This window comes from Vigna umbellata, chromosome 9 (assembly GCF_029865625.1).
Source record: "Vigna umbellata cultivar VRB3 chromosome 9, Vumbellata_1.0, whole genome shotgun sequence".
Taxonomy (NCBI): domain Eukaryota; kingdom Viridiplantae; phylum Streptophyta; class Magnoliopsida; order Fabales; family Fabaceae; genus Vigna; species Vigna umbellata.
The window spans coordinates 866,231-938,319 of NC_142173.1; the positions used below are offsets into that span (position 1 = coordinate 866,231).

Consider the following 72,089-nt stretch of genomic DNA (forward strand, 5'->3'; position numbering starts at 1 on the left):
CGGAGACAGTTAATTGATGGTCATTTTCTCTTTTTTGTAGAACTTATCGTTTTACACATTGCATAACCAATATTTTCTTTGACTAAATGTGATTATTGGATTATTTTCTAACGTTTTCCTGTTGAAGTCATAGATATGAGGGACAGACAGGTGTCCACATTCACTCATAACTCGTGTAATTGTTCTCTCCCAACAAAGTCGTGTTTGGCTTTTTCGAAACATTAAAAAATAGATATACACAACGTTTTGCATATGGCCGCTGTTTTGCAGAACCGCGTGATCTTGGTACAGTTTGGGTGGCTGCAGCACTGAAAACATATTTGAAAACACATTTGAAAACACACCAAATCGACAGTCATGAATCGCGCTCTGCCTTTTCTGAGAACAACAGTAGACAAAACACAGCACAACCTTCAAAAGATCTAAAGCATGAGCAGTTCTTATATTTCTCAAAAATATCTTTACCGGAGTTCAAAAACCGTTCAGTAATTTACTTAATTGATATTCGAAAATCGATTAACAAATTCACTTAAGAAAATTTTCTTAATCAGTTTTCGAATGCGGATAGAAGTATTTTTAGCATTTAGAGGTAAAATTTGGAGATGTAGGTGAAACACTCTTAAAGCAAATTTGAAGATGCAGATGAAACACTCTTAAAAAGCATTACACCACTTCACTTTTTGACTAATATAAAATAAAAATAATAATAAACAACCATTACACTATAATCATATCATATAAATCAAGGTCATCCTGAAATATATAAACACAGCACAACCTTCAATGTTCTAACTTTTATTTTTTAGAATCAGTAAATATAAAAAGTTAATTACATTCGTATTATGATTTTTTTATAAAATAGTATTTAAATATAACTCGAAAATAATAACTAATGAAAACAAAAGAATAAGATACTACAAAAATGCCTACTTTTACCATGTTTTAATTTGACATTCCTGTCTGAATACATTTTTCGTGAATAAGAAAATGGTCAGAAAAAATCAGCGTTGGTAATTTAAATATTCAAATATAATACGAAAACAATTTGAGCCAATGCAAGTGAAGAGGGTGGTTGAAGAAAAATAGAAAATAGTTTAAACTATTTTTTATGAGTACTTTATGTGAGAATTATAAGAAATATGCATTTTTCAATATGAACTTTTTATATTTTCTGATAAAGTCTGTGAATTTAGATTTATTGACGATTGATTGATGTCTGTTAAAAACTATAAAATAAAAAATATATCCATCGATAAACTGTGTGATCTATACAAAACATTAATATATCAATAGATGACATAACAGATTTAAGTATAGTAGATTATATTTTTTATCACACATTAAATTCTAGATATACACTAATAAGCTAATTAGACAAGAAAAAGGACAATCAAATTCAAAATGACACAACATAAACATGTTTATAATATAATTCAAACAAACATAAAATTTTTAAAAATATATATTTATAACTAACATAGTTCTAATAATTTATACAGTTGTCAGAATTGTTTTTTTTTTTTGGGTTATCGTCCTGTTACTATTATAAAAATGAACGAACTAAGATGAATTGGACTGGAATTAATGAGTCATTGCTAAGATGGTGCTAGATTCGACTAGGACTGTTGAAGAGAAGTTTGAACAAGTGGTGTAAAAACCATCCCATTATCATATCTAAAACTATAGTTCAATGTCTAAATCTTAAGTCATAATCTCTAATTATAAATCATATATATATATATATATATATATATATATTATTTTAAATTGAAATCAATTTTGAAGTCAAGATACAAATTCCTAGAGAATTTGTATTACCTTTGAAACAGCATAAAAGTAAAATTGATAGAGTTAATATAAATTTATAGTGGTATCTGTGAGTAAGATTTATGTTTCTTCAATTGAGATATAGAGTGCCATATGTATGGGGATATTGTGATTTGTGCTTTCATCATTTTTAAATGTTAAAGTATATGTGAATCTTGGAAAGACTGTTTATGCAATATTACATTTAGACATATCAACTTAGTCATTTCCCTCTCAATCCTATGTCTACAAACCTACACTAAGCATAATATATTTCAAATAAACTAGTTACAAAAAACTTAAATAAACTAGTTATATGCACTAAACTTAAAGTTTTATCAGATATAAAAACTATAAAAAATAAATTAAACTTTTACTTAAGAAAAAAAATTAAATGTTAATATATGTTTTAAAAACATAACATAATATTAAATAGTTTAAGAATTCAATATTATTTTAAAAATATATAATATATTATATCGTAATTAATTTCTAATGTGTGACATGTTTTATTTCTTATATTTAAATAAATTAGCTTCTATTAGATTACCTTATTTGATTTTTACATTGAAGTAAAGTTTTTATATTTAATTTATTTTTATCATAAGAAACTAAGATAAATATATCTAATTACATGAGATCAATATTTTATATTTAATTTATTATAAATTTTTCTCTTTGTTTTTTAAAATTATGAAATATAATTGATACATATATATATATATAATTGTCTCATGTGTATTATATTTTTGAATTCAGATGATTTCGCGTGTTCGGATATGTGTCACATGGATCCGTGTGTGTCGTATATATTTACAAATGTCTTGTTGTTCAAACTTCACCACGTGTTTGACGAAAAGAATGTAAGAATGGTTAGAATTGAGGTTCACATAGAATTTACGAACCGATATGAGATTTGAAATTAAACGAAGATTTGAGAATGAATCGTGATCGGAAATGATCAGTTTAGGATTTAGGTTTAACACATAAATGAAATAGGGTTTAGTGCAATACGTTTTGGGTACAAGAAAGAAAGAAAATTTGTAAACACATTGATATTCGAGTTACAGTTATTATAAAGATAAAATAAAAAAATAAAAAAAGAAGATAAAAGTAATGAAAACCAGTATCATTAAAAAATTAAATAGAGTTTAGTGAATATGTGCGTTAAGGAAAAATTACTAACAAGGTCAATTGTGGCAATCATAGAACTCTTTTGTTATATATATGTGGTTATGGAAAGTGCTTTAACTCAACAACAGCAATCTAGTTTTGATACTCACAGAATTCTATCCATCAGTTTTTGTGTGTGATGATAACACCCTCAACAACCTCAATGAAGAATCCAGTTCGTTTCAGATTCATAATGTTTGTGCTCTGTGTGGTGCCGCAGGTTGTTCATGGTGAAGAGAAGATTAGATGCATTCCAGAGGAGAGGGAAGCACTCCTCCAATTCAAGGCAGCCATTATCGTTCACAACGGCATGCTATCATCTTGGACCACTCCTCACTGCTGCCAATGGGAGGGGATTTGCTGCAGCAACCTCACCTCCCATATTGTAAGCCTCGACCTTCATGGAGATATATATGAAGAACGTTATATTGTAAACTTCGACTTTCATGGAAATATATATGAAGAACGTTATATGAGCGGAGAGATCCACAAGTCGTTGATGGAGTTGCCACAATTACAGTATTTGAACCTCAGTCATAATGATTTTCCAGACAGTCACATTCCAGAGTTTCTTGGTTCTCTCAAAAACTTGAAATACCTTGATCTCTCTTCGTGTTATTTTGGCGGAAGAATTCCAAGTCAATTAGGCTCTCTTTCTCATTTGGAATACTTAAATCTTGCTTATAATTCTCTGAACGGATCAATCCCTTATCAGCTTGGAAATCTCTCCCAATTGCAGCATCTTGATCTCAGAAGCAATTATTTCGAAGGAAATATACCTCCTCAACTTGGAAATCTCTCCCAATTGCATGAGCTCTATCTTGGAGAAAATTTGCACAATCTCAAAATTAGTGACGGAGGTCAGTGGCTCTCAAATCTCATTTCTTTAACCCATCTTTACTTGTACTCTGTATCAAATCTTAATACTTCTCATACTTGGTTGAAACCGATTGCGGAGCTACCTGAACTAAGAGAACTAAGTTTAGTTGATTGTAGCCTTTCCGACCATTTCATTCTTTCATCCAAACATTTTAAGTTCAATTTCTCTACTTCCTTCTCTGTCCTTGATCTTTCTCATAACATCTTCACATCACCAATGGTATTCCAGTGGGTCTCAAACATCACTTCCAACCTTGTTGAGCTTTACCTTACTGGCAACCACTTGGAGGGTTCCACATCAAGTGATTTTGGCATCGTCATGAATTCGCTTAGGCATCTTGACCTCTCACTTAATAATTTAAAGGTCAGGGATTTGAAATCCTTCATTAATATATGCACTTTACATTCTTTAAACCTATTCTCAAACCATTTGGCTGAAGACCTTCCCTCCATTCTCGGTAATTTGTCCAGTGGATGCGTTAGACACTCATTGCAAGAATTGGATCTGTCATGGAATCACATCACTGGCACTTTGTCTGACATTTCAGTATTCTCCTCTTTGAAAACATTGTTTCTTCAAATAAATCGGTTAACTGGAAGGATACCGGAAGGTGTGAAGTTACCGTCCACTTTGGAGTATTTGTCAGTTGGGTCAAATTTCTTACAAGGTGGAATTCCAAAATCATTTGGCAATGCATGTTCTTTGTTTTTATTGGACATCTCTATGAATGGCCTGACTGATGAGCTTCCGATGATAATTTCTCACTTGTCTGGATGTGCTAGATATTCATTGCAAGAATTATATCTAGAAGGGAATCAAATCAATGGCACACTACCTGACTTCTCAACATTCACATCCTTAAAAATCTTATCTCTTCAGAACAATAAGCTAAATGGAGAGATTCATAAGAACATTCAATTTCCACCTAAATTGGAGGAGCTCTACATCTATTCAAACTCTTTAAAGGGTATGCTTACTGACTACCACTTTGCTAATATGTCTAAGTTAGAGCGCTTGGATTTATCTGACAACTCATTGGACTTGGCATTTACTCAAAACTGGGTTCCACCTTTTCAATTGTTATCTATATACTTGAGATCTTGCCAGTTAGGTCCAACATTTCCCATGTGGTTGCGGACACAAAATAAATTTGTCTACATTGACATTTCAAATGCTACAATATCAGGTATTATTCCTGAATGGTTTTGGGCTAAATTACCTCTACAAAAAGTGATGACAATGAATATTTCATACAACAGTCTACAAGGTACAATTCCAAATGTTTCATCAACGTATGTTTCTACTTCCATGCATCTTGGATCAAATCAATTTGAAGGTTCTATTCCTCTATTTTTACGAAACTCTCAAATTCTTGATTTATCAAAAAATAAATTCTCAAATCCTCTTTCATTTTTGTGTGAAGATTATGCAACTTCAGTTCATATTCATTTAGACATTTCGTATAATCACTTATCCGGAGATATCCCAGATTGTTGGAAACAAATTAACTCATTAGTTTATTTAGATTTGAGTTACAATAACTTTTCAGGAAAAATTCCAACTTCAATAGGTTGGCTTCTTGATCTTCAAGTATTATTGTTGAGAAACAACAATTTAGTAGAAGGAATCCCTTTCTCCATAAGAAATTGCACAAAGCTAGTAATGTTTGATTTGTCAGAAAACAAATTATCAAGATCTATCCCTGATTGGATTGGGACAAAAAAAGAGTTGCAAATATTAAATCTGAGAAAGAATCAATTCTTTGGGAGTTTACCATTAACGGTTTGTTGTCTAAGAAACCTTCATCTCTTGGATCTCTCACTAAACAACTTATCTGGAAAAATTCCGAAATGCATAAACAACCTTACTTCAATGGCTCAAACGACATCTTCAATATTTGATGAAAGGCATGAGTATGTGTTGAAAAATGGTTATTTTAGGGACTTCAAACAATACTATTTGAATACATGGTTGACATGGAAAGGTTCGAAACAAATGTTTATGAATAATGGTTTGTCACTTCTAAAAAACATTGATATCTCAAGTAATCAGTTCTCAGGAGAAATTCCTATAGAAATAGAGAAATTATCTAGACTGATTTCATTGAACTTATCAAGAAACAATTTGATTGGAAAAATTCCTTCAAACATTGGAAACATAACATTACTTGATTCTCTTGATTTGTCAAGAAATCGACTTGTTGGTTCAATTCCTCGAAGTCTCGCTCAAATTTATGGACTTGGTGTATTAGATTTGTCTCATAATCATCTAAGTGGAGAAATTCCTTCAAGCACACAATTGCAAAGTTTCAATAAATCTAGTTATGAAGATAATCTTGATCTTTGTGGACCACCACTTGAAAAATTGTGTATTATTGATGGGGAGCTAACACAAAAACCAAATGTCAATGTTTGTAAAGATGATTATTCATTTTTCAATAATGAATTTTTCATAAGTATGGCAATTGGATTTGTTCTAAGTTTTTGGACAGTGTTTGGCTCAATCTTATTCAAACGTTCTTGGCAACTGTCTTATTTCAACTTCTTGAACAACTTAGAAGACAATGTTCATGTCAAAATAGCAATTTTTGTCAGAGCACTTAAGCAGGACAAAGATTACAAGGTAATAATATCATATGTTTTATACAACTTTGTTTTCTCTATGTATTAAATGCACATTACCATATATCCCTTTTTCCATATTTCTGTAGCATTTTATTAATTAAAATAAAATTATCAAATTATTATTATGCTAAATATTGAACCAATTTTTACAATTCAATTAGTTGCTTTTGAAACTAATTATGTCAAATATATAAGATTGAATGCACAAGAGCCATTAAATGTGTAAATATAGCATGTTAAGTAATCAAGAAAATGACTTCTTGCTCGTTTGAATGTTGAGTGCCTTTAGTGTTTATTTACTTCAGTTTTTTTAATAAAATTATGCCCTTGACAACCTTTTGCAAATTTAGATGAAAAGTTTGCATGACCACAAAATAAAATAGCAACAAAATAATTTATGTTCAATACTGGATAGTCTTATAAAAAAAGAAAAAACAATTGTTTCCTTGTTACCATGAAATCATGTTTTTTTCCATACTAAACTTCAGAGATCTTTATCTATCTTTAGTTTTTTCCCTTGCTACCATGAAATCATGTTTTGAATTTAACCAAATAACATCGAAACAAGATAGTAATCCGAAAATAACTTAGGGTGAAAACACAAAAACTTAGAACCTAAATTCTCAACATAGAAAACCTACATAAAACTTAGAATCTAATCCCCAACATAGAAAACCTTAAGAAAACACTTAGGTTCTTAGGAAATAGAAAAAACATCTAGGTCAAAAACACTGATAATGACATATTTTACAATGATTTCAATATTGAATTAAGAGAAAATGTCAACTCTTTCTTAACTTTTTGCCTTGTAAATCCTGGTTTTCATTTAGTTTCTTAAGTGAGCTTTAATGAGATAATTTAATGACTAATCCATGCTCTCATGTTCTTAAAGTAGTTGGAAGAAATCTATGCATCAAATGAAGGCACCAGAACCCAAGAAAAGCAAGAAAAACAACAAAAAATGAAGAATTAGAATTTTGTTGAAACTGCGTCCGAACGCCCTTTTTCCATGGGCGCTTGAGTGCCAGTGCACCAACTTCTGAGCTTGACTGGGTCACACCCGCGCGCCCACTGCATAGGGGTGCTTAAGTGCGTCTTTGCTGACCGATGCGCGTTGGAGCGCAAACTTTAGCGCAACTTTCGCTAATTTGGCAGATTAGGCCTATTTAACCCTAAAACACGAAGGGGTCTGCATCTTTGGGCACCTAAATGCGATTTCTCTCTACTGCAGCACTTGAAGGCGAACTAGGAGCTGTGGGAACAATCCTTCTTCTTCCTTGGGTTCTCTCCCTTCTTCCATTTCCACCATTGTTGTAAGCTTAAGCTCTCCATTCATGGAGAACTAGTTTCATTTATTGTTGGGGATTGATGTAACCACAAATTTCTTATGTAAACTATAATGTTTTGAATGATTATATGCCTCTTTCATTGATTATTATTGTTTACTTCCTTTACTTAAAGCTTGTTATGATTTAATCAACCATGACATGATTTTAGGGTTTGCTTAATATTATAAAATATTGTGAGTATGGAACTGGATTAAACACCTAAAGAAACTTGTATCTAGGAATAGAACTATGATCTTTGGTTGTCGTTAATCTCAACTCTTAATACGAAAATAATTGTTAGGTTTTCCAAAGGATTGAAGTCTAATAAGGAAGTCTAGGCTCTCTCTACCAAGGGATTATGTTTGAGTAAATTCGTAGATTGACATTGGCTTATTAATGAAGAGGAAGTGAATTGTCATGCATAAGAGTGAAGTAGGTGATCATACTCCAATAATATAATTTCATATAATTTCTAATCTTTCCTTTCCTAAGTGTTTGAGTTACCAAAGTTCACTTTTACTATTCTTGTCTTATATTTATCTTAATTGCATTAAAATCTAAATTATGGAATCATTCTTTAGTCTAAGTTAGAAATTATACAATTGTTTGATGACACGAGTCTCTTTTGAAACGATATCCGGTTTTACCGGTTTATTACTTGATACAAATTGGTACACTTGCCAAAGTCTCAACAAGTTTTCGACGCCACTGTTGGGGACCCGTGTTTAAAACTAGACTTTTGTGTGATTTTTAACCAATTTAGACTCTATTCTTTTGTGTTTAATTTTCTGTTTCATTATAATTACTATCTCTATATTTTTGGGCTAACTTGTGGCTCGAGTTTGGTTATTCTTTAGTGTATGCAGGGAAATATCTGTACAAAGAGGATTGTGTCATCAGAACCACTGCTTGTCGATCTTGCGATCGAGAAAATAGCTCGTAGAACCAATAGTGACACAAGGAGACGATGAGCTATAAGTCAACAAACTACCCTTGAATCTTCATCTTCTTCCAACAATCAAAACAGTGAGCTTCTTGATACTTCTTTAGTGAACGAAATGGATAGCAATGGATCACCTCTAAGGAGAACCATAGGGGACTCTATTACTTACACAAGCCCGAGAAATTTCTCAAGCATTGTGAAGCCCATTATGAGTGACAAGTTGGTAAAAAGGAAACCTACTCTACTCCAACTCATCAATTCAAATCAATTTTCTGGCCTGGACAATGAAGAACTTCATGCTCATCTACTCACTTTCTACGAATTATGTGGTTCTGTCGGTGTAATGGGAGAGGAGGAAGAAGCGTTGTACATGAGACTATTTCCATTTTCTTTGAGTGGCAAAGCAAAGGCCTAGCTTCAGTCACAACCTAATCAAAGTCTAACTAGCTGGGAGGATATGGAACACAAATTTTTGGCTCGCTTCTTTCCACCATCAAAAAGCATAGAAATAAAGGTTGCAATTTCTACTTTCGTCTAAGGAGTGGATGAACCATTATGTGAAGCCTAGGAAATATTTAAAGCTTTATTTAGAAAGTGTCTCAATCATGGATTTGGCCTAGAAATGCAAGTGCAAACCTTCTGCAATGGTTTTCAACCTCATACAAAGATGATACTCGATGCATCCTTTGGTGGTTCAGTTCTATTCAAAACTTTTGATAAAGCCATTGCTGTTATTGAAAATATGGCTTCCATTGACATGTAGAGTCAACATGAGAGAACACAAGCACAAAAGAGAGGAGTTTATGAACTTAGTGCTCAAGATGCACTACTAGCACAGAACAAACTTCTCACTCAACAAATGGAGCTCCTGACTCAACATATGGCCAAGCTACCTCAACAGTTGCAAGCAATGCAAGCTCATTCTCAACCGAATCATCAGGTAATGAGGTGCGATTTATGTAAAGATAACCATCCTAATGGCCATTATCAAATTCCTAGTAGTTTTCAATCTAAAGAAATCAATATATGGGAAACCAAGGAAGACAAAATTTCTTCAACAACCTTTTTCCTAATCCTTCCAATAAAGGGTGCAGGCAAGCTCAATAAGCTGCTAGTAGTAGAAATCTGTATCAACCTGCTCAACATTATCCATATCAGATTGATCGGACTTCAAAACTAGAAGAAACATTGCAAATGTTCAAGCAACAGTCCATCCAAAACCAGAAAATACTGATGAATCCATAAAGAATTTGGAAGTGCAAGTTGGTCAATTAGCTAAGCAATTGGCAAACCAACAAGGTGGACAATTTTCTACTAATACTCAAGCCAACCCTAAGGAAAAGTGTAATGTCATATTCACTAGAATTGCAAAAGAGGTTGGGAGAAAAGAAGAAGAAAAAGAAAAGAAAAAAGAGGGAAAAAGAAGAGAATCAAGAAGAAAAAGAAGTAGAAGAAGTGATTGTTGAAGGAGAAGAAGAAAATAAAGGCAAAGAAAAAGAGATAAAGCAAAAAGAAAAAGAAATTGTAAAACACTTGCCTTATCCAAAAGCACCTCTAATAAAGAGAAGGAGAGGCAATTGACCCAGTTTAAGCAAATATTCAACCAACTTGAGATCACCAGGCCCTTGACCGAAACAATGCAACAAATTCCCGCCTATGCGAAGTACATGAAGCAAATCCTCAACAAGAAGAAGTATTTAGATGAGGAAACAATTGAAGTGCACGAAAATTGCAGTGCCATCATGCAGAAGACTCTCCCTCCAAAATTGAAAGATCTGGGGAGCTTCACCATCCCTTGCACCATTGGAAACTGATGAGTGCATATTTATGCCCACATTTTAGATTTAATTTCAAAATTTTAATGGGATAATTGTGCTTAAATGATTGATTTGAATAAGATTTTGAATGATTGGCTTTATTGGGTTTGGGAATTAAAGAGGCTTAAAATATGATTTTAGTTGCATAAATTATTTTGGGGAGTCTAATATTTGTTGATGTAGTTGGAATTAAAGTTTGAATTGCAATTTTGAAAAGAAAGAAAAGGCTAAAGTGCAATTAGAGGAAATTTCTAGACTTCTGTGCAATTTTTAATAAATTAAAAAAGGTTGAATTGTAATTTTGGGCAAGTTTAAATCTGTTAGATATTTTAAAAGATAATTTGGAGAAAATATATCTTAAGATATTTTATTTGATATTGTTAAATAATTACCTTATTTAACTATATCAATAAATATCAAAAGATAATATTTGCCAAATCTTTTTGAATCTAGAAAAAATATTATCAAATATTTTCAAAAATCGATTAAATATGTTGAATATTTGGAAGATATTAGATATAAGATAAAATATCTTATCAATAGAAGATTCAGAGTCCAAACCCAATCAAGCCTATATAAAGAAACCCAGGGGAGGCAAAAACACACAACTCATTCATTCTTAGACTCCTCCACTAGAAGCAAGCATCCACCACTCCTCTCACTTTTATTTTATCATGTGTTTCATTGTATTCATGGAGGGTTAATCTTCTAGGGCTATTCCATTGTAATTTCATTATGGATTCTGAGGTTAAGTTGAATTAATGCAATTGTTTCTTTTGATTATTGATTTGAGTTGCTCTCTTTCTATGTCTTTCATCTTTCAATCATATTAAAAGCAATGATTTTTGCATCATAAGGTGTTTGAATCTACATGCATATTAATCATATGAGTTTAAGGGTTTCTAGGTTTGATTGAGAATCTACTTTGATTAAATTTAGGAACTTTCATATGATTAAACGAGTTTTTGCTATCAATTGAGAACGTACTTTGATTGGTGGTAATAATTTCAACTATAATTAATTAAGAATTTACTTTCATTAATTAGCTTTTAATTTGGTTAGGAGATTTAAGAATAGACACGATTATACACAATAGAATTTGATTGAGAATGTACTTTGATTGAATTCATTGTGAATAATCTAGAAAGGTCTTGCATTTGATTGAGAAGCTACTTTGGTTAACTGCACGATCGCCCACAAATTAATTAAGAATGTACTTTAATTAATTTGAAACTTGAACAATAATCAATTGAACAATGATTTGTGGTAATCGATGATGAATCTATCTTGGAAAAGCAGTGAAATTAGCCTATTCATCATAATTTTTTTATGTTTCCACTTTGTTCTTCAAACATTCTTCAAACATTAATTCTATTACCATAGTTTCTCACTTTTATTTTTTAGCATTGCATTCATAAGATTCAAATATTGAAAAGCAATTCCGTATTCGTTGGGAGATGACTCAGGGTTACTTTAACCCTACCTACTTTCTTGATTATTGACTTGGCAATACTGAAGTTGCCTTGAAAAGTAGTATTAATGTGATAGCTTCAACGATAGCGTATCAAATTTGGCGCCATTGTCAGGGAATACGATTAGTATTTTGATTCTTATTTTTAATTTTAATTGTTTTTTTTAATGCACATACATTTAATTTAGTTTGAGTTATTTTGTAGCCTTTAGTTATTCTTATTATTAGCAACATCTTTGTTCTTGTTTCACTCTCTTTAGAATTTCTGCCCTCAGTTTCAAATAGAAGATTTCATTTTAACTTTTATGAAGGCTTAAGTTCAACCGATAGGTCATGGGCAAATGCTGCAAGCGGAGGATCCTTCTTAGACAGATCACCGGAAGACGCTATATATCTAATAGAGTGAAAGGAAGCATATATCCAGCAGTTTGAAACAAGAGCACATTCAGTGACCCTGTTAAAAGGAGTTCATGAGATGAAAATTAGTTTAGTAAAGATGATAAATAAAAGAATAGACGAACTAGAGAAAAAGCTCGATGAAATTGTGAGGTTGATTAAAACTTCAAATCCACAAGTTGCTAAAGTGTGTGGAATTTTCTCTTCAACAAGACATTATATTGAGGAATGTCTTAGTATAACAGAAACTACTATGGAGGAACCATGTCAAGCTTTTGTTGCAAACATGTTTGGAGGCAATAAACCATATCACTAACACAAACAACCTTATGTTCCACCTCAGCAAAGGCAACAATTCCAACCTGAAATGTCAGTACAAGATTTTATGAAGATGATAGTTGAGCAAAATTCAGAAATGAAGAAATCAATTACAGAATTGACTCAGAGGATTGATAAGTTAGAGGCTAAAGAGTCAGATAAACTGCCTGCTTTAATGTTTGGTCAACATATCCAAACCGGTTGAAGCCGAGAAAAAAAAAACATGGAGGAATTAGACCAAGAGATCTTAAATACTTTCAAAAAAGTGGATATCAACATTTCCTTGATAGATAATGTTAAGAAAATCCCTAAATACGCCAAGTTTTTGAAAGAAATGTGCACAAATAGAAACATATCGAGATACCACATAAATGCAAGGATCCAGGTATGCTTTTTGTTCCTTATGTTATTGGAAGTTCAAGGTTTGACAATGCCATGTTAGATTTAGGAGCTTCTATAAATGTAATTCCTTTATCAGTGTTTATTTCTCTATCTCTATGACCTCTTAAGACTATTGGTTTGGTCATTCAACTGGCCAACCGTAGCATAGTTAACCTTGCAGGTGTGCTTGAGGACATCCTTGACCGAGTAGACAAGTTAATTTTTCCTGCAGATTTCTACATCTTGGATATGAAGGATAAGGAAGGAATCAAGTCATCAACTATCATCTTGGGAAGACCTTTCATGATGACAACACAAACAAAGATAGATGTTCATGCAGGAACAATGACCATGGAGATATGAGACGAGAAGATGCATTTTAACATATTGGAAGCCATGAAACACCCAATGGAAGAGAATTCTCTGTTTTGTATTGATTTATTAAGTGATGTTTACACAATTTTTCTTTTAGTTTCTTAGACATTTTTTCAACTTTTTCTCCATCTTTGGATTTTTCTTTTTCAAATATGTCATGCCTAACTATAGACGATGAAGAAAGTTGTAAAGTAGGTGATATTGAGGACGTGATGTTAATAGATGATACCTCTGTGGCATCCGAGTGTGATGTTGAGGTGGTTGAGATTACCTTAGGCAGTAAAATGTTGCCATCTGTGGTACAATCACCTGTTTTGGAGTTGAAACCTTTACCATCCCATTTGAAATATGCTTATCTTGAGAAGGATGGGAAACTCCATGTTATTATATCTACACTACTTACTGATGAGCAGGAAAAATAACTATTATAGGTTCTTAGAGATCATAAGAAAGCAATAGGTTGGACTTTGGCAGATATTCCTGGTATTAGCCCTTCTTTTTGTATGCAGAGAATACTTTTGGAGGAGGATGTTAAACCAATGAGACAACCTCAAAGAAGACTAAATCCTCAACTGATGGAGGTTGTAAAGGAAGAGGTCACCAAGTTGCTACAAACAGGTATTATATATCCCATTTCTGATAGCACTTGGGTGAGCCCTATAAATGTAGTTCCCAAGAAATTTGGAATCACAGTGGTTAAGAACGAGAAGGATGAATTGATTCCTACTCATATTCATAAGAGTTGGAGGGTTTGTATTGACTATAGGAGATCGAACCAAGTCACTCGAAAGGACCACTTTCCTTTGCCATTCATTGATCAAATGCTAGACTGCTTGGTAGGTAAGTCACATTATTTCTTTCTAGATGGATTCTTCGGGTATTTTCAAATTTGTATAGCCCCGGAGGACCAACATAAGACTACCTTTACTTGTCCTTTTCACACATATTCTTATCGGAAAATTCCATTTGGCCTTTATAATGCTCTTGGTACATTTCAACGATGTATGCTGAGTATTTTTACAGACTTATTCGAGCATTGTATTGAGGTTTTTATGGATGATTTCAGTGTGTATGGTTCATCATTTGATAATTGTTTAACTAACCTTGCAAGACTTTTGCAAAGATGTAAGGAAACTAACCTTGTCTTGAATTTTGGAAATTATCATTTTATGGTGGAACAAGGTATAGTTTTGGGTCATGTTGTTTCCAGGAATGGTATATCTGTTGACCTTGCTAAAATTGATGTTATTTCACAATTGCCTTACCCCTCTTCTGTACGAGAGGTTCGATCTTTTCTTGGACATGCAGGGTTTTATAGGAGATTTATATAGGACTTTAGAAAGATAGTTAATCCTCTCTACAACTTACTTCAGAAGAACATACCATTTGACTTTGGAGAGAGGTGAAAAGTTTCTTTTGATTCCTTGAAAAGGGCACTCACTACCACTCCTATCATTCAACCACCTGATTGGACATTGCCATTTGAGTTTATGTGTGATGCATCAAACTTTACAGTACGAGCGATACTTGCACAAAGAGATGGGAAGTTACCACATGTGATATACTATGCTTCCTGGACATTGGCTACTGCACAGGCAAATTATACCAAAACTGAGAAGAAATTACTAGCTGTTTTATTTGCCTTAGATAAATTTGGATCGTACATACTTAGATCCAAGGTAATTGTTTATACAAATCATGCTCCATTAAAATTCCTTCTAAATAAAGCAGATTCCAAACCAAGGTTGATCAGATGGATGTTATTGCTCCAAGAGTTTGACATTGAGATGCAGGACAAAAGTGGAGCTCATAATCTACTAGTAGACCATCTTAGTAGGATTGAAAAAGAAGATGATGAAATTCCTATCCAGAATGATTTTCCTGATGAAATCTTACTAGCATTGACTATTGTAAAAGATATGTATCCTGAACCTTGGTTTGCTAACATTGTTAACTACTTGGTTGTTTCAATTATTCCTCCATCTTTCTCCAAATCTAAGAAGGCCAAACTGAAAAGGTGATGCGAAGTACTATGTATGGGACAAGCCATTCTTATGGCGCATTGGTAGTGACCAAGTGTTAACATATTAGCAAGTGTAACAAATCGTATCAAGTAATATAAATTGGTAAGACCAAGTAACGTTCCCAAGAGACTCGTGTTTACTTAACAATTGTGTAATTACTTAGCTAATTAAGACTGAAAAGATATTTTGTTGGTTTTTAAATGCAAATGCAACAAAAGTAAATATGAATGCAAATTGATCAATTGAGGCTTGACACAAGAATGAATGGATGAGGTTGATAATATGAGATGATAATGTTGTTGGGATTAGATTTCACCTACTTCATTTTCATGCATATTAGAATTCATCTTTTTCATTGGAATGCTAATGTCACTTTCTAAATTACTTAGAACGTGATGTCTCGGCGTAAAAAGCCTAGTCTTGATTATTAGACAACAATCCCTTGAAAATCCTAATAATTAATTTCCCATTAAGAAAAGAAGCTTAAGACAACCAAACGTCATATCCCTATCCCTAGGAAATATTCCCTTTGGGTGAAATCCTCCAGATCATGATTCATAAGATATTTCCCAATACTTAAATAAATCCAACATCAAGTCATAAATGGACAAAACATAACAAGCATTAAGAATAGATGAAAATCACTAACATTCAATGAAAGAAGCATTAAATGTTTAAATCATATTCAAATACATGAATGTTTAGAGGTTACATCTTCCCCAACAACAAATGAGTTTAGTTCTCCATCGTCATGAAGAAACTATGTGTACAATGGAATGGAAAAGATAGAAAAACCCTAGAAACTGAAGAGGAGAGTTCCTACATCCCCAAATCTACCTCCAAAGGGGCGAAACATGTATTTTTGTTCTCAAGCCATCAAGAGATACCAATCCTAGGGCATGCAAGTCCTTAAATAGATCAAAATTGGATCATGGGCCAACGTTGTTGGCGCTCAGCGCCCCAGCTAAGGGCGCCCGGGCAAGCTTACGAGAGTACTGGCACTCAGGGCCCCTTAGAGGGCAGCCAAGCGGTGTGCGGCACTTGATGTCTGGCGCTCAGCTCTACTTTTCTGAACTTCCACCGCTCAACGATACAAATTGGCGCTCAGCGACTGCAAAATTCTCTCTTTTTGCTATTTTGTTTGCTTTTGTTGTCTCTCTTGAGTTCCGTCTCTTTGATACTTTTGCTCCTCTTCCAAAACATACCGATAACCTACAAAATTAAGGGAATTTAGTGATAAAATCATTAGGTATAACCTCTAATTACTTATTCACAAAACTAAACTAAAAACATGAGTTCAAGCAAACTTCTAAGTAAAAAATGGTTGATTTAATATCAAAATTGCATTACAGATAACAGTATTTTCAATCGTTATCACCAAGTTATAAGGAGGTGTGTTCCTATCATAGAGATACCTTATATGCTTGAATTTTTTATTTCATAACCTTTTGGAGGACACTATGGCATGCAAAGGACAGGTAGGAAGGTGTTGGATTGTGAATTATATTAGCCTAGCATTTTTAAAGATGCACGGAGGTTATATGAAAATTGTGAGCAATGTCAAAGGGCATCCAGATCCATCACCAAAAGATATGCCTCAACAACACATATTATATTGTGAGGTATTTGATATTTGGGGTATTGACTTCATGGATCCATTTCCTTCCTCTTCTGGGTTTACTTATATTTTACTTGCTATAGATTATGTTTCCAAGTGGGTGGAAGCAATAGCTACAAGGACTAATGATGCTCGAGTTGTTATGAGTTTTGTTAAGTCTAACAATTTCTGTAGGTTTGGGATACCACGAGCCATCGTTAGTGATCAGAGGACCCACTTTTGCAATAAGTTGTTAGAGAATATGTTGAAAAAGTATGGGGTGACGTGTCGCATTGCTACACCATATCACCCCAAACTAATAGACAATCTGAGGTCTCTAATAGAGAGATCAAGAAGATATTGCGAAAGTTGGTGAAGCCAAATGGGAAGGATTGGGCCGCAAGATTGGATGATGCACTTTGGGCACATCGAGCGACCTACAAAGCATTAATAGGCATGTTACCTTTCAGGGTTGTTTTTGGAAAGGCTTGCCATCTACCCATGGAGATTCAACACTGGACCTATTAGGCTGTGAAAGCTTGTAACTAGGACATGGATGGAGCAGGGAAAGAGAGAAAGCTCCAATTGCAAGAACTATAGGAGATTAGACTCAGCCTATGAAAACACCAAGTTCTACAAAGAGAAAATCAAGAAATTCCATGACTAAAAGCTTGTGACCAAAAAGGATTTCAACATAGGTCAAAAGGTGTTGTCGCAACCGGAATCGCGACAGGACAACGATCAAAAAAAGAAACGAGTTTCGGAAAGAGATTTGGAGTCGCCACCATAGTTTATTCTGGAAAACTACTGAAAAACCATAAAATGATAAGGTCAGGTCTACGAAAATGAGATTCTTGGTTCGGGAGTCAGTTACGCGTAGGGAACGTATTAACACCCTACAACGCCTGCTCGAAGGCAGTACCTTTAACTAAATACGCGAATGTGATGTAGTTTTTCAAAATGTTTAACTATCCCCTACAATAAAACTCTAAAGAAACAAAATATATTTTTTAGTTTTTTGGGTCCGACAAGGATTGACCTTGCTCCTACGTATTCTCATTCAGAATGAGAAATCAGGGTTACGTAGTTCTTTCTGAAAGGTTGATTGTTGTTTTGAGGATGTGAATGCTTTATATTTTGGTATTTTTATGTGAGAAGGAGAAAAGATATTTTAGCGCAAGGACGATGCGAACGATCACACATGTGCCTAAACCTTTCAAAAAAAATTTATTATTATTATTTAAGAAAGAAGAAAAGGTTCTAACACAGGGACGATGCGTGCGATCACACATGTGCCTAAACCTTTAAAATATTTTTATTATTATTTTTTTGAAAGAGAAGAAGAAAAGGTTCTAACACAAGGACGATGTGTACGATCACACATGTGCCTAAACCTTTAAAATATCTTTATTATTTTTTAGAAGAGAAGAAGAAAAGGTTTTTACACAAGGACGATGCGTGCGATCACACATGTGCTTAAACCTTAAAAACATTTTTATTATTATTTTTTTTAGAAGAGAAGAAGAAAAAGTTCTAACACAAGGACGATGCGTACGATCACACATGTGCCTAAACCTTTAAAATATTTTTATTATTTTTTAGAAGAGAAGAAGAAAAGGTTTTTACACAAGGACGATGCGTGCGATCACACATGTGCTTAAACCTTAAAAACATTTTTATTATTTTTTAGAAGAGAAGAAGAAAAAGTTTTAGCACAAGGACGATGCGTGCAATCACACATGTGCCTAAACCTTTAAAATATTTTTTTTATCATTTCTTATAAAAGTGCATTTAAAAAGTAGATAAATATTTAAAATGGAAACAAAAGAAAAAAAAAGAAAAAAAAAATAAAAAATAAAAATAAAATAAAAGGATAAATAAATAAATAATGAAAATAAAGTTAAAAGTAAAAGGATAAAATAAAATAAAAGTAAAATAATAAGTTAATAAAAAGGGGTGCGGAGGTGCTAAATAAGAAACAAGGGTGCCTAAACAAAAAAACGAACTAGGCCAAAGCCCAGGCGAAGAAAGGTGCGAAAATGAGAATAAGGGGGCATAGAAAAGAAATTCGTTTTTTTTGTTTTTTAGGAACAGAACGGGCCTGAGCCCAAGGCAGGGAATGGATGTAGGGGTGTAAGGGTGAGAAATGGAGGTGCACATAGGAGAGAAAATGTTTTATGTTTTTGTAAGCTGGATCAGGCCCAAGCCCTTTTTCGCTTCTCAGATCTGGAAAACCCCTAGGGGTTCTCATATCCCAACTCATTTCAAACACGGATGCACCCAGAGACTCAAGTTTCTCCCCATGGACGAGAAACCCTAGAGGCACTCACCACTCACTCTGCCTCAGCCGCCGTCCAAACGGCCACCGCGAAGAGGCCCTCCGCCTGGTCCATGATGTCACCGGCGACCCCAAACGCCACCAGGGCCCCGTTGGCCGCGACGTCAGATCTTCTCTCTTGCACCCTTTTTGTGCGATAGAGGAGAATTTCCTTCGGTCTGAGAACGACACTAGCCACCGCTAGCCGCAAACTAGGACGCCACCAGTGTGCCGATCGCCGCCATAAACCCCACTGGTTGTCGCGCCAAGCTTCTCCGCCCACCGTCGAGACCATCGCCGGCTGTCGCTCCAGCTCTTCCCCTCTTCCTTTTTCGCGTGCGAGGGAGGAATTCGCCTTTCACCCTGCAACGTCGCCGCCACTGTCTCCACCGAAGTCGGCCGTCGCGAGCCATGGCGTCATCGGCGACTCCAAGCGTCACCAGAGCTACATTCGGCCACCTCTTCTCTTCCTTTCTCTTACTGCGTTAGAGGGAAACCCTCTAGCTCCTCCACCGCAAGTTTTTCCCTGGCATGGAGTTTACAAGGAGCAGACCCACTCCGGTGAACGGTGGCAGCAAACACTAACAGCTGTGATTTGGGGAATAAGATGATAGAGGTACGAAGCAGAAAAGCCGAGATACCGAGTCCACTTCAGGATCAGAGGAAAAGAAGAAATGAATTCTTGAGTGCCCTTGGGGGAAGTACTTGGTGTTACAGGCAGAAGCTAAGAGGAATTTTGGTACTTGATGTTGAAGTCATGGATCCTAAGAATGTTGAGCTAATGCTAAGGTCCGAAATGGCTAATCTGGCACCTTTGTTTGAATGCAATGGATATGGCAAACGATAAGGCGATCCAAAAGACAAGCTCCGAACCTAATGGCATGGGATTCATGATTTGGTCTGTTCACTGTGTTTACTACAGGTGAAAGATGATCTTGAGATGGAAGGCAGCTATGGCAGACATGCGCATGGTCTATTAGAGAGAAAAACTACTTCTCTTTTCTATTTTCTCATGAGAGCTGGTATGAAAACATCTTTGCAGTTTTCGTTTGCTTTTTATTTACGTGTTTTTTGGGTGCAAGTAAATGGATACTGAAGTTTTTGTGTTGAGGGAAAACACACCTATATTCTATTGTTACTGATGAATCTTGAATCTTGTTGAAACTACATTTTGGGTGCAGTTTTGATTAACAGAGGAAAGCGAATACAACCGTATACATTGATTGAACACCATTTCATTCATCTCTCAGCATGCATAAGGAAATCATATCTATGAACATATAGATGAGCATGACCAAAGAGTTTAGGTATACGAAAACTTACCTTCACAGCTTCAAGAAGCTTCTCCTTTTGGTTAGGTTCTAGTTCCTTTTGATCTCTTCTATGGAACTTCACTTTTGGTTACCAAAATGATCTTCCAGGCACCGAAAAGTTAAGTTGACTGGGCACCAAAGTTCACAGTGAAGGTGAAGGCAATTTACGCTCTCTTTTTTTTTCTGGTCTGAGGTCTCTCGTTCTCTAAGTGGTGATGATCAGTGATCCTCCTTCTCCAATGTGATAGTCCCTCCCTTTTCAAAACCACCGCACACTCCTTCCAGTTGTACTGCTTCATGGCAACTCTGGGATATCCTCTGGCGCGGGATTTTCTTTTGTCTCTTTTCTTTCTTCATGTTTCCACTTTGCAGTTGGCAGATACTCGTTCAAAACTCTTTCCCCTTCCATGTATGGCGGTTGTTGCTGCTTTAAGAATTTTCAGCAAGAAAAATAAATACCTTTTTCACGCTGCCACCGTGTAAACATATTCTAAGCATTCTCTATATGCTCGAACACCGCAACCGATGGCTTCAGGAGGAGGGAACAAAGTTGACTTCCTTTTTTATGTCAGCATTGCAGTGCAAATTTTTATATAAAAAGTAACATTTTCTTGAATTTAAAAAATAAAAATAAAAAATAAAAAACAAATTAAAAGGAAAACAACAAAATAAAATAAAAAATATAAAAGTAAAATACATAAAATAAACATAAAGCAAAATGGAATAACATAAAATAAAGATAAAACAAAGAAATGAGATAAAACAAAACAAAATAACATAAAACCAAATAAAATGAAGTAAAAAAATAAAATAAAATAAAATAAAAAAAAATATAAACAGGAGAGAAAATAAATGAAAACGAAACAAAGCAAAAATCGAAGATAAAAATAATAGAAAAAGGAAAACGGAATAAAATCATTTTTTTAGACTTCGTATCAAAATTATCTTTGCCCGTTTATTTTATTTTATTACCTCTTCTTAACTCTAGATATTTTTTAACTATCCGGACGAAATTGAGTATTTACAGGTGTTATTGTACAAGTCTAGGATGAGGCCTATGAGTGGTAAATTACGCTACAAATGGGAAGGCCCATTCATTGTAACACAAGTATTTCCCTATGGAACAGTGGAAATCAAGGAAGATTCTTCTGACAGAATCTTCAAAGTTAATGGCCATCGTCTGTGAACATTCAATAAAAATCAAGACATTTTGAACAAGACGATGGATGGGGTGAATTTGACCACTTCCACACTCATTTCACCATGAAGGAGGTAAGTACCCTCATACTTCCTCTTTGCATTCTACGTAAGGCATATATTGAGGACAATGCATGGTTTAAGTGTCAGGGTGTGGGAAAACAATTTAATTTGTTCCCTATTCTGTTTTTTTTAAATAATATTTGCAATGGATTTGAAAGTTTGAATCAGTAATTGGGATGATCATGAATTCAAGAGAAAAAAAATGAGTCATGTTGATATGAGTGGATTGCTTCTTTGATTTGCTAATTGAGTTGGCTTGAGAATTTCTTGATTAAATCTTTTGTGAAAGAAATTTGAACCTTGTGAGTTTTGGGCCAAAAGAAAAGGATGGACCACCATGTGTCATGACTATTTTTCTTGAGTGATTTGTCCATGTTTTGTTGATACTCTAATATTTAACTTGATGCTATGTTGTGCAACTTAGATATGCATGATTTGATATGATTGAGGCATTTCTTGTTTTAGCTACTTGGCCAAATAAGCTTGTCCTAATATTAATCCATTGGAAAACCCTTTAAGACTTAAGACTATTTTCCTTGTTTTTAGTCATTATCAAATGAGAAAAGAAGAAAAATCATACGTTCCTTACCTTAGGAAAGAAGAAGTAGTAATGGATCGTGTTAGAAGTAAGTGGTGAATAAGTGTATGGATGAGGCACTCTTGAGGAATTTGAAGAATCTTGAGGAATTCTTGAGAGGCAATTGACTAGACTGTATTGGCTTATCACATTAGCATGACTGAAGGTGCATCTTTTTTTATCAGGAGAAGATTTTGCAATCTTTATGTTGTTGTTTCCCTAGACGTATGCATCAGGAAGAAGAGTGAGGAGCTCTTGACTCTAAGAGGGGATTCTCAAAGGGTTTCTACAACAGGAACAAGGGGTTTTGTGTTTGCAGGTGTATTTTGTTCTATATTTGATTGAGAGTTTGTAAGGTGTTTACATTTGAGTATGCTCTATAAAGCCTTGGTTGTAATGCTATGATCATTATAGTGAAATACTCTCCAATCTAAGGTTAATTGGGAGGGTGATTGGATGTAGGCATTGTGGCGAACCAGGATAAAAATTGTGTTTGATTTTCTCTCCTTATCTCTTTACATTTCAAATTTCATTGCATATATATTTGCTTACTGCACAAGAAGGATTTCAAGATCATTCATATTTGCGAAAAAGATTTAAAAAGTGCATGTTTTGATAAAACACCAATTCACCCCCTCTTGGTGTTGAGAAACAAGGTCCATTAATTATAACCATAATAATTTCAACTATAATTAATTGAGAATTTACTTTGATTAATTAGCTTTTAATTTGGTTAGGAGAATTAAGAATAGACATGATTAAACACAATGGAATTTGATTGAGAATGTACTTTGGTTGAATTTAATGTGAATAATCTAGAAATGTCTTACATTTGATTAAGAATCTACTTTGATTAACTGCATGATCACTCTCGAGGAGATTCGGTCACAGTTGGATGCCTTGACATACAGTGGAGTTGTATGACATCCGTATGAGGGACATCGAGGCATTTGACCATTCTTCGGCATTTGTATGTATTCTTGATGGATTCGGATTGGTGACACCCTTAGTCGTCATTTTCCTAAGCGTATGCTGAGGTAATTTGGGTTTTAGCATAACATTTCACGATCACCCATTGTCGTTCTAGATGCATATATAGTTGCCATTGATCATGCCTGGTTGCACTTTAGAGCTCACGTTGTGAGTAATGTCAGACATGCAACATCCCCTTCTGACTATATTGATGGTACATTAAGTGTTTAAGGAGGGTTTTGCATCCTTGTATTATTGCTGCTGCAGATGATGCGCGATCGACTCTTATGCTTACACAATGCCCCGATGTTCCACAAGTGGCGCGACTCCATCGTAGACCGTCTCCACCTTCACCATTTGGTGCCCTAGTATGTTATTTTTCATTACTTATATCATTAAATTTTATTCACCTTGTTTATTTAATTGTTAGACATAATTATAATGCATGCCAAATTTAGGCGAATGGCAAGAATGTTACAGTCCATGCTATCGTGTCGTCATGTGACCGAGGAAACTCTTGCACATCAGACGATGGTAGACTGGCTTCAGATTGCTAATGAGGACATTGAGGAATATTCCCCGAGTAGGAGAGGTTAGAGGCATGTACGTGGTAGACAGTCAAAGTCTAATTGATAGGACTTTGTGTTTCATTGTTTCACTTTGTATTAGGACTATCAATTTCTATTTCGTTTCTTCATTTCATTTCATCCGTTTAAGAATCCAACGAATAGTGATATCGCTTTCACTTTTTATTAACGATTTCATTTTCATTTACATGTTATTTTATTGTTTATAGAGATTATACGAGATTTATACGATTTAAAAGTAAATGAATAAGTACTTAATTAACAAGTAATAGTGAATTTTTACATATCTTAAGACATAATATAAATATCACGAGGCACAATATAAGATTTCGTTATGCCCATCAACTGTGCAAATGTTTGCATCCTATTAGTATAAATAGATGACCACGCTCGTGCCTTAGGATAATAATGGGTTGAAGAGATGATATTCACCATGGGCAAAGGACAACCCTTTTGTACCTTAACTTGCATTATACAAATTACAATAGCTAATTGAGTCATAAGTAAATTTAAAATGAAAGCACAAAATTATACAATTACCTGCACGAAATGACATCCATGAACGTGTCCTATACAAATTAAGTGATGTTGAGTTATATCAGAAGGTGGTGTAGAACATAGTGGGAAGATAGTATAATTTTGTGATAGTGACATACACACTAAGATGACATTATATCTTTTAGCAATTGCATAACCAATGTCTGGTAATGTCATCCACTTTTTCCTGTTAGTCTGTAATGAATAAAACAAGTTGTTAGAAAAAATACATATAATAAATAAATTACATAAAACGGGAAACACTTACCGCCGACTATGACTACACCGATAAAGACTCTCTCGGTTCTTTTGGTCTATCATAGCCTCCTACTAGGCTTGCGTATTCATCACGACATTGACTAAGTTCTTTGTACAGATCATTTCTGATAACGGGCCATGAATCTTCTCCGAGTCCCAACGACGTAGCAATGCATCTATATCCATAGTAACCATCAGCCACAACATCAACAACGTCTACAATGAAGGGGTGAGTAATAGATTGAAACTGGTCTATAATTGGAACTCTCGTTTTCTTCACTGCATTTGGATTTGATTGTAATTTACTTTTCACAGATGAAGATTCATAGGTTGAATGAAAGGCGTCCACATGCTCAAAATATGATGGATCCCGCGTAGTAGACCTTTCTCTTCGTTGGACTTTACTTTTTTGTGCACCCTCTGTCTTGACTTTATGTAATGGAGGGACCATTGATGTCATTGTAGGACAAGTAATGTCAAGTAACTTCTGCTTGATGGTGACTTTACCTCTAATGTCAACCTTATTGAATCGTTCTTCTACTTGTTTCAACTCATCTTTAATGGATAACTAGGGCTCGGTTTCATTTAATTCAACATTTGAGAAATGCAATCTTCGCCACATGATATGAAATTCACCGAGAGGGATCATCTCAGGATCATAGCGTGCTAATTCATATGCACAGGGGACACCAAATATACGTCTCAATATGCATCCACATTTTGATGAGTTCAATCCTATATGTTACACTATTTCCAATTCCTCAACAATGAGATCTAATGCATATCGAGATACACGCCCAATAAGTTTTCTATATTTGTATCCTTTAAAAGAGTCGCTCGTGAGCAACAGACTTCTTTCAAATGACGCCTTAATCTTGTTGTGTATTATCCCAACAAGAACACAAATCACACATACTATTCCCCAGAACTTTCTTCAGGTTCCAATGAGCAGACTCAACCCTGAAATAAAAAAAAACATCAACAAGTGCAAAAAAATACTTATCTAGAAAAAAAAAGTAAAATAACATTACAACATACCTATTTGTGGTTGTGTTCCCTAAATGCATTACTATGTTCGTCCAGAACTTTACAAAGTATGTATTGTACGGAATAATCCATGTCTGATTCACATATTTAAAGAACAGAGGCAATGAATCGCTGCATATTGAAGACCATTCACATACTCAGCAAACAAGCTTTGATCAGCACAATCCATCACATTTTCCTATGCATCTATCAACACATCCCAAGCCTCAGTAGAAGCAACTAACATTTTGCATTTAGCTTTAACATTTTTAAGGATGTGGAACCAACATAACATCTTATATGACTCAGGAAATACATTTGCAGTGACAATGACTTTAGGACCACCCTCAGATGTTAAAAATAAACCTTTCAGCTTTTCCAAAGCCCATGTGAAATTTCTTTTCCTTTCAGTAGACAAGAAACCAAATGCGGCTGAGAAGGTTAATTATGTAGACGTCATGTCCACAATCTCAAACAACAGAAGTCTATATTTTTTTGTTTTATAAGTGGAATCCATCAAAAATACAACATTAAATGAGTTTAACAATTTCAATGCCTCAAGATGTGTCCAAAACAGGTCAGTAAGCCCCTTTGAATTGTCGGCACACCTGCCCCAATGAATGTACTTATCCCGGTCCAACAACATCATAAGTTGTTGTAGTTCAATTCTGGATCCTCTCAATGATCATTTATATGTTTGCCTTGCGTTGTAGATTTGTTTAATCATTGTGACATTTCAATCATTATTTTCTTTGAGGGTTAATAAAATATTTGTAGGTGTAACTTTACTCTTTGTCATATCAACCAATAATGACTGTTCACTCATATTTAACTTGTCAGCATAATGGTGACCAACTAAAGTTTCAGCCAACTCATGGTTGTGATGTCCACACATCACCTTTAACACCTATTCGTCCCCATCTAAACATGATTTACCCTTTAATCTAAACAGACACTCACATTTACGAGTGTCGTATACACTAGTCACCGCATCAGCTTTGTATTTCCGATATTTACCCCCTCTTTCACATCCAAGTATGATGAACGTTTTTCTTCCCTGTACACCAGTAGCTATGTCAGATCTTACTATTACCACAACAAATCTTAAATCATAAGTCATCCTTCTTACTCATTCAATTAAGTGTTCCGTGACCGAAAAATTTCATTTGTGATAAATTTATTTGTCAAATCTCCCTCTACAACTTCATTGAAGAATGAAGAGAAATCGGATATGAAACTAGAATCAATTTGAGAATCTATACGAAGATATTCATCCATTTTAAACAATAATCACCTATAACATTATAATGACTCTCATTAACATAATTAATAATTAATCAAATAAATATAAAAATATTAATATAATTAAATTATATATTTCATATACTTAAACTAATAAGTAATTTTTTATATAATTATAAAATTGTTAAACAATTAAAAAATACAAAAATCACATATAAAAGTATATATCTACATTGTTAAACTATCATAATGAATAACAAAAAAACTAATATATTATACAAAAAACATGAAGTTTAAAACTAATTACACATGCTAAATACAAAAATATAAATATAAACTAATAACAATAATGATCTTTAAAAATACATTATTAAAATACATAAAAAATATATTAAAAAATAATACATCAAAACATATAAATTACATTATTAAAATATCTTCAAAAATAACAATAACAATATACTAATAAAAAAAAGAAAAAAATTTATTAACCTATCCGTCAACGGATGTGAGTATCCGTCAGCGGATTTCAACATCCGTTTAAGGTAAAACAGATGTCAACATCTGTTTTACCTTTAACGGATGTTGACATACGCTGACAAATACTCACATTTGTTTAAGGTTAATATTTCAAGATGTAATTTATTTGAAGATCGGAATTGACTACAAACTTTGCCTTTAAAGCAATTTTTAATAAAAATTAACAACAATTTCCCAAAAACTGAATTGTAAATTGAAAAATTACATTACTTACTTGAATGATATTCTATATTATGTCTTCTTTGTATTCTTTAGGAATCTTCTTCCAAGTAAAGTAGCAAATAGGGAATGTCTTGAAGTTTCTAACCATACTCCCCAAGAACTAATTCAACAATGCTCCATCATCTCCAATTGATTGACACTCATCATTATAACGTACAACAATCCTTTCATTCTGAGGCAAATTCCAAACATCATTTGTTTTTAAGTGTTTTTTTGTCATCTTCATTGGTCATCTGTAAAGAAATCAAAATTGTGTCAAATATCCTTGTTTCAAACCCATTCAGCAATAAATATTGATATACGATATAATGCAAGCATTTATACGTGTAGAGTGTCTTACCAATAAAGTCAACCAGCCATGATTTCTTGTATGTTGCTAGCCTTTCTTGTTGCACTTCCAACAAAATATCCTTATTTTCATCTTCATGTTGAGACTTAACATGTGAAGTTCCTCAAACTTGAGGTGGTAAATGAAGAATAGCTTCATTTGGTATTTTTGTATATGTATGGAAAGTTAGAAGAATATTAAACAAATATCAACAAAATATTATATAGAGTTTCTAATGGAAGATGCATTTACAATTTAGACAAGTCTGAGTTTGCAATGCATATATAGAGCCTTGAAAGCAAGCATTATTTTTATGTTTATTTTACACGTATAATTAGTACATACTTGTGATATTGTGAATGATGCTTATAAATGCCAGATGAATAATTCCATAACATTGAATTACAGGTTCTATAACACCTCTCATTTAAAGCAGTGATAGAAAGTGACATCGTTACATTTTCTATATAAAACAATAAAAGTAATATTACAAGCAGACACCTCATTTTCCATATTTGAAATGATGATCCCCAAACTCAGGGCAATTCTTCTGAACAAAAAAAAATAAAAAAGGAATTAAATTAAACTGGCTTTTATGGAAGCCTAGACCATGATAGCACACAGATTTCTACCTCCAACTAATGCAGACACTGCTAAAATCTCTTTAACACATTCTTACATACATCTTTTCTTTTCTCTATATCTCCATTACCAAATCTATATCCTTTTAACCATCACATTTTACTCAAATAAAATTCAAATTTACTAGTACTAATCACTGAATTTTAAGTAACACATTATTCACACTGTTCCATTTCAATCTCAAGAATATTCCACCATGCTTCAATTTCCTAATCAAATCTGTCATTAGTGTCAAAACTTGAAATGCTTGTACTATATTCAAATACTCTGATATCATATCTCTCTACACTCAAGATAAACACTTTCTTTTTGTATTAGAAGAACAAATGTTAATGAGTGGAGAAAAATAAAAGGAATAACGGCTTGAGATGTTCTGGTGCAGGTACAGGCCATTGAATGAAGTTAGGAAACGAGAGAGTAATCCAATTAATACCCGTAAATAGAGAAAAAGAAATACAAGCCCAAACCCAACAAATTCATAGCAGTAGCCAACACATCAATGAACAAACAGAGATTGACTTCTATAGGGAATTAGAGGTCACCCTTGTGATTGATCACCATCTAAATTTTGGTTTGTTAGGGGACAAGGGAAGAACAATACAACAACAAAGAACCACTCCACAGGAAATGGTTTTAGTAATATTTATGTGAATCAGTAGCTCAAAGAAAGGAGATTTAAATGAACTTTCAGGGGAGTCAAGCAGCCTGAAGTCAAATCAAGTCACATATTTACGAAGACAACATAATTAGAGACAAATTCCTTGTTCAAACTTCTGTTTTAGTTCTTCATTCATTTTTTGTGCTAAAAAAGAACCAACAAAATGGGTGCTCTCTATTTCCTTTCTGACTAGTTCTCAGTTTCCACCCCAAAAAAGAAATGCAAACCAATGCAGGTTTTCATGAGCTCCTAAATCGTATGTGTGTATCTTTCTTCTTTATAATCACTCTCAGTTTCAAATTTTTCAAGGAATTATGAAAAATATACCTTACTGTTCTTACTATTTTCACCTTTTATCGTGGTAAATCAGCATATACACTATATCATAAGTACTTTTTTAAGTTTATTACAGTTTTATCTGAATAAACAATACTAATATTTACTTTTTTAAGTTTATTACAGTAGTACATATCTAAATTTTGTCTTGTGTCATAAAAAGAGCTTAGTTTTGGCCTTATATTTAGTACAACTTGGTGGCATATCCCAACATGGCACAAGCAGATGACAAGAAGGCACCATCTGGGTATGTGAAAAACATTGAACAGGCACTCCCCAACCCAAATGATGACAAACTCACCTCTTTCTTCAGTGATGACAAACCCAATGCATGTTTAATCATGTAAACCATTTTCAGTACAACATCAGAGCTACCTTGCAAGTTCATATGCTTCATTGCTTCATCTGTGCATATATATAGTTTCTTGAAGATTATTTTTTTAGCTTCTTCTTAGCTGTGTTGTCTTTCTTTAATGGCTAGAATTTTGGTGCTGCTTATAATGTAGTATAGAACTTGGAGAAATACATGGAAATTTTGCATTCATGGCTCTGTACTTGTGTTTAAATTTTAGTGACTAATCTTATATTTCTTACTTGTATCTTAAACAATGTTACATCCACCACAAAAACTTCCAACTCACACTTACCTAATTGTATCTAATTTATATAAAATAACAAATATCTCAAAGTTCTCTTTTAATCTGTACTATACAGAGGATCATAACACTTACTCCAACTTGAACAGGTGAATGAACGACAGCTTCATTTGGGGGCTGAAGAAACCAATCATTTGCAGTTGGATTTGGGAGCTGGAGAAATGCAAGAGTGGATAGGGTTTGGCTCGTCGAAGGTAGCTTGAGTTTTAATGTTCCTACAAATAAATTAATGACATAAAATTACAACAACATGAAAAAACTATAATCAAACATGCAATAAAGGAAACTTACTTCTTTGAGAGACAGATAGAGAGGAAGAGGATTGGACTTGAAAAACTTCACTTTAAGGTGGTGGTAGATGATTAACTACATGACCCATGTACAAGAGACACTTTGGAATGTATTCAATTGTGTGTCCTTGTTGTTAATTGTCATTCTCTCCATCTTTCGGTGCTCTACAAACAATTACATAAACAAAACATAAACCACCTGTATAACGTAATGAATAAGTAAATAAATATAATAAGAAAATATATAATAACTAACAATTAAAATTAAAACCTTGTTTTTTAAAATTAAAACCTTGTTAATGGTATATTTCTTTCATCTGCAAATAATATTTCTAAGTTTTGTTGTTGAAATGGTTCGCATTCAAAAAAAATTGTCAACATTATCTTCACCTATGTTGTATAATTTTAGGCTTTATTATAGGGATGCACCAATTTTTATCAAACTCACCTTTTATCGTAGTATACCATTTGTGCTATGTATGGTTCATGATCATCATCATCACTGGTATGAATCAAGTGTCCAAAACATACATTTGTAAATCCCAACTCATCAATCACAATCCCTCTAAAAGTAGTTGTATTAGCCCACATACATTTGAACAAGACAACTGAGAAACGACCATGGTAGTTTATTTCAATTATTTCAATGTTATGTCCAAATTGCATTTGATTATCACAACTACTTGTATAACTCTTTGTCCTAAATGTATCAAACACTCCACTATTTTTGTGTTTTAAGCCATAAGTCACGTTCCAATATCCTAAACTTGAATATGTTAACATTGTAAGCATTATATCGCTTTGCACAGTCAATCAGACTCATGGCTAAGAATTTTAAATTAGTTGATTTGAGGCTAGTTGAGTCATTCCTTATCTAAAAGGAAAGAAAAATGTTCATGTCAATTATCAATTATAACAGAAAGAAATCAATGTTGAATGGTATAAATATACCTACATGACATGAAAACCAATATGCAAATTCCTTATGAACTCTCTTGTTTATCAAAGATGAGGATCGTGTCCAATGAACCATCACAATGAAAAAAGGAGGGAATAACATCTCTATGTGACACAATGTGAGGACAACTCTATCTTATAATTAGACAAGTTCATCTATCTTCAAAACTTTATTACATAATTTTCTAAAAAATAGCATAGATCAATCAAAATAGAGGACACTTCAAAATAGAGGACACTTCTTTAGGGAGTGTCTTTCTCATTGCCAAAGGAAGAAGTTGCTCAATCAACACATGTGAGTCATGGCTTTTGAGTAACCATTAGGTACAATTATTTTCTTCAAAGTTTTGAGAAACATATTCTTAGTTACATTTGACAATGTATATATAGGAAGAAGATATCTACCATTCTCATCAGGCCATAAATCTGGTCTAATACCCAAAAGTTGTAAGTCCTTTCTTGTCTTTAGATTGTCTTTGCATTTATAATTTGTACTATCATTCAATAATGTAAACATTATATTGTCACAAACATTTTTTTAACGTGCATAACATCTAGATTGTAGTGCAATAAGTTATCTACCCAATAAGGAAGCTCAAAAAAAAAATATTTTTCTTCTGTCATTGTAGAGTGTCTACCTTAGGATAATCAACTCTCCATTGTCTTTTTGTCCTTTCTTCAACTATAGGTTCTTCTCCAAACTCAACATGAACATTATCAATTTGTTGTAAATTATGGTTTAAAATATTTTATATCGTATAATCTATTTATTTTAGATTATATAATTTAAAAATATATTTTAGATCATACAATTTAAAATATATCTTTTAAATTTAAAAATATATTTTTGAATTTCATAGATTTCTTTTGAATTTTGTAATTCTAAGATACTTATGCAATCTTAAAATTTTGAAATATAGTTTTAAATTGTATAATCAAATTCAAAATATGTTTCCATACAAATTGTATAATTGAATTCAAAATTGTAAAACTTTAAGGAAACTATTTTTCATATTAAGACGGAAAATAATTTCTGTTGTAGATTTATGGTGAAAGATAAAGGCAAAAAAAGTCAATTTAAACTTTACTTTTGTTCAGTGTTTATTTTTGTTAAATAGTTTAACATTTTTATAAGTGGAATAAATGTCCAAATAAAATACTCACATGAATGCATTGAATTTAGTTGACTTTGACGCTCAATTTTTATTTGTTTTAAATAATTTTAATAGTTCAATAACTAAATAAATAAATTATAATGTGAGAAATAATACACAAATCAAACATCTCAAAACTCCTAAAATATAACCTACAAAAAAAAGGAAATTAACACGAATAAATACCATAAAAGTTTGATTGCAAAATTATAAAGTTATTTAAAATAAATTAGTTACTTTCAAACTCCGTCATTTGATGTCAAAATCCTTCTCACAAGCATAAACAAAAGTGGGAATTTTTTGTTTCCTTTTTGGAGTAATTTTTTGAAAAATTATCAAAATGAAAATATTTAAAATAAGTTAAGATAGATATATCTAACAATAAACCGGACTTTGAATGACAGTAAAACCTTTAAGCATGAAACAGATGTCAAGTGGGAAAAATATTTGAATTCTATGTATATTAGAACAGCCAAAATAAGGTAAAACACAATCAAGAGAAAAACTTTATCAATATGCTAAAGCTCAATCTTTACTTGAACCAATAGTCTTTGAATGAGGACACCTCAACCTCTGAAGACATCATTTATTCTTTTGTTTTGATTGTGTTTCATTCTATCCTTTTGCAATACAAAATAACATCTCAAATTTCCTTTTCTATAGCACTTTCCAGCTACTTACAAAGCCAACCGTATCATACACAGATTGATTGACCTCTCTCTTAGTGAACTACTAAACTAAAATTCTTTACCTGCTATAGAAGAATGATAATATAAAAGGTAATGAAGGAGGCAGCATTCTACCAACTGAATTGAAAATGATAGTGTCATAATATATACTATTCCAAAACTAAGTTCAGCTGCTGCATCTCCCAAGTATATTGCAGAAAGCAGAGCAGAAATAGCTAAACCAATCATGGATATTTGAAAGGCCTACGCAAGCAAAGCTGCTCAATGATCCCTTCTTCAATTGGTTTCTTTACAGGAGAAACCTTTATTTCATACAGCTTTGGCCATAGTTTCCCAGTCACTGCAAGCAAAGACATGTTACATGATCTTATTTGAGTTGTAAATGGAAAAAAGGGAAGAGGCAAAAGCTTCAACTTTCATTCATTGATGCATACTAGACAACTCTTACATGGAAAAAGAACATGGCATTTGACCTATTAAAATTAGCACAAATATAAAATGGAAAATTATTATTTAAATTTAATGGCGAAGATATTGTCATTAAAAAATCTAAAGGAAAAAAATACACCATGTAATGAACAAATAATTTATCTATAAACAGATATAAAATGCTAAGATAAAAACATAAGAGTGTTGAGAATTATATCCCAATACGAAAATCGATATTCTGATCACATTGGAATGAGTATTTTATATTAATTTTAGCATAAAAACTTGTCATCTTCTAAGTGGTTTAGATAACACTTTACAGAATATATCACTTTAAACTAGGATAGACAAGAAATAGTTAAGTTCAGTTTTAGTTCTTCTAAAAATTTTGTTCGTTCTTAGTTCTCTAATTTTGAAATATCATTTTTAGTCCTTTAAGTAGTTTATATTACACTTCATATAGGAGAAAAAAATTATTTAGATAAATTTTGGAAAACTAAAAGTGGTGCATTTCAAAATAAGAAGGAATAAAGAGACGAGAATTTAGAGGGATTAAAACTGAACTTTAAATATTTTAGAGAAACAAAAAATATATTATACCCTTTCAACTCATCACAAAAAAAAATGTGTGTGAAAACAGAGAAGAAATTAGAGGGATTAAAACTGAACTTTAGATATTTTAGATAGAGGAACAAAAAATATATTATGCACTTTCAGCTAATAACAAAAGGTGAATTAAAAAACGTGTAGTTAGCATCTCTTTGAGTTGATAAAAGATAACTACAAAACCATGGTATGAACCTTTTCTAGTTGAAATCCAAACACACGACTAACAGGTGGATTTTACGATAAAATCATTTCTTTTTCAGCATATGCCATGCCTGATAGTACTAATATTTAAAAAGGAAAAAGTCTCAGATGGGTTGAAATGGAAATAATATGCAGGAATGACAAATTTCAAATTGAAAATTTAATTAATAAGACAAGAACTTACCAAAAATACGTTTTTGTTCATCATCCCATGCTATCCCATTCAAAACATCAATATTCTAAAATATAAAAGATAACATTAGTGCAACAGCTACTTCTAATGGCTATAATCACAAAAGAGTAACTAAGGAAGATTAGCAGTTTAAAGAGGGTTTTTATTTTTTGCTGTTCTTAAATCATAGCTGAGGCATAAAAATGTAATATTTGCACTGAATAACAGGACAAAAATCTTATCTCCTGATATCAAAAGGTACAGACTCCTTACATTATTTCCAGCTTCCATAAGTCCTTTCCTGCACATGATATAGACTAAATGTAACTTCATGTAAGTGGACAAAAATACTAGAGTACAGTATCAGTTTGCTTCTCAAAAGGATTATTAATCAATGACCCTCGGATAATAACTTTGGCATCAAAATAATGCCAAAAGTTAACCATTTAGTAGCACCAATTTGATGTCATGAAATGAATAATCATTGAGGTCCAATTTGACGTCAACTAATCTTTAACCACCTTGGGATTTAATTCACAAATTATATTATCAACATACACAATAGCAGTAAGAAATTATTTTTCAACTGAGAAAGAAAAAGACACCTTAAATTTTGGAGAAGAACCCATCCAAGAACACTGCCATCATTGGGAGAGATTCTCGCAATGCAGTCAGTCTACACAAAAAGAAGGGTCAACTTCAAACCATTAGGCCAAACATAGAATCTTGGGCCATAGACATCATGATTGATTAGACAAAGATATACCATAAAAACATTTGCCCAAATTTCACCATTAATGTATTCCAATTCATTGAGATTGTATACTTCATGACTCTTATAGTGGACAACTTGTTTTGATAAAGCTACAACAAGGAGGGCAATGTAAGTTCCATGAAAATGCAAAGCAAACAAAAAAGTACTGTCAAGTTTGAAAGATGAACATAAAACAGTTTGAGAAAGGGGTTATGCACTTAATTGGTGAAAGGAAAGGAATATAACTTTATTGAACGGACAAACCTTTAAACGTTTGAGGATCAATTTGATACAATGTTGAACTGCCATCACTTCCAAACAAGACTTTTCCATCAGTTGCCAGACCCCAACCATCTTTCATACCATGATTAAATGTCCCTGTCTACAGAAATTGTAAAGATATACTATTTGAATCTGGCTAGCTATGATAACAGGCAATTTGGGGCATTCGTCTATAGCTGATGATAGCATCTCAGGAAAAATTTTGAAACAACAAATACAAGATTGATATTCACAAATTTCATGTAAACAACACCATGGGGACCAACTCAGCATTATACTGTTTCAGATTAAACCCAACCAGCTTGTACATATAGTAAGCTAAAATCACTTATATAACCATGCAATCACTTATATTACTTCTAACATAAATGTTAATAAAATTTCACGTCGTAGCTGCCAAGAAGCAAATCAGTTTAAGATTGTAATAAATTTAAAATGGAAATGGTATGAGGTTATACAGTATAAACTTTTAGGCGAAATATTTACAAAATAATGCAGAATAAAAAAAATGCTTTCAAATCTCCTATAGTTTGATAGTGCAGTCCTTTTCCTCCAGAATCTAGTAGAATCAAAACAGAGAATGATTCAGAAAGGATTAGAAGAGACGGAAGGTGAAGCAACAAACTTGGCTTAAATTTTTTGGGTCGTAAATGAAACCAGCTTTCTGCAACCAAGTTACTTGGAACAGCCTACAAAAAGTGCAACAAATAAATATACTGGGAACCAATCCAAACATCAAATGTCAGGGTGAGAATAACTTAATGTCTTAATCACAGCCAAAAAAAATTTGTTAAGATATAATTGAAGTAAACATCCTCTACGACATCTAGAAGCAATGAGAATAATTGCAACATAGCAGTAAAGAGAAAATTTGGCAGTCACTATGAAGTTTTCATGTCTATCACAAAAATACATGGCGCTTAAGATGCATAACAAAGTCCTATCCTTTTAAAGGAAACAGCTGAGACTATTATATTCAAGAAACACTTCATAAGATATGCGGACATTTTCCCCCTCTTTCTTTTCCACCTCCTAAAACTCATTGGCAACAGAATCACTATAAGCCTAGTAGACTACATAAAAAGAAAGTGTGTATATACATACATACATATATACATACATACACACACACACACATATATATATATATACATACATATATATATATACATACATAAATATATATATATATATATATACACACACACACATATATAGAACCATATATGACTGGAATATATGACATGAACAATGGCATCTCAACAAAAGTGGAAATACCCAAGTCCAATAATAATACAGCTAGCCCTGAAATAAAAAAGAAAAGAAAAGATACATACAAACAAATCATGAGGGGACATCAACCAAACCTCATGGCATTCTCCACTAGGAGAATCTGAGAAAAGGAAACCCAAATTTGATTCCTAAAAACATCAGTACCAATAATACTCAGTGTCATGTCCCACTAGACAAAATCCTGCCTAGTATCAACTCCAAAGTTAGCTAATCTATCAGCACAACTAAAAAACAAAGTAAAATGCAACAAAATTTGCCTTTCGCACCTATTATTGAGGAGAGTTAAACCTTCACCAAATATAGAACTATCCATCTTCTGTATGTCCTCAACCTGCAAAAATAATGAGTCTACAAAATTTAGAATAATCTCAATAGTTTCCAACACTTATAAAACATAATGAGCATGGTACATAGATATCAATAACATATTTTACCATGATCAATAAGTCAAATATCCTTTTTTTCATCAGAAAGATGAGTATCAATTATCACCATGATTTTTGTGTTTTGTGTCACAAGCACACTATAGTTTCTAAATCCTTGATGCACAATTATAGTCATCTACTCTGAAGCCAACTCATGCATATATTTGTATTAGTTTAGTTAATAATGAGCATGCTACATTGATACCAATAACATATATTTTACCATGATTAATAAGTCAAATATCCTTTTTTCATCAGAAAGGCACGTATCAATCATCACCATAATTTTTGTGTTTTATGTCACAAGCAGACTATAGTTTATAAATCCTTGATGCACAATTATAGTCATCTACTTTGAAGCCAACTCATGCATATATTTGTATTAGTGTGGTTAATCCCTCTGACCTCTATAAATGTACCTTATCCACATAACATGTACATCCAAACCTACAGGTAAGTTAACAGAGTACATGTTTATCCTTCTTTTCATATGATATAACAAGTGCAATATTTCTTGTCGGAGAAACTGTCTCTCGTCCCAAAATACAAGTAGACTCACATAAGAACTTGTCTCATACTGCACAAACTAACTGCATAGCTTGTTTTCCACCAATTTTTATTCATACAATTGTAGAGTAATTAGAAAACCAAATAACCTAGGCATTGGAAAAGGTACATCAGAGTTTAAGAAATGGATCAATTCGTACCTTCCCAGTGTGAAGGGAAACTTTGCGGACAGAGGACTGAAACAAGAAATAATTAAAATGTTAAAATACAAGATTTCACAGAATAAGCAATATTAGTTGTAGGCATATAAAACAAAGATTAGAATGTAATTAGAAAATAAACTTAATCGTGATAAATTTTAGGATAAATAGAACTTGAAAAAATGTTGGTCTTATCCAATAGATGGCAATTGTACTGTATTACTATTATCTGGAGTTCTAATGCTGGGACAACCAACAACCACTGAGAGGTCTGTGCTTCAGTAAAGAGTCATTAGTGTTAATCGTGTTAAGAGTAAGGGTCCAGACAAAGGATTTGAGTCATTTGACCCCAGGGGAGATATGAATTTCCAGATGGTTTATAAATGAGAAATATCAAATATGTGTTTACACTCTACCAGGAGAATGAGTAACCAAAAATAAGACTTGCAAGAGAAAATATCCAGAGTAAAGAGTCCTTATTATTTTATCAGTATCTCAAGACAGATGAGCAAAAATTAAAAAAGGCAACAGAGACGCTACTCTAGTTCACTAACCTAACTAATATACACAGAAAGGTCAAACGCTCAATTTTACATTAATATTATCCATTCCAAACCAAATCTTATGATCATTAAGGGGTGTCCCAGTGCACGAGTCTCCTATCATTGTTGGGTATGGGGAGGACCGGATGTGCAAAGTCATCCAGCACCAAGTAGTTTATTTTGTGGAAACCCATGACCACCACCAGGTCACAAGGTAGCAACCTAGAGCAGTGCCCAAGATTAACCCTCAAATAAATTATATAACGATTTTTTGAGCAAATTGAGGTAAAGATGGCTGGTGAGAGATTTACAATAAAAAAATACACAATTTCTTATCCCACTGCAAATTTAAAAAGGAAAAGAGTGAGGCAAAAATCTAATTAGAAAAGGTCATAAAGAAAGCAGGGAGAAAGAGAAAGGAAATGTAGGGAAAGATGAGTACTATTACCCTCCCATAGAGACCAGTTGACTCAAATAAGGTGTCATTTCTATCGTAAACAAGGCCCTGAAATCAAAACATGAGACAGCCATTTTTGAGTAACAAAACAAATACTAGTCAAATCAACATGCATTTCATTAACAAAGCAGTGTGCACTTCAACTAATAATTTCAAAAAATGTCTCCTCAGCATAAAGCTCAACATTCATTTTTACCAGGAAGACAATGTGCTCCATATGTTCTTGCATCCAACACTGAATTCAGTTTTTCTTTTATATCATTTCTTATCTTCGTTTTGTGCAGAAGCCAACAGTTTCTTCGAAATTAACTGAAATCCACTATACTTAAAAGTATCCCTTTAAGGAACTTATGTTAAAATATCCCTTCAAGAGTCCTTGTGACAGCTTCTTTTATGTAAACATTCTTCACAGAATAAATACATGGTTTTAATAATAAGATATTTAACCAAGGGCTAATTCTTTCCAACAAATCTCTTACTTTTCCCAACTAAAATACCTAGATTTCTCATTGCATTCACTCTCCAAATGAGCTAGTTGCCTGAGAAATAACTACTTGAAAATAAAACTACAGAAGAAAACACAGTATGATCTTTACACAGTCATCCAATCATAGATTACCGTCCATGATAAAATTGTTGACTTATGTAACTGTGTAGCGAAAGTTATATATATAAAGCAAGGTTTAGCCACATTTCTTGATATTACCAAATATTACAGACAAATGCATTCAAGTCCGGTACAACTAGTTGTTGTAGTCGGAGAACCGAAGGCCTAATAAACCCCACACTACAATCTTAAATTTCCAATGTGGAACTCCAGTCCTATAGCTTGCAATTCAATCCTAGCAGTAGCGGACTGTTTTCAAAAACCTTGATCGTAAGTTCTGATTGATCAAACACTACAACAATTTTTACACAGAAAATGCACCAAAATCGAAGTCATCAGATTAGAGTATCAAGTTCATCTCTCAAAGGGCTAATTTGTATAGATAAACACACAAGTCATCAAGTTGTAAACTAACTCAAACAACGAAAGAAAATGTTGACCTGAGTGAAGGCCTCTGGATCATGAGGAAACACATTGACGACGGTGACCGTTCCATAGGAAGGCCTGCTTTGGAACGCGCGCCAATTGTTCGACGAAAGGACCAAGAGAGCGATGACGGAAACAATGAGGACAGCGGAGAGAAGCATGGAGAGCGTGACGTAGGACCGAGGCTTGCGCCGCGGAGGAACCGCGGCGGCCATGGGAGGGTTCTGCGACTCACGGAGTCTCCGCTTCAGTAATTTGGTTCCCATGGAGGCAATGGCTCCTCATGTAAGAGAGAGAGACAGCGCACGATAACAGGGGTGGTCGTGGCAGGTCAGCGATGTTTCTAACATGCGCTAGTAGTTTCTCTGTCTGTGTTTGGGGTTGTAAGATCAAAGGACAGTGACAGGGTTAACGTAAATCAGATCTGTCGCATATTGACCTTATTTAATTATTTATAATTTTATATATTATTATTTTATTTTATTTTTCTGTTAAAAATGAAGAATAAGTATTTTTTAGTCTCCAATTTCATTCGAAATTAAAATTTGTTTTTTTCAACATAGATTTTGATCTTTAAATTCTAAAAAAAAAATATTTTTTTAATTTAATTATATTATATCTTTTAACGTATCAAACATAAAATATTTTATGTTAATTATAATATCGTGTAACACATTTGTTTTTAATATCAACTGGAAAATAGGCTTGATATGTTAAAAAAAATAATATAATTGAGTTTAAAAAATTATATTGATTTATTTTTAAAAATTAAAAAAATAAAAACAAGTATTCTTCATTATTTTTTCACCGTTTTCCCTTCTCTACTATTGAAAAGATAGGTGAATTTTACTTTTAACTCGAGTTTTCTGCACTTTTGTCATTTTCAAAACTTTTGACTTGATTAAGCGACGAGAATTCTCGTTTACTCAATTGCATATATATTTACATTAATTTTCATGTATATCAATAACAACCTTAAATACAATTAATAAACTAATTTTTAATCAATTTTAACGAAATAATAGTATTCTTTAAATAAATTTATTGTTCTAAATAAGAAATAGTAAAATAGTAATTTGAGAACAATTTTGAATGAAAAACAGTCACTGATTTATTGAAAAATGAGAAAATAAGTCGATTTGTAATTACTTTTTTTTTTAAATGACTATTCCTATTTTGAGTCAAATGACTAAATTTTCGACCACACACTAAAGTTCATTTCTCATTTAATATATTATGATATAAGGAAAAAGATATTAATAAATTTATTTTATGATTTATGTTTATTTTAATGATAAGTATTTTAAAAATTAGTATTTTATTCGTTTGATATTTGTAACATTCTAAAAATACAGTCTAAAACTATATAATAGAATAATTACATTGAATAATAATACAGATCAGTCTTACACTAAAGTAGAGCGCACGTTTATGGCCGAACGACCTTACAAAGCAGTACGAGAAATTAAAGTCGTACAGAGGTACAATTCTGACCGAACGGTTTACAAAAACCTATACCGAACGGTCACTCAAAACAAAAGGAGAAGGTGATCGAACGACCACCTTACAATCAAACTAAACTACTGACCAAACGTTCTACTATCGGTCTTAACTTCTACCTCGACTAGGTTTTCTTCTTCCAGCGCCTCTTCCAACAGCTCGTCTCCTTCTGCTCACATCCACATGGATGATCATTGCAATGACAAAGACGAACGTACAAAACAGACAAGACATGAAACACAGGGTAAGCTTATGTAATTAATTCATGTATAAATATACATTTAACACAATCAAACACACAAGATAAATTTCATCATACGTTTCATGCAAAGCCTAACACTAGACTGATGTCCAGACGGTATAAAATCTGTGTAGCTACGACGTTCGTGCACCCGGGTGATGTAGTAATGGGATACCCTCAACAGTTGTCACCCAAGGTTAATCCTATCTGTCCAAATCAACCATAAGGACTAGGACCTCCTACCGTTCCCACACATGACCTACCTCCTCTACGTGAGGACGAGTACTCACGGAACATCAGGATGAATCGTCAGCTTATCATGCCCACATTCATATTTACCAATTCCAATATTCATTCATGAGTCATTCCTCTCCGGAACGCTCGTCCATAATCCACACATTTCATCCATATCATATTCTCTTCATCTTTCATTATCAATCATCTCACTTTAACCATTTGTACAAGCTCACTAAGGGTACCAAATACCTAACGTTCAACTTTCACCTTTAAATAGACCGAACACTTTTGAGCGAGACCGAGAGGTCTCCAGTTCCATAATGGATTAAGACCAAGAGGGTTACTATCGAGTTGAGAAAGAAATCGAGGGCAATAAATATCACAAGAAAAGAATGGAACGAACATTAATTACAAAGTGAGCCAATTAGATGAACTGACTCTTGAGAGCTTCAACCGAACACCGAAAAACCATGTCAAGTACTAAGACTCTAGGCTGTAACCAATGGATGCAGACACTTCAAGATATTCAAAGAATAATACTTAAAAGGATTCACATGAAGAAATCGAACGCTTATAAATACTGAGATTATTTGAGTTTACCATCAAGAAAAATCGAATGTCAGTCAATGACCGAACACGTAGAGAAAGAAGGGCAATAAATATCACAAGAAAAGAATGGAACGAACATTAATTACAAAGTGAGCCAATTAGATGAACTGACTCTTGAGAGCTTCAACCGAACACCGAAAAACCATGCCAAGTACTAAGACTCTAGGTTGTAACCAATGGATGCAGACATTTCAAGATATTCAAAGAATAATACTTAAAAGGATTCACATGAAGAAACGAACGCTTATAAATACTGAGATTATTTGAGTTTACCATCAAGAAAAATCGAATGTCAGTCAATGACCGAACACGGTAGAGAAAGAACTCTATTGAAGTGGACGAACGTTATTTTCATCAAGATAGATTATAGGAAAGAGAATGAGTGCTTGGTGTAAGACCGAGCACTACTCAGTAAGAGCGCTTGGTATAAGACCGAGCACTAATAAAATTGTCTTAGAAGGCTTGATAAATATAATAAGATACTATTGGAGTAGTGTTTAAGAATAAACGAAAATATGCAAATACATATATATACTTAAGTTTATAACTGAACGCTAAGAACCAACTATGCTTGGCCGAACGCTCATGCATAGTATTTCGAAACGAAGACGCTCGTCCTCAATTAGGATTCTTCCTAAATGAAAGACTCCAATTTTATTAGAAAAACCGAACGATCAAGGACCGTTCAATTACGAACGTACACTCTCATAGGGGAAATTTCATATTCAGAAATCATTTATCTTAAAACTCATTTCTCAACATATATTTTCATAATTTCATACATTCATATCATAGGCAATTTTCATACTTCATACAATCCAAACATATCAACCATCATATATCATATTAATTCAGTTAATCCAACGAACGTTCATGCAATGCAATTAATCATACAAATTAAATTAATAAGCTTCCCTTACCTCTGAGCATGAACGAACGTTCCTAGAAGCAGAAATAAGGTTCGCCTGACTACAATTCATTCTACCCTCAACGCTCAACAATTCTTCAAACTAAACCAAACAATAGACCAAAATGGTTCAGAACGAGACTATGAACTCATGCAACCAGAACTTGGTTTGCATGTGTCAGAGAACGAACGACTAAAGGAGAATGAGAACTTACCAGTTCAGAACTCAAACCGATCGGTTCAAACTGAAGCTCTTGACGCCGAAAGTGCTTCTACAGTGCCTGAACGGAGATCGGAGAAGAGAAATGGTGAGATTTCGTAAAGAGAAGGAGATCTTTTAGTGAGAAGGAGGAGAAATGAGATTTTTCAGAGTTTGGGGAAGAAGGGTGCATGCAGAGAGTGTGACGTGAATTTCTGAAAAATCAGTTTTGCTTCCCACGTCAAAACTAGCGTCCGCTCATCTGCCGACACCTGCCTTCTGTTACCAATAAGGAGTATTGGTAAATCTTGAAGAAATTTGTTTTGATGATGCTACAAGAAGTTTTAGTTGAAGAAGATATTAGAATTAGTTAAAAGCAATTTGTAGAAATTAAATGTAGTAGGAAATTCTTGTAAACCTTGTAAACTTGCATTTTTAACTGCAATAATCGATTATGGAATGGCAATAATCGATTATCACAGAGTCATACAGGAATAATCGATTATCACTTCATATAATCGATTATCACATTTTGAAAACCCTGTAACGGACTTAAATAATCGATTATCACTTACAATAATCGATTATTCGTTGCAGTTGAGACTTAACCTTAGATATTCAGAACAGCTAGCTATATATTGGGTTTCTGTGAAGATCAATAGTAACGTTGTTGAACAGAAGCTCTTGCAGAATACTGTTTGTCAGAGGAAGTTCTCAGAAGCTATAGTTCAAGTTCCCTTGCTTGGTCTCGTGAACAGGAGAGGCTCGCGTGTCGTGTGTCGATAGTCGGAGCAAGCTCTCTTCGAGTTAGCAAGGTGCTCTGCCTGGTCTCGTGAATAGGAGAAGCTCGTGTTTCGTTTGTCGATAGTCGGAGCGGTTCTCTTCGAGTTGGCAGAGTGTTCTTCTTCCGGTTCGTTCGTCGAAGGAAGGTTTATTTATCTGCTTTATTCACTATTTCTTGTAATCTGTTAAATAACTTTTTAGTGAAAAAGGTTAATCACTATTTATAGTGATTAACGACTGGACGTAGATTCTTTTGAATCGAACCAGGATAAAAATTGCTTGTGTGATTTTCTATTCCCTACACTCTTTATCTTTTACGCATATCAACTGTTTGATAAATTTTCTCTAAGAAAATTGTTTTTCTAAAACGGACCATTAAATTGATTTGTGACCGTAACACGCTTTCTAAGTATTTTATTCCGCTGCGCGACTCTATAACGGTACCGATTGTTCCAACAATTGGTATCAGAGCTTGCTTTGATATTTTTTCAAATTCTTTCGAAAATGGCCGGTCATCAAAATCAAGTATATGCCGAGGGTGCTTCCATCAACAGACCACCACTCTTTACTGGTGATAACTATGCATTCTGGAAAGTCAGAATGGAAATTTTTATGGGGTCTGTTGACAGAGGCATCTGGGAAGCTGTGCTAAATGGTCCCTATATTCCTAAAAGAACTGTTGATGGTGTAGAAGTAGAAAAACCATACTTTAACTGGACTCCTGAGGAAAATAGAAGAGCCCAATTTGATATTAAGGCTCGTAATATTATTTCATCTGCTGTTGTACTTGATGAATTTTATAGAATTTCAATATGTAAGACAGCACAGGAAATGTGGGAGGTCCTCAGAGTCACACATGAGGGTACAGACGACGTGAAACGTGCAAGGAAGAATACACTCATCCAGGAGTATGAGATGTTCAGAATGCAACCTGGAGAACCAATTTCTGATGTCCAGAAGCGTTTCACTCACATTGTGAACCACCTAACAGGTTTAGGTAAGACTTTTGACACTGATGAATTGAATGTGAAAATTTTGAAATCATTAGACAGGTCTTGGCAACCAAAGGTGACTGCCATCTCGGAGTCTCAAAACCTCACTCAGATGTCAACGACGATTCTCTTTGGAAAGCTTCGTGAGCATGAGCTTGAGCTGAAAAGATTAACTACAGAAGAGGATCAAGGCAAAAGAAAGACACTTGCCTTCAAATCTGAAATTTCAAAAGGAAAAAGTTATAAGAGAATTGAGGATGATGATTCCGATAACGATGAGGAAAACATGAGTCTTATGATTAAGAAGTTTGCTAAATTTATGAAAGCAAAGGGAAAAGACAAATACCGTGGAGAAAGGAAAGAAAATCAAGGATCTCCATCAAGCGTTAAATGTTATGGATGTGGAGAAAGAGGACATATGAAGACTGATTGTCCTAATAATAGGAAAAGTGAAGAAAAGAAGGAGAGAAAATTTTCAAAGAAGAAGAAAGCTTACATAGCTTGGGAAGACAATGCTTGTAGTTCTTCAAGTTCAAGCAATTCAGATGAAGAAGCTAATTTGTGCTTAATGGCAGACTCAGAAGATGCAGGAAGCCAAGTAAGTGATTCTAGCTTAGAGTCAAGTGATGAATTTGATTTACAAAAGGCATTTCTTGATTTGTTAAATGAATCTGAAAAACTTGATGTTGCTCATAAAAAGTTAAAGAAAGAGCATAATGAATTGAAATTGAAGTATGAAAAAGTACTAGATGACGAAGTTGTTTTGAGAAACAAAGTTAGTAATCTAGAAACTAAGTTATCTGAATCTGATGTTGTTGTACAACCTGTTGAATGTTTATCGTGTAAAAGTCATATGTTTGATATTGACATTCTTGAGAATTTACTTGCAAAGGCAACTAAGTCTAAGTCACATGCCAAAACAAACTTTGAGAGAAGCAATGCTAGAAGTGGAAACACGCATTTACACAAAAAGTCTAAAGTGATAAGAACTCGTAGGGTATGGGTTGAAAAAGGAATTGTGTCTTATAGAAACCCAAATGTTGTCACATGCTTTTATTGTATGAAAAAGGGGCACACTTCTAACAAATGTAGAATTAAACATTTTGATGTTCCAAATGGAAAATATGCTTGGATTCCTGTTATAAAGTAAATTGTCTCTAATCTTAAAGGACCCAAATGAGATTATGGGGACCAAAACTCTATTGTTTGGTTTTGCAGGTTAATTTTTCAAAAGGAAAAGAAGACTCTATGGTATCCTGGTATTTTTTAAGAGCTTTGAAATGATTTATGAATGTTAGATGTGTCTTAAAGTTGAAAATTTGGCCCAAATTTGTGTTTTTCGGAAATTAACGTAAATAATCGATTACCAAAGGTAATAATCGATTATCTCGTCCTCAAAAATTTGGATTTTAACATTTTGGCTCGCACATAATCGATTATTTAAAGTAATAATCGATTATCTTAAGTCACAGCATAAAAAAAAAAAACTTTTTTTTTTTTGGAGACTGTTTTGTTGTTTACTTGCCATTTCATCTATATTATAATTTTGTCTGTTATGTGTCTTCTTATAATGTAATCTTTATTTTCATAAATAAAATGATCTCTTGATCATATGCATCCTTTGTTTAATTGAGGGGGAGATCATATTTAAGGAGAGCCTTTAACATCCGGTCTTTTTGCTTCTGATCAAAAAGGGGGAGAAGAATAATACAAGGGGAGAAGTATAAATTATTACAGGTATTGCTAACCTTGTTGTTTGTTAGCTTGTATGTTTTGCAGGTAAGCCAAACTTGCTTTTAAAATTGAATTTTTGATCATCATCAAAAAGGGGGAGATTGTTACCAATAAGGAGTATTGGTAAATCTTGAAGAAATTTGTTTTGATGATGCTACAAGAAGTTTTAGTTGAAGAAGATATTAGAATTAGTTAAAAGCAATTTGTAGAAATTAAATGTAGTAGGAAATTCTTGTAAACCTTGTAAACTTGCATTTTTAACTGCAATAATCGATTATGGAATGGCAATAATCGATTATCACAGAGTCATACAGGAATAATCGATTATCACTTCATATAATCGATTATCACATTTTGAAAACCCTGTAACGGACTTAAATAATCGATTATCACTTACAATAATCGATTATTCGTGGCAGTTGAGACTTAACCTTAGATATTCAGAACAGCTAGCTATATATTGGGTTTCTGTGAAGATCAATAGTAACGTTGTTGAACAGAAGCTCTTGCAGAATACTGTTTGTCAGAGGAAGTTCTCAGAAGCTATAGTTCAAGTTCCCTTGCTTGGTCTCGTGAACAGGAGAGGCTCGCGTGTCGTGTGTCGATAGTCGGAGCAAGCTCTCTTCGAGTTAGCAAGGTGCTCTGCCTGGTCTCGTGAATAGGAGAAGCTCGTGTTTCGTTTGTCGATAGTCGGAGCGGTTCTCTTCGAGTTGGCAGAGTGTTCTTCTTCCGGTTCGTTCGTCGAAGGAAGGTTTATTTATCTGCTTTATTCACTATTTCTTGTAATTTGTTAAATAACTTTTTAGTGAAAAAGGTTAATCACTATTTATAGTGATTAACGACTGGACGTAGATTCTTTTGAATCGAACCAGGATAAAAATTGCTTGTGTGATTTTCTATTCCCTATACTCTTTATCTTTTACGCATATCAACTGTTTGATAAATTTTCTCTAAGAAAATTGTTTTTCTAAAACGGACCATTAAACTTGATTTGTGACCGTAACACGCTTTCTAAGTATTTTATTCCGCTGCGCGACTCTATAACGGTACCGATTGTTCCAACACCTTCCACTATCTGATTTCTGGATCCCTTTCGCTTGAAACCTGGCGTCCGTTCAGAGGGTTTTTGGGTGCGTTTTAAATGAGGTCTGACATTCCCCCTAACTACAAAAATTTTTGTCCTCGAAAATTAATGCTTACCCGAAAATAGATGAGGATATAAATCTCTCATGGCATCTTCCATTTTCCATGTAGAGTCGCTAGTCTTCTCGTCCCAGACCACTCTCACCAATCTAATGACTTTCCTCTTGTAGTACTTGGTGCGACTATCTTCAATACGAACTGGTTGCATCTCCACCGTTCGGTCTTGACGAAGACGAACGTCTTCTAACTCCAGTACATGAGAAGGGTCTGCTATGTACTTCCGAAGTTGAGAAACGTGGAAGACTGGATGAAGATTGGATAGTTGAGGAGGCAAGGATAACTCGTACGCCACTGGTCCGATTCTCCTTAGGATTTGATAAGGGCCAACGAACTTGGGAGACAGCTTCTTAGGATGAACGACTCTGCCCACTCTAGTGGTTGGATTCAGTCTAAGAAAAACATGCTCTCCTATAATGAACTCCAAAGGCCTTCTTCTCTTATTTTGCATGAGAGGAAATTTAATGATTCAGAAACTACTAAAGTCAAAAGTTAGAAGCACAATGAAGGTAAATAATGGAAATTTGATAAAAACAAAATGAAGTGTTATAATTGTTAGAAGTTTAACCCTTTTGCCCGAGAGTATTGGGATGGTGAAGGAGTGAAAAACAAACCAAAGAGTTAGGCACAATCGAATTTGGCTCAAGATGATACCTCAGATTCAGAAGCATGCATGCTAATGGCTGAAACAAATTCTAATGTGGCAGATAAATCATGGAAGAATTAGGTTTGTTCGTTTGACTGAAGTAAATCATGGAAGAATTAGGTTTGTAGATGATAGTTGCTTACATGCTGAGGGCAATGGTCGTTTTGTGCCGAAAGGTTATGATGGCAGGGAAGTGATTGTCAAAGAAGTTATGTATGTTCCAAGCTTGAAAACTAATATGTTGAGTCTAGGCCAACTACTACAAAAAAGGTTTACAATGGTCATGGAAGATAATTTACTGAATGTGTACGATCAGTTCAAAAAAACTTGTGATACATGTTTGTTTGTCTCATAACAGAACGTTCCAAGTCAGAATGAACACGTTAAAGCACTAATGCATTGTTGCTGCAGAAAACCTCGACTATAGCATTTGAGGTTTGGACACCTAAATTTCAGACATCTACATGATCTAAGCCAACAAAAATGGGTTGTTGGATTGCCTCATGTGTGTAGTGCAAACAAATAAGAAATCGTTTCTATAAAATTGTGACACAAAAGGTAACCAAGAAGCTAGAGATGGTGCATTCAGGCATATGTGGACCATTGCAAGTTGAAACTCTTGGTTGAAGTAAATACTTCATCATTTTTGTTGATGATCTAACAAGAAAGATGTGGACATATCTGCTCAATGCATTTGCTGTTTTTAAGAAGTTTAGGAGTATGGTTGAAAATCAGAGTGGACAATGTCTGAAGATCTTGAAAACTGATGGTGGTGGAGAGTATACCTCTAACGAATTCAAGAAATTTTTTGAAGAGGTTGGTATCACTCATGAGATAACTCCTCCATATACACTACAACACAATGGTATTGCTCAAAGGAGAAACAAAACTCTCCTCGACATGGTGTGGTGCATATTAAAAAGCAAAGGTTTACCTATGATTTTTTGGGAAGAAGTTGTGCTGACAGCCACCTATATTTTGAACTGATCACCCATCAAACCTCTTGAGGGAATAACTCCAGAAGAAGCCTGGACCGAGAGGAAAATACACACTTGAGAAATTTTGGCTCAACGTGTTACCAACATGTACCAAACCAACTGTTGCAAAAAATGGACGACAAAGGTACCTCTTGTCCTAATAAGGTATCACTCAATTGGCAGCTACAAGTTATTTGATCTTGAAACAAGAAGAGTCTCAATCAGTATGGATGTTGTAGTTGATGAGACATCATGTTAGAGTTGAAAATCAAGTAATCAAAGAAATGATTTGGAGATATGTCACAGCCTAACATCATACTAGATGACAATTCTACTATAGGGGGGACAAACAACGAAGTGGTCAAAAAGTAAGAAGATCTCACAGGATCACTCAATTGCCATCACATTTCTAGGATTATGAGATGTTCAATGTCTCAACAATCACATTTGAAGAAAATCTAGTGCACTTTGCACTAGTTGCAGAAGCTGAACCTGTAGAATTCGAAGATGCCATCACGGATGCAAATTGGTTGAAGGCAATGCATGAAGAAATCAACTTTATAGAAAAGAATCAAACTTGGGCGTTAGTTGATCTGCCTCTCAACAAAAGATGTATAACATTAAAATGGATTTACAAAGTAAAGATGAATCCAAAGGGGGAAGTAGTGAGACATAAAGTCAGACTAGTGCCAAAAGGTCCTTTTGCAGAAGGATGGGCTTCATTATGGTGTGATATGCGTTCTAGTAGGAAGAATTGAAACTGTTCGTGTCGTTGTCTCAATATATGAGAATTGGTATACACACCAATTAGATGTGAAATTAGCCTTCTTGAATAGGTCAATTGATGAAGCAGTATACGTTATGCAGCCTCAAGGTTTTGAAATTAAGGGACAATTACACAAAGTGTACAAGCTAAACAAGGCTTTATATGGCCTCAAACAAGCTCCAAGAGCTTAGAATCTTCGTATTGATAGTTTTCTCAATTAGATTGGTTTTGAGAGGTACGTTACAGAACATGGTGTGTATGTGAAGTATTTTCACAATGACAAAAGGAAAGAAAAACTAACTGCAAACGTTCAAATCATTTATTATTTTTATTTTCTTGATTCTTCCCTAGCTCTATAAATAGAGAACTCTTCCTCCATTCCAAAACACACCAAAATCAATATTCTCCTTTCCTTCCTAGTTTCATCCTCTTTTCTTCTTCTAAAAATATTCTAGGTTATTTTATACTCTTTTTAGTGATCCTTGGTAGTTTTGAGATCGTCAGATATTATGAGAAGTTCCTGTTGTATCTTGGGGCACTTGCGCAATACACTATGGATAAGTCCTTAAGGACAATGACTCTACACGCCTAAATATTATTTTGTGACCTTTTTACAACTATCTTAAGGACTTATGGCTGACATCAACAACATGCCTTCGGAGAGCCAAACCATTGTTTCCAGAACCTAGACTGTCTTTGCAAAATCACTTTTGGACGTGTCAAAAATCGAGGTTTTCTCTAGACAAAATTTTCGGCGCTGACAAGAACGCGTGCCACCCTTTTAGACATGTATGGAGTTGTTGTTGCTCTTTCATCTCGAAGCCCGACTACGCTATTCCTTCAAACTCAAAACTAGTTGAAGAGTGGACTTACGCAAACAAGGTATGCCGACACACTCTGCTTAATGCACTTTCTAATTATTTGTTCGATGTGTATTGTTCCTACAAGGAAGCAAAGGACATTTGGGACTCGTTGATTCTCAAATACATTGCCGAAGATGTCGTCAGACAAAGATTCGTCATAGGAAACTACTACCATTGGGAGATGATTGAAGACAAGGACATAAAAACCCAAATCAATGAGTATCATAAGTTTGGAAGATATCAAAGCAGAAAATATTCTTCTACCGGATGAATTTGTTTCAAAACTTCTGATCGAGAAACTGTCGCCATCTTGGACAGATTACAAACAACATTTGAAACACATGCACAAACAGATGTCTCTACCAGAACTCATTACACGCATAATAATTGAAGATACCAACAGGAAGGAGTTTGCTACTGCAACGGCCAAAGCTTTATCTGCAAAAGCAAATATGGTAGAAGTAAAACTGCTCCAAAAAGGTACAAATACAAACATGATCACAAAAAGAAAAATAATTTTCTTAAATCACGTCCCAATGAATCTAAACTCACCTTTAAGAAGAAAGAAAATTGCTTCGTATGTGTGAAGTCGGGCCATCATGCACCACAGTGCAGGAGCAGGGCGAACGACAATCCTTCTAGAGCCAATATAGCGAAGGAGATGACATTATTATTGCGGTTGTTTCTCAAGTAAACCTGATGACCAATGTGAGCAAGTAGGTGGTAGACTCTGATGCTGCCAGACATATTTGTGCAAACAGAAGTGCCTTTACCTTTTACACTAGTGTTGGGGATGGAAAAGAATACGTTTACCTCGGTGATTCCAGAACCACTCCTGTTCTGGGAAAAGGAAAAGTTCTTCTCAAATTCACATCTGGAAAGATTTTGGCCTTGAGTGATGTGTTACATGTGCCATCAATCAGAGTTAATTTAATCTCTGTAGCACTATTGGGAAAGGTGGGGGTTAAAGTGTCATTTGAGTCATAGAATATCATTATGACAAAAAATAATGTTTTCATGGGGAAGGGATATTGTGATCAAGGACTCTTCATTCTAAATGTTTCTGAAAATATTAATGAATCAAGTTCTTCTGCTTATATTGTTGACTCGTATGATATATGGCATGTTAGATTAGGACATGTGAATTTCTCGTATGTTTTGAAATTACAACTACCAGAATTGATTAATATGCATGATAAACAGAGTAGTAAGTGTGATATATGTGTAAAATCTAAAATAACAAAGAAAACATATTTTTCTGTAAAACGCCAAACTGAACTGTTAGGGTTAATTCATATTGATCTAGCTGAATTGAAACAAACCATGTCTAGAGGAGGTAAAAATTATTTTGTGACCTTTATAAATTATTTTAGTATTTTAAATTGGAAAAGATATATTTATACTTCCTTATTAATAAATTAGAAACATTAAAATAATTTATAAAATTATCGTTAGTTCAAAAGACGGTAAAAAACAGTATTTCCAAATTCAAGAAACTAAAATAGCTTTTACAAATTTGAAAATATAATATAATGGAGTAAAAAACATTTTCTCCTTAATATTTTTGTGGGACCCTATTTTAGTCATTGTGCATGAGAGAGAAAGAACATTCTAGTGCCTCAAACACAACCATTGCCATGGAAAGTTCCGGATACTTTGCTGCTAAACTCAAAAAACAAAACGACAACGTTTCTTCTGGTTCAGTTTACTAATAAAAATGTCGAGAGAGAGGTAGAACACTCCAGAACCTGTTTGTTTCACGCATGTTCTCATTCCTATATAAACCTCTTCCATTTCTTCTACCTTCAACATATTTCTCTGCGAGTCGCTCTTATAACTTGTGCATTCTGCTCTGTGCAATTCGCTCATTTTCCTTCTTGCGTTTCCTTCTCTTCTCTGATAAATCGGTGATTTTCTGCGGGTATCATCTGATATTCAATGGCGGACGCTGAAACCTTTGCTTTCCAGGCTGAGATCAACCAACTTCTGAGCCTCATTATCAACACGTTCTACAGCAACAAGGAGATTTTCTTGCGAGAACTCATCAGCAACTCTTCTGATGTAAGCCTCTTCTATCCTTCACTCTTGGTTTCAGATTTTTCATTGAATGCATGAAATCCCATCAACTATGTATAATATAGGTTGTATTTTGTTGTTCTTACATTGCTCGTTCTATTTAGTTGTTTTTCAGATTAAATTGTGTGTATAATAATGTATGCTATTAGTGTAATGAACAAAGTATACGTTGGAATTTTGTTGGAACAATTTTGTTTTAGGTTAGTTGCAAATTTAAGATGATAGATTGTAAATGTCATGGGTACTGTGTCATTAGAGATATTCGTCATCTGGCTATTATCCAGATATTTTGCTACAATTTCAACATTGTGACATAGAGATTCTTAATTCTTATGGTTACTTTAACTGATTGAAATATTTTATTTAGAGACTCTTTGTTTTGAAGAAATTACTTGTCCGTGTAAATTACATAGTTTTAATCATTATAGTGATACGTTAACAGTTGTACACTGCATCATTGAGCAAACGAAACGAAATTGCAGCAATGTTAATGTTAGTTTTTTAACCGTAAATGTTTGAATATAACGGTGTTTGATTTATTTCATTTTTGTTCAAATGTAGGCTTTAGATAAGATTCGATTCGAGAGTTTAACCGATAAGAGCAAACTCGATGCTCAGCCAGAGCTCTTCATTCGACTCGTGCCCGACAAGGCCAACAACACCCTTTCCATTATTGACAGTGGCATTGGAATGACTAAAGCAGGTAATACATTAGTCATGCATGAGATGGAATGAATGTGTTTGGAGTTTCGACTGTTGATTTGGAAGGAAATTTTGTTGACCGTGCTTTTATGTTGTGTTGTTTGTAGATTTGGTGAACAACCTGGGTACCATTGCGAGGTCTGGAACCAAGGAATTCATGGAGGCGCTGCAGGCTGGTGCTGATGTAAGCATGATTGGGCAGTTTGGTGTGGGGTTCTACTCTGCATACCTTGTCGCGGAGAAAGTCATTGTTACCACCAAGCATAATGACGATGAACAGTACATTTGGGAATCTCAAGCTGGTGGCTCTTTCACTGTTACTAGGGACACTGAGGGCGAGCAACTCGGAAGGGGAACTAAGATTACTCTCTTCCTCAAGGAAGATCAGGTACTGTTAATTTATCAATCTGAACCCATGTTGTTGTTGAGAAGCTGGATTTTTTATGTTGTTTTGGTTTATATTACTCGTGTTCTGACTGATTAACCTCTTTGATTGTCAACAGTTGGAGTACTTGGAGGAAAGGAGGATCAAGGATCTTGTAAAGAAGCACTCTGAATTCATTAGCTATCCTATCTACCTTTGGACGGAGAAGACAACCGAGAAAGAAATTAGCGATGACGAAGATGATGAGCCCAAGAAGGAGGAAGAAGGGGATATCGAGGAGGTAGACGAGGAAAAGGAGAAAGATTCTAAGAAAAAGAAGAAGATCAAGGAGGTTTCTCACGAGTGGCAACTGATCAACAAGCAGAAACCAATTTGGCTGCGGAAGCCAGAAGAGATCACCAAAGATGAGTACGCTTCTTTCTACAAGAGCCTGACCAACGACTGGGAGGAGCACTTGGCAGTGAAGCATTTCTCTGTGGAGGGTCAGCTTGAGTTCAAGGCCATTCTCTTCGTTCCGAAGAGAGCACCCTTTGATCTGTTTGACACCCGGAAAAAGATGAACAATATCAAGCTTTACGTCAGGAGGGTGTTCATCATGGACAATTGTGAAGAGCTCATTCCTGAGTACCTTGGATTTGTGAAAGGTGTTGTTGACTCCGATGACTTGCCCCTCAACATCTCTCGTGAGATGTTGCAACAGAACAAGATCTTGAAGGTGATCAGAAAGAATCTTGTGAAGAAGTGTATTGAGATGTTCAACGAAATTGCAGAGAACAAGGAAGACTACAATAAGTTCTATGATGCTTTTTCAAAGAACTTGAAACTGGGTATCCACGAGGATAGCCAGAACAGGTCCAAATTGGCTGACTTGCTGAGGTACCACTCAACAAAAAGTGGCGATGAAATGACAAGCTTGAAGGATTACGTTACGAGAATGAAGGAGGGACAGAAGGACATTTACTACATCACTGGAGAGAGCAAAAAGGCTGTGGAGAATTCACCCTTCTTGGAGAGACTGAAGAAGAAGGGCTATGAAGTTCTGTACATGGTGGATGCTATTGATGAGTATGCAGTCGGACAACTAAAGGATATGATGGGAAGAAATTGGTTTCAGCTACAAAGGAGGGGTTGAAACTGGATGATGAAACTGAGGAAGAGAAAAAAAAGAAGAGAAGAAGAAATCCTTTGAGGAGCTCTGCAAGGTCATCAAGGACATTCTGGGAGACAAAGTGGAGAAGGTTGTTGTCTCGGACAGGATTGTTGATTCCCCTTGCTGTTTGGTTACTGGTGAGTATGGATGGACCGCAAACATGGAAAGAATTATGAAGGCTCAGGCTCTGAGAGACAGCAGCATGAGTGGCTACATGTCTAGCAAGAAGACCATGGAAATCAACCCTGACAATGGTATAATGGAGGAGTTGAGGAAGAGAGCTGAAGCTGATAAGAATGACAAGTCTGTGAAGGACCTTGTGTTGCTTCTGTTTGAGACAGCCCTTTTGACTTCAGGTTTCAGCCTTGATGATCCAAACACATTTGCTTCGAGGATTCACAGGATGTTGAAGCTGGGTCTGAGCATTGATGAAGATGAGACTGGTGGCGATGATGTTGACATGCCCCCATTGGAAGAGGAAGGTGCTGAGGAGAGCAAGATGGAAGAAGTGGACTAAATGCTTGTTTTTTATAGTTTTATGTTCAGTTATGGTCTCGCGTCTGTTTGTCTGTCTGTCAACAAAACGATCGTGGATGGCGAAATTTTTTTTTTTAGCTTCATAGGTTTTTAGTTTTGTAATGAGAGAATGTGTCTGTTCTGTGATGCGAAAATGTGTCTGTCTGTTGCATCTATCTTACTTTGTCAAATCTAAGATATATCAATTAAAGAAAGGAACCGTGTTTTTGCTAACCTATCTTACGCCACTTTTCTGCATCACTGTCTCCCCTTGGTTTGCTTCCTTCATTAAGTAATTCTATTCTACGTTTCTATGTTTAGGTTTGTGGGTGAGTGGGGAGGGTATAGCATGCAGATTTGACAAGCTTTTCTGTTATTTTTTGTGTTGTTATCTGCAACTGCTTGCTTTCAATCATTTGATTTTTATCCTTTGAATGGAAATGTTTTAACTTCAAACAACATTGGACATTCAAATAGATAAATCAATTGTGGAAAAGTAAATATTAAACGGTGTTTCTTTTTATTGGGTCTTAGTTTAAATGACTAGTACAGTTGACATTTAAATTTGTCGAGTATTCCTAGTTCTTAGGATATTTTATTTTGAATCCTGATGCATTAAGAAAGAGAATAGTTAAGCAGGACTATCTTCCATTTCAAGTAATTTGTTAATAAGTATTTTAGGGTTATTGTGTTGAAGTAAATTGAAAGTTAAGTACAAAACTTCTCAACTTTGGTTAAATACTTCTATCTCACTCTAAGTCAAGTTATATAAGAAGACAAGTAAATTTTTGCAAGGAGATTTTAGAAAATTAACCTTTTATTGTCATTTTATGGTACTGCAACTTTAATTTATATTAATTATTTTCTTTTTTTAATGGAGTTTTAAGTTTATCATAAATCAGGATACTTTCTTCTTTTAATATTTAAAATATTTATACTTTTCAGTTAAGTTTAGTTTTTATTTAATTTTTTTATTTAATTTTACTTTTAAAATTATGTGATCAGCATAAAATTATATTAATGATGAAAAAATTATTTATTTTGATAATTATTATTATTATTAATATTGGTGACTATTATTGTCATGAGAAAAAATCAGAGTAGTGGAAGACATGTGGGTGCATGCGATTGGGTTGATCGGTTTTTGACGATAGTATATAATTGAGTTTTTCAAAAATTTCGTGTCACTCTTTTGCATGCACTCATTCTTTTCAAATCTTTTGAGTTCTTCTTTTTCTCCTCCTTCTTTCTACCATCCTCTTCCTTCTTTTTACAAATTCTCACTTTCTTCTTCTTCCGATCATCAATCAAGCAACGCTTGAGTCTTCCTGGTGTCAAGAGCTTCACTTTGCACCGATCAAGTTATTGTTTTGACCTGGTAAGTTTATCCTCTTCTTAGAACGTTTGTTTTTCGGCACATGCAAACCAAGTTTCTGGTTGCATGAGTTTATTACCTCTTTCTATTAAATTCTGATCACATTTCTGGTCTTGTGGTTGGTTTATTTTCACAAATCAATGAACTTTAGGTTTCTAAGACTTTTGGTGGTGAGCAAATTTCTGTACTGAAAGATCTCTGTCCAGTTAAAGAGGTAAGGGAAGCTAGTAATTTAATTGTTTTCTGTGGTTGTGGTTGGAATCTTTGTTTGAACGTTTGAATGTATGAACAATTATATGTTTGATTGAATTGTATGCAATATTTTATGTTTGGAAGAAATCTGTGTAGCAGTTGTGAAGTTCTGCAAGTTTTGTCGAACGATCGGTATAGAACGCTTGGTCTGTTCATGTAATCAGGCTTAGCGATATTAGGTTTCGTAGTGTTAATCTGGTTAAGTGTTGTTCGGTTTAATGTTGATGTTCAATTTTAAAAGTATTCGTTTTTTATCTCGACAGTCTCATGGTGGGTATTATTATTTGCTACTAGTCGTAATAGGTTTAGTGTTCGTTATTAATAGTACTCGGTTTGTATTGGTGCTCGGTCTTAACTGAGTTCTACTTTTGTGGATCCTTAGTTAATGACCGATCGGTCTTGTATTGATATTCAGGTAAATATAGCAGTCGGTCTAGACATAACATTTGAGTATAAACAGCATTCGATCTATCATAGGTTTTAATTGTTATTGATCGCTCGGTCATGTGCTGTCTTGGTAGTGCTCGGTATTGTACTAGCGCTCTTTCTTGGTAAGTGCTCGGTTTTGGACCAACTCTCGTTCGATATAGTGTTCGGTTTTGTACTAGCATTTATGGTAGTGTTAGCGATCAATATTATTGGGTTGTGTGGTCTCTTATGAGCACTCGTTCTTATACTAGTGCTCAATATCGTATTTGTTCTAAGTTAATAGTGTTCGGCCTAAGCCAATATTGTTCTACTCCTGTTTGGGTCTTACCATTTAAATGACCATTCGGTCATGTTCTCATTTGGGGATTAATTTACCGTCTGGTCTGGTCCATAAGATTTGTTGATCTTTCGTTCGGTCGTACTCGTTATTTGTGTTGTTGACGTTCGGTTTTCTGCTATGAATGAATATTTGGTCTTTAAATGATATTATCACTCTTTGACTTTGGTGGGTTGAGATAGTTGTATTGATCTGCTGAGTATGGGGAATTGTATTGATATTTCAAACAAGGCATATGTTTCAAGTAATGTGGAAGAGAATTTCAAGGAAGAATGTCTCAGTGAAAAGTGTATTGAAGTGGTAAATGTCTCAAGTGAAAAGTGTATCAAAGTTGTGTTATAGTATGAATATGGATAATGAAATTCACGGAGTTCATCCTGATGTTCTGATGATTACCAATTCTCAAGTAGAGATGGGTAAGGCATTGTGTGAAAATGGCAGGAGGTCATAGCCCATAGGTTCTTGGGTGAGTTATAACGGACTAACCTTGGGTGGAAGCTGATGGTTTTCCAGTTACTACACCACCCGAGTGCATGAACGACCTCAAGCTACATATTCATACAATCCGGATGGTCAAGTCAGGTGTACGGTTTAAGCATGAAGTATAGTGTTCATTTGTATATGTATATACGTATTATTTTGGGAGGTTGGAGTATTCGGTTCTGCATTAGTTGTACTTGTACGAATTGTATGTATGTTTGCATAACTAAATTACATTAGCTTACCCTTATTTCCTGTTTTGTCCATGTTCCTGTTCGCTTTTTCCCTTGCGATGATCACCTCTTGGGTGTGATCAGAGGATGTGGAGTGTACGCTGGAGCAGGAGTTGGAGAGCGGGAATCCTGCAGTTTAAAATATGACCGTTTGTCATATTACTGTTTTTAGTTTTTGGATTGAACCGTTCGGTTGAATTTGTAATACTGAATTACCGATCGGTTAAGTTTATAGCTTTGGGATTGTGTAGAACTTCTTTAAAGTTTTAAATTTTATGGTTATCTTAGGATAATTGTAATCTTATTATAACATCTTTAAGTGTCTTACAATATTATTATATGATAACTCCTTTATATGGTTTATGCTATATATTTTGGGATGTTACAGTTATTCAAAATATTTTAACTAAAATAATAAATGTTGGTTATTCATAGTTATATAATATATTTTTTATATTAATAAGTAAAAATAACCGTAAAAAATTTATTAAAAAATATAAAAAGTTAATGAGAGATTTTAGTAAAAAAGATATAAACTTATGAGAATTTAAATTTTAGTTAAATTCAATCAAATATAAAATAACTAGCTTCATTTCTAGCTTTTCATTGTATTAGGAATTAAAGAAAATACAAGTTTCAAACTCTTTAAAATTAAAAGAAATTTGATAAGTATTTAAACAAACTAACATTGTATCCTAATTTTATAAAACATATGGATAGTTTTATTATTGTGAAAGATTAGTAGTCGACATTTTTCATATCTTTTGTAATTATGGTGAAAGAGTAACAACTAACATTTTTTTTATACTTTTCTTCACAACGTCCTTTTGAATTTAATGAAGATGTATTCAATTCAAAGAACGTTATGTTTTACCATCCAGAAAAAGCATAAATAAACATTAAATAAGGAAAAATTAAAAAAAAAATTTAGGGTGAATATGTTACCTATCATTTTTTTTTCAAAAACAAATATAATAATGATTCTCAATATGAGAATATAAGGTAAAAAACATTATATTTTCAAAATACTAAAATTAATCATATTTTATAGATTCTAAAATTCTTACGAAATTTACTAATTTTATTTGTGTAACATCCTAAATTTAGTAATATAAAACTACTAAACTGAACATTACATGTATAATGATAGAACAACAACTACAAATTTGGTGAATACAAAAAATTTCACCTGAAAAACAAAATAATTACCTATACTATAAGTTTCACTTCCCACCTCAGCTGCTCCAATTGAAAAACTGTATTCCTAAGCTCATACCATTAAGGTGATCATGCAAAGAGAAACAACATACAAAGACATACCACAGAAAAACAAGGGTAAGCTAAAGTATCAAAAGATTTTACATACTATTTAAAACAATAACAATATACATGCATATTATGAATCAAACAGTACATTAACTTGTCCAATCCACTTGAAACACTTTTTACTATCCGGATAGATGCATTGATATCGGACTCATGGGAACTGCACCCGTGTATGGTGGAGCAACCTAGCTCAGAAATAATAATAACCACATCCTCAACCACCACCAATAATACCCTACACCAAGGTTAATCTGTCAAACATCTATAGCCTTAACCAATGACCATAGACTAGGACCTCCTGCTACTCTTCACGACATAATCACCCATCTCTACATGAAATGAGGTTATTGAGAGTGTCAGGATCATTCCCCAATCTAGAAGCCCCTACATCAATACATAACACCACATAACGAACTTAGGATACTCCTCCTTGGAATTCCTTTCTCACATGGTACTTGAAATTCACACTTCACACATAACTTGAACATCATCATCACATCACCTCTTTGATCATAAAATCTCATACATATTTATACATCATTCACAATGAATAGAAATGTAACTCCACTCCATAAGAAAACAAGAAAAGAAAGAATAAGACACCCTCTGAACTAGTCGCTCAACGACCAAGCTCGCTGAGCGACCACAGAGTTCTCTCGCTCAGCGACCACACTTGCTGAGCGAATACAAAGATAGTGATCCCAGACCTCAACCCACTCGCTTAGCGACCCTCTCGCTTGCGAGATCAGAGACAGTGGTCTAGACTCCCAACTCACTCGCTTAGCGACCCTGTCCGTTGAGCAAAAGCCCTGAAACAGTGACCCAGACCTCATGTCCTCTCGTTGAGCGACTCTACTCGCTCAACGAGTCTGCATAATTCTGCAGCACAAAAATTGCAGAATTATCACCTCAAACCACTCTTGACCAAATGAATATATTTTTCCCAACTTCTAATCCTCCTAGATCATGTTATATACTCAATTATACTTAACTAAGTGTGTCTAAACCTTTCTAAACTTATTTTTAACAAATGACTACAAGATCTCAACCAAAAACTCAACTTAGAGACTCAAATTGAATTCTACCACTTGTGGCACAATTTCAAGCAACTTAGGAACTCAAACAAGTCCCAAATGACTTACTAAGACTTCTCAAACTGACCATATGCACACAAAACCCCTAACTCACATTTTCACAAGTTCACTTCCTCCATTTGAGTTCTAAACCACGTTGAACTCTACACAAACACCACCACTCGCTCCAAACAAATTCTCTACCATCTAAAGTGTTGAACATGACCCCAAACCAGTTCATAAACAACTCCAACTTCATCCCATCAGTTTACCAACCATTTCTCACTATTTCACTACCTTAAACTATATTTTAGACCAAATAACCAAAACCAAAATTACTCTTTTTTCCTTTAACAGTTCAATTAGCACAATTCACTTCATCAACATCAATTTCAACATCATAAACATACACACAACAGATTACACCTGTTTACAACATCCATCAACATTCAAAGCATGAATTTCACCCATTACTTAAATTATTACTAACACTAAACAACACTTTTCTAGCTAAACAATTTAATCCTTATATACCATCAACTCACACCACATACTTCAATTAAAACAATTATCTAGCTTCCCTTACCTGAACTCAACATCTCAAGATCCTCTAAACGCTCCGCCGATTACTTGCGGCAGAAGGAATTTCTAGAAAACCTACGATTTTACCGATTGATGATATGAAACCAACCTTAGAATCACTAACTAACCAAGAATCAAGGAAGAAGATTACTTAATACATGCAAAACAGAATTGTCGTGCATGATCAAAAACCCTAGAAACCAAGGAAAATAGGTTTTTTACTTACTTGCTCTAATTAACAAATTGATCGATTAAGGAGATAGCCTTCAACGCCAGGATCACATAGACACCTCCTAAGCATCGAACATATGACTTGAGATCAAGAACTCTTAGAGAGAAGTGAGAGAGAGCGAAGTGAAAAGGTTTTAGAGAGATAAAGTGTTCTTAAAGTAATGAGACGAGCTTAGAAAATTCTATTAATAATAAAATACTCGATCCCATTATTTTAATACACTTACCTAGAATTTTATTTTCTAGGTTTTTACAATTTGAGTACAAAAGTGGAACTTTTTACTTATAGACGTAGAAGGGTTAAAAAATCATTAAAAAAAGTGTTAAAAAAAATAATCAATGCGGTATATTCAGCTTTACATAACCAAAATTCTGAGTATAATGTGAAACTTCAGCAGCTGATAATTGAATTCAGGTAGATTTTTACTTCATTCTTTATTTTAATAATTTGTAAGTTCCTAGAATTTTCTAAAAGCTTCTAAAATATTTCATCACATTTTTTAAATAATTTTGAATATTACGAATTTTTTATGTTTCTTGTTTCTTCTTTTAAACTTTTTTCCTCAAATCTTCTTCTCTTTGTTCTTCCTTCTTCAAATATTTCAATATAGTTAATTTTAATGAGGTATCTGTTAGTAAGGATTTATAAAGTATCTTATTATTATAATTGCTTTAGCATTGATGTTTTCTTTCAATAAATAAAATAGTTACTTTTCTGAAAATGTAGATCAATTATTCATAATTTTAATTGAAAGTATAACTTTGTGATCAATTTATAATTTATAATATACAATTTATAATTTATAAGTTGGCTTTATAAGATTAAATGAAGTTTAAAACTTAAATTACAAAAAAAAAGTTTTGAAAATTAGTCTAGAAGCACTTTAAATAATCTTGAAATAGAAGGAGTTTAAAGTGGAGGGTTGTGTGATCTTTATTTTTTCACTATCGTATGTTGAATATGATTTTATTTATGTTTTATTTGATTTTAACTTTATAAGTGCAATGCTGTTTGTTTGAAGAAGAAATAGAATTTCTTTAAATTTATGAATATGGTGTAATTTTCCTAAAGAACTATTAAAATTGACAACTATTAAAAAAATATTAATGAGTAAATTTTGTCAAAGTGAAACAATTTTATTGTGGAGATGTTGTCTTCTCCCAACACGATTTCTAACTTTCCAATATAAAAGTTGTGGATCAAATTATCAATATTTCACTTTATATTTTTCCGGCTATACATTTATGAAAATATGTAATATTTATTAAAACAAACAGAACCTGAAAGGTTAAGCCAGTATAAAAGAAGGAACTAAGTTGACTTTTTTTTATATACAAATAAAATGAAAACTTAATTGAAAATAAAAAGATCGAAATTGTTAAATCAAATTTAAATAATTGAATTATATTTTTAAGATAAATTTATTCATGCTTTTAAATCTTTAAAATATAATAAATTAAAATAAAACATTAATCATTATTACTATATTATAGTATTAAAAATTCAATAAAAATATTATTTAATAAAGAAAGTAAAAAAATTAAAGCAGACTACATTTCGCGACAGTAGTAACAATATGCAGACCGTTGCTATAAAGGAGAGTTTAAAGTCATATTTATCAAATTAGAAATGTATTGGTCGTTTTAACAAATTTTTATCGTTATCTTTTAAAATAAAAAGAAAAAATATTTTTAACCACCCTTAAATCTAGAGACAAATAAATGTATTTTTGGGATTAAAAAACTTCATTTTAAATTTGAGAGACTTAAGTTATCATTTTTATATTTAAGAGACTAAAAAACTACTTTTACTAATGAAAAACTAAAATAAAACTTATCCAAATTTTAATAATTATAAACATTTTATCAAAACATTATAAAAAGTAAAATTCATTTACACGTACTATTTTCATGACACATTTTTCTTACATAAATAACCAGTCCAACACTGATAATGAAAAGAGACGAAAAGAACAACTTCGAAGTTTAAAAATTAGAGTCAATCCTTTTTAATTTAAAACACTAAGAAGAAGAATATCACATTTAAAGAATAAAAAGTATGTTCAAGTCTTTTTATTTTAACCATTAGATTTCAGCAGTTTTAACTAATGCAATGGAATTGGAATGTAATACTCTTGCTTATTATAATCATTTCCATATATAACATTTAGATAGGTAAATTTAATATTCTTGGTTCCAAGTATTCAATGTTTGGTTGAACCTAACAGAAATATTAGGAGCTGTACAGACATTCACAAAACTAGAATATAACATTCTTGTTTCCAAATATTTGATATTTGGTTAAATTTAATACACTATTGGTGCTATAAAACTAAGAAATAGCTATATACATTCTCACATTATTGTTTTCTTTTTGAAAGGTTGATTCATATATACGCAAAGTCATGATTGAATTATGAGAATTAACGATTTCCTTAGCTACAATGATGAGCAACAGCAATAAGAACCAAGAGCAGGGTAAAAATTTAGCTGTTACTCCAACATCTCCACCTTGTGCCTTTCCATGAGCTCTTACCAAATCATGGAAGATAGTAACACCATGACTGCATCCAATTGATGGGAGAAGAAGCCACTTTCTGCCTCCATCTCATTAGAACTCTTCAACTTGTTATTGTGCATGCTCTATCCACATTGATAGTTATTTCTCTCTGGTTCAACCTCATATGATGAAAGCAACTTCCTCTGTATGAATGAAAAATTATGGATGCACATTAGTAAATCCAGCTCCTTACTGTTCTTTCTTTCCTCTAAGAGATTCCATTCAGCCAATTAATTCAATCATTCATTTTAGTCCTAATACATACTATTTTTATTTTCTTTAGTCCATATGAATTTATACTTTAAAGACTAAAATAAATGATTTTAAAGTATAAAGACCAACAGGAAAATATTTTCAGCTCTAAAAGACCAAATCATAGGGACTAAAGGGATAAAACTGGTATATACAGGAACTAAAATGGACGCTTTTAAAGGATAAGGACAGGTAAAGTTTGTACAATTATAAGGATTAAATGAATAATTAAACTCGTTACTAATAGGCTCCCAGTTTTATGTTTCTTGAACTAGCTCAAGTACAAAAAGAATAAGGATAGTACAGATAGTACAATGAGACTATAGACGCATGCCTGGTATTTTATAAGTTCCATGACAACATATGAAACATTGGTATCCAGAAGAAGGCTATAACAAAGTTTCATTTTTCTTGCCAAAAAGTATACAGTTTACAGAATATCAACCACTTGATTAGTTGACATAATGGAGTTAACAAGTAACTGGTATTGATAATGGTTTCTAAATTAACATGTTCTTATAAATACTCTTTTGCTTCCTTTGATAAGATGACAAGAAATACCTTATTAGGAGAGAGAGAGAGAGAGAAATACATACGATAAAATGATAAGAAGATCACTTGCAACACCAAGAGTGAAAATCTTATTCAAACTTACACGGCAGTAAAAAATGAAGGAAAAAAGAAGACAACACTTACAAAAATGAACTCACATGATAGTTATATTATAAAGACAAACGGTACTTATATAATTATTCATCATGACATAATACATATTTATAGCAATCTAAATATCAGGGACATAAATACTTACATGATCCTCAAAATCTGGGCTAGTTAAATTGATAGACAGGTTTCTCATTAGCAGTAGCACCTAAAAATATCCATGAAAATTTATTTGTAAGTACTTTTGAACAAACATAAATTCATTTATATAACTGTAGTAGACATGAGCTAATAAAAAGTTAGATTCAAATAAATCTTCAATGTCAACTTAGTTGTATGTCTGGATGAATGATGACAAAACTGATTTTGGTTAAAATTGCCTTTATGTGATGTGATCATGTGATTTATGTTTGGATGTTTTTATTGTAAAGGCATGTTAGTAACTAAAGTCAGCATACAACTTTTTATCCAATGCAAAAGCTAATCAAGTAGTTTCAATTCTGAATCAATTCTATATCCAGCATGAATTATTTAGTGTGAAACCAAACATATGGAAATTAATTTAAAATCAAATTAACTGGTATTTCAAAGTGATTCTAGAAAACCCAGTCTGAGACCAAAATACACTTAAGGAGTAGTAATTAATTGCCTGAATCATATTAAAAACCAATTTGATAAGTATCTATAACACAGTCCAACCTAGCTGAAAAGAATAACAAATACTAGATGGAGGAACGTAAACATACTGTCTCAACGTCTATACGGTCCATCTTTTTTAGCTTCTGCAGATGTTCAGTTGCATTTGGATCAAATACACTGCCTATGAAACCATATACCTGAGTAAAATCTGGAAGAACTGCATAACAAAAATTAAAAACTGTCAATTTGAAAATCAAGACAATAATGAATATAAAAATCAATATTACTGTAAAAGTAAAACTTGCATGACAAGAAAAAGTTATATTTGTATAAGGAAATTTTAAGTCTGTCCGTATGAGGGTTAAAGTGGGAGTTTGTATAAATAAAGCTATTCAAACAGCTTTGGAGACATGACATGATGAATATGAGATGAAATGAGTCCCAAAAACATCATACTTGTTGAATTCAAATAAAAGCTGAAAGCTTATAATTTTCAGCATTCCAGTTATATCACAGTTCAAGTGAAATTTTTGTGCATAAGACAATCCGTATCCAAGATTGAAAATTAAGTTACTTCAATCCCATTTAATTAGTTTTTAGCATAAAATTCACGTAAAGCACACACTGAATGTACATTATACGCCACTATCAGACAAACATTTCCTATAACAATATTCCGTGAACTCATGATGCATGCATGTAACCATAAAAAAATCAACTTCAAACTATAAAGGAAAACTACTAAACCCTTGCCTCTCAATGGATGGATTTTATTCCCTTGATGAGGTCCTTGACCATGAGATTCAACAGCTGGGCGCACTTTAGGAGTGCTTTCACCACTACTGCAAGGATTGTTCACTTTTGTCACTGCAATACACATATAATGTAGCAAACATAAGTAGTTAGTTAGTATATCTAAAAAAAATTCTCAACAAGTATCTTCAATAATAAGTCTACTTTTCATGAACAAAATCCCAGGATCAATAAAATAAAGAAGGTACAGAAAGTTGTAGCATTTAGTACCAGGGGATAAATTGACAGTTTGCAAGGTGTTGTTTGACCAGGATGACACCACAGTGTTCATAGGAATTTTAAGCATTGCTGGGGAATCATTTTTCAGGATATATCCAGGTTCAAGCAAAGAAGATGAAGATTGAAAAGATCCTGATACTTGTGGGAGTACAGGAGCTGCCAGATATCAATTTTGAATTATTAGATGTAAATCAACTTAAATTGTCTACAAAAAACATGGCAAAAGATTATTACCATTTCTGGAAGCTTTTTGGGGATATGGATGTGCTGCTTTTCTTTTAGGTCTGGGTGGCGGAAGATGTTCACTTGCTCCACTCTTCTGAACTTTGAGAAAGTATTTCTGTGCATGACTACGTATCTACAAACCCAGTAGAAATTATAATTAGTCCTTAAGCTAAATTATAGTGAATTTGGATGAGGAATTGAAAGAGGCATTCAAGTTTTAAATGGATTTAAAACCATATAGCATATCAAAATGAGTTACTTGGATATCAAATGCAAATAAAATTCATAATGCTGGGAATTTTAAAGAGGTTTTATTTTCAAGTAAAATGAAGGGATTTCAAATTGTTATAATTATAGAAATTATAGAAATAAGGAGTTGGTCTTATATAATCAGGAATATAGATTATATATGTATTATTAGGAATATTTTTATTTATTTACACATCATATATTTGTTATTAGAGGATATCAAAGCTCCTCTATTTATTGTATTGAATTACTCTTTTCTCAATATAAATAAAGCACCTACGATGTCTTAGAAACACAAGGTTTCAGCTTAATGTTTCTCTTTCCCTAGAGTTTTCACACGAATAACATCTAAAATAAAAGCATTTTGTAGTTCCTCTCTTCTCTATCAGTGTCACTGCAAACTCTCATCTCTGACCTTTCTTTCGTATGTGCTATCCACGCTGCTCCTCCCTTTCTATCCCTTTTCTAAGCATCTCTCTTTCACACCTCCCCCAATCATTTTATCACTTCTCTTCTCGCCCTCACTCTGCCCTCTCTTCCGCACCTCTTTCTATCCATTAGCAAATATATATACTTTTTAGTTTATATGAAACAAAATTACACTTTATTTATTAAAATGTTAACAATATTTACTTTTCCCCCTCCTTGCTAAACAATACATTTTTAGTTACAAAATTACATTAAAATCAGATCACAAACTGCTTAATATTTGACTTTGTAGTTAAAGATTACCTATGAAAAAATTATATAATTACTCATTTAATTTCACATATGATGGATATTAAATAATTTTATCTGCACAAAGAATTGAAAATATAATATGAATTTGAATTGTTTATCCAAAATAAAGAATTACGAAAATGAAAGGAATGTAATTAAAGTAAGTAAATTCCCATGCAATTCAAATTCTTTAGAACTTTAAGATTCTCTATCCAGAAACTACCTTAAGGAATGGAAATTGAAATCTAAAGTCGAAAAAAAAAAATAACACAAGCCCTAACAACTCAAACATTCATTTATATTCAGATTTTCAAGCCAGCTCAGCTCCATACTTCTGTCTCAACCAAAACAACAAAAAAGCATTTTCCCACTAAGCGTGGTCAGTGGCATGGATCAAATTACACTTTAAATGTTCTGTCATAAATAATATCTAACATAAAATACTGCTCCTTGTCACACTTGCTTTTCTTTCAGTCAAAAGAATCAGCATGTCATCAAAAGCAATTTTTCATTATTTCTTTCAGAGGAAAAACCATTCCCTACCCACATGTGTAGCTAAGTTAAAGATTACAAAACCATGCTGAATCTGCATCTAACACCTAAGCTTTTAGGTACATGACATTTTTTAAGAGAGTAACAAGTTATGATATGAATGATGGGTATAAACTGTAACAATAATTTAATGATAAAGGATTAAAATTCAAAAGGTTAAAACGATGCATATATTAACATATATCACAAAGTGACCACAATTAGAATACCTATACTACTAATCTAGTTTATGGAATAAACAATTTGTTTGACAATGAAGTAATAGAAAGCTCAATAACACTATAATGCAATAACTTGCATTGAATAGAAAGAAAGAACAGGAAATTCACGTTATACCTCAAATTTTAAATTAAAGTATCTTGCCTCAAAAACAGGAGTAAAATGGGTATTAGGTTTAACATTTTTTTGACTCATATAACCTTCCTTAAATGGACTGCAAGTCAACAAACCAACCTTACTATAGCAGCGAGCACAATATGACAGTGAGAAATACATGGTGAATCAAGGAGAATATGGTTGAATAAAGAGCATTTCTTTGGGGTGGGTGGGAATAAGACCTATTGATAGAAACCAAACAATTACTGAATATCAAAGTTGTATTATTTAGAGTATTATGCAGTAAAAAGATGATTGAGCTGAAAGCTCTACAGCCACAAGGAAAACCCCAGAGTCCTAGACTCCTCCAGAGGATTATTCTCCTCCTAACCAACCTAACCAACTCACAACCTCCTACTCCCGTACCCCCACACTCTCCCTACTCTCTCTTACAACAGAATTCCCCCCATCCTTGGATTCTTGACACGTCATTCCCCATCCTAACTAACTTCTCCCTATTTCTTTTCCTAACCCCATTTTCTTTCTTCTTACATACACATTCCATATTTTGGGCCTATCTATTCCTTCTATAATTTTTCCTTGCTGAGTAACAAGCCCATGTGCACTTCCCATGATCCTTATTAGGAGTCCTATCACCTATCTTTTGACATTTAATTTCCAACAAGATATAGTTCCTTCGGGAAAATTTGAAAACTACATAATCAATTAACGACATTCCAACACCAAGGATTTCAAATTATTTTTACGTAATGTTCACACTTAACATGATACCCTGGCCCAAATTTTTAACTGTGCATAAGCCTTTTCTAGCCTAGGATCTATTGAATCTCATCCCAAAAAATTGAGAACAGAAAATTTAACAAGAAAATGAGAGATGGCATACTTTAACTGTACAAGCTAAAATGAAATATCTATACTTAACTCCAGAAATGTTAAAGAAAATTATGCACTTCTAGCAAAAAAGGGATTTTTGCTCATTAGAATTACCTGTATAACAGTCTTTGATCCAACAAATGCTTCAATCTTTTTCCAGTCACGGTCAAACCTGTAAACAAATGAAGGAGCAAAGCAATGTGAGGGCAGAAACAAATACTAGCTTTAAATTGCAACACTAGGGAATGGTATTAAGTATGACCTCTCAATGAAGCTGTCCACCACAATAATCCAATGATTTACAACATTATCAAGTTTTTCCAAAATTTAAAATAAAGGGAAAGATAATTTGAACAGTATTTTTATTTTCAATAATATTTTATTGGATAGCAGTGTATATGGTTTCTCTCTGGTGCCCTAATATATGTTTCAATGGAAGTTCTATTACTGAAAGACAAAAAACTCACATAACTACGCCTTTTTAGTCACTTTGGCCCATTAGATCCTTTTTTTTTTCCTTTTAAGGTAGAGTTCTTATCTTTCACTTATATATATCTCTTATTTGTACTTAATAATATTTTCCTCAACC

The 72,089-nt window shown here is 33.5% G+C and overlaps 6 protein-coding genes and 2 pseudogenes across 9 annotated transcripts in view; 4 read left to right on the top strand and 4 right to left on the bottom strand.

Moving 5' to 3' along the window:
• The first annotated feature begins 3,118 nt into the window (after window positions 1–3,118).
• LOC148192265 (receptor-like protein EIX2) lies at window positions 3,119–7,907 on the top strand. 2 transcript variants are annotated; one of them, XM_088098389.1, is made up of 2 exons: window positions 3,119–6,481; window positions 7,379–7,907. In XM_088098389.1, the coding sequence occupies exons 1-2, from the start codon at window positions 3,119–3,121 to the stop codon at window positions 7,454–7,456; spliced, it is 3,441 nt and encodes a 1,146-aa protein (XP_087954515.1). In that variant the 3' UTR covers window positions 7,457–7,907. The 2 variants fall into 2 exon arrangements, with proteins under 2 accessions (XP_087954515.1, XP_087954516.1); XM_088098390.1 differs by having other exon boundaries at window positions 7,376–7,474.
• Window positions 7,908–8,869: 962 nt separating this feature from the next.
• LOC148192266 (uncharacterized) lies at window positions 8,870–9,517 on the top strand (annotated as a pseudogene).
• Window positions 9,518–24,976: 15,459 nt separating this feature from the next.
• On the bottom strand, window positions 24,977–25,414 carry LOC148192267 (uncharacterized). The gene has a single exon (XM_088098551.1). It carries the CDS (start codon window positions 25,412–25,414, stop codon window positions 24,977–24,979), a length of 438 nt encoding a protein of 145 aa, XP_087954677.1.
• An 8,138-nt stretch (window positions 25,415–33,552) lies between these two features.
• On the bottom strand, window positions 33,553–41,010 carry LOC124840469 (glutaminyl-peptide cyclotransferase). Of its 2 annotated transcripts, XM_047316528.2 has the most exons (11): window positions 40,613–41,007; window positions 39,557–39,613; window positions 38,567–38,602; window positions 37,701–37,765; window positions 36,767–36,830; window positions 36,124–36,241; window positions 35,872–35,969; window positions 35,711–35,781; window positions 35,379–35,406; window positions 35,118–35,172; window positions 33,553–34,034 (listed from the first exon to the last, which is right to left on the bottom strand). In XM_047316528.2, the coding sequence occupies exons 1-11, from the start codon at window positions 40,862–40,864 to the stop codon at window positions 33,919–33,921; spliced, it is 960 nt and encodes a 319-aa protein (XP_047172484.1). In that variant the 5' UTR covers window positions 40,865–41,007; the 3' UTR covers window positions 33,553–33,918. The 2 variants fall into 2 exon arrangements, with proteins under 2 accessions (XP_047172484.1, XP_047172485.1); XM_047316529.2 differs by lacking the exon at window positions 35,118–35,172 and having other exon boundaries at window positions 40,613–41,010.
• A 4,568-nt stretch (window positions 41,011–45,578) lies between these two features.
• On the top strand, window positions 45,579–47,049 carry LOC148192268 (uncharacterized). Its single transcript, XM_088098552.1, has 2 exons — window positions 45,579–46,627; window positions 46,959–47,049. The coding sequence occupies exons 1-2, from the start codon at window positions 45,579–45,581 to the stop codon at window positions 47,047–47,049; spliced, it is 1,140 nt and encodes a 379-aa protein (XP_087954678.1).
• Window positions 47,050–48,989: 1,940 nt separating this feature from the next.
• LOC148192269 (uncharacterized) lies at window positions 48,990–49,451 on the bottom strand. Its single transcript, XM_088098553.1, has one exon. The coding sequence runs from the start codon at window positions 49,449–49,451 to the stop codon at window positions 48,990–48,992; it is 462 nt and encodes a 153-aa protein (XP_087954679.1).
• Window positions 49,452–54,067: 4,616 nt separating this feature from the next.
• LOC148192270 (heat shock protein 83-like) lies at window positions 54,068–57,315 on the top strand (annotated as a pseudogene). The gene is made up of 4 exons (XR_015782391.1): window positions 54,068–54,313; window positions 54,890–55,031; window positions 55,138–55,418; window positions 55,534–57,315. The product of XR_015782391.1 is annotated as a heat shock protein 83-like (transcript).
• An 8,287-nt stretch (window positions 57,316–65,602) lies between these two features.
• LOC148192271 (protein REVEILLE 6-like) overlaps window positions 65,603–72,089 on the bottom strand; it is an 8,231-nt gene continuing 1,744 nt past the window's right edge. The window contains exons 2-8 of the mRNA XM_088099772.1: window positions 71,615–71,672; window positions 68,780–68,903; window positions 68,537–68,701; window positions 68,267–68,380; window positions 67,621–67,730; window positions 67,023–67,082; window positions 65,603–66,102 (exon numbers count right to left, since the gene is read on the bottom strand). Of these exons, the coding sequence (XP_087955898.1) occupies window positions 66,043–66,102; window positions 67,023–67,082; window positions 67,621–67,730; window positions 68,267–68,380; window positions 68,537–68,701; window positions 68,780–68,903; window positions 71,615–71,672 (691 nt within the window). The 3' untranslated portion in view covers window positions 65,603–66,042. The remainder of the gene's footprint in view (window positions 66,103–67,022; window positions 67,083–67,620; window positions 67,731–68,266; window positions 68,381–68,536; window positions 68,702–68,779; window positions 68,904–71,614; window positions 71,673–72,089) is intronic.

Coding starts and splice junctions, on each gene's coding strand:
- LOC148192267 (XM_088098551.1), bottom strand. CDS start 25,414: ATGACATCAATGGTCCCTCCATTACATAAAGTCAAGACAGAGGGTGCA.
- LOC148192265 (XM_088098389.1), top strand. CDS start 3,119: ATGATAACACCCTCAACAACCTCAATGAAGAATCCAGTTCGTTTCAGA. Junction 6,482..7,378: donor AGCAGGACAAAGATTACAAG/GTAATAATATCA, acceptor TTCTTAAAGTAG/TTGGAAGAAATCTATGCATC.
- LOC148192269 (XM_088098553.1), bottom strand. CDS start 49,451: ATGCAAAATAAGAGAAGAAGGCCTTTGGAGTTCATTATAGGAGAGCAT.
- LOC148192268 (XM_088098552.1), top strand. CDS start 45,579: ATGGCCGGTCATCAAAATCAAGTATATGCCGAGGGTGCTTCCATCAAC. Junction 46,628..46,958: donor TCAGATGAAGAAGCTAATTT/GTGCTTAATGGC, acceptor TTACTTGCAAAG/GCAACTAAGTCTAAGTCACA.
- LOC124840469 (XM_047316528.2), bottom strand. CDS start 40,864: ATGGGAACCAAATTACTGAAGCGGAGACTCCGTGAGTCGCAGAACCCT. Junction 35,173..35,378: donor TTATGGAAGCTGGAAATAAT/GTAAGGAGTCTG, acceptor TTTATATTTTAG/AATATTGATGTTTTGAATGG. Junction 34,035..35,117: donor TGAACAAAAACGTATTTTTG/GTAAGTTCTTGT, acceptor CTTTGCTTGCAG/TGACTGGGAAACTATGGCCA.